This window comes from Lissotriton vulgaris, chromosome 4_1, assembly GCF_964263255.1.
Source record: "Lissotriton vulgaris chromosome 4_1, aLisVul1.2, whole genome shotgun sequence".
In the NCBI taxonomy this organism is placed as follows: domain Eukaryota; kingdom Metazoa; phylum Chordata; class Amphibia; order Caudata; family Salamandridae; genus Lissotriton; species Lissotriton vulgaris.
Window position 1 is genome coordinate 1,486,235,018 of NC_141691.1, and position 72,089 is coordinate 1,486,307,106.

Sequence of the window (72,089 nt, forward strand, 5' to 3'; positions counted from 1 at the left end):
CCTAAAAATACCCCTGTACCCCAAAACCCAAAAACCCAAACCTAGCCCTGAACCCTGAAAAAATACCCCTGTACCCCAAATCCCAAACCTACCCATGAACCCTAAATTACCCCTATACCCCAAAAGCCAAACCTAGCCCTGAACCTTAAAAAAACCCTGTACCCCAAAACCCAACCCTCGCCCTGAACCCTAAAAATACCCCTGAATCCCATAACCCAAAACCCACCCTGAACCCTAATAAAAACCCCTTCACCCCAAAACTTAAACGTACCCTTTAACCCTAAAAATACCCTAGCACCCCCAAAACCAACCCTATAGTCTAAAATTAACATACACTAAAAATACACTGTGCACCCCATAAACCAAACCAATCTTTAAAATACCCCATAACCCCTAAAACATATACCCAACACCCCCAAACTAAAACCATATACTTACCTTAAACCTAAATATTAAAAACATCTACTTTTACCATTCATTCTTTTTCAACGAATTTCGTTGTAAAAGCATCGTGGTAAAAGCATATAAAATGTAATAGTATGCTTTTTAAAAGTATTGCCGAGTAATGGTATTTGCGTTGTAAAGGTATGAGGAGTGAATGTATGCGGAGTGAAAATAGCGGTGAAATCAGCCCTCAGCTTGGCAGCATACCAAAACGTCTGGCAGCCAGTCTAGCCCTGGATTAAATCAACTGTTTTCATTGCAGAAGGGAGAAGAGCTGTTTGAGTTATGAAGCATAGTATGATTTATAGCAGAGTTAGCTAAATGTGTTTTAAAAACCTGGTTTAGGGCCAATGTAATTTCTCAACAAAGTTGCTGACTCCACCCCAGCCTTTGGAAAGGTACCAAAATATGGAGTCAGAGTAGTAGCATTTAGGACCACCCTCCCAAAAGGCATTGTAATGAGGCTTCACACCGCATGGCCTACCAGCCCTTGTCATCTCCCCTCAACCAGCACTTCTTCCCTAAACACATTGGTGAACTGGTTTACTCCACATACCTGGTGAATCTCAAAGTCCTGTATCAACTCCCAAACCTTTTTCTTAAAGACACCTGAGGAGATCTTCCAGGGGACAGGCCAGACAGTGAGTGTGAAACCTCATTCTCCTTCACGAATAGATTGAAATTACTCCCAGGGAGACAGGCCTCATGACAGATACTTCCTGTTTCTGAGGTTATGGGGAGGGGAATTTTCCTATTCCTGGATGATTGGTTTTCTTTTTGAGGAATTATGTAAGTTTTGGTTTATTTAATATGTTTCATGTCTGCCACACACCTGACTGCTACATACCACAGCTGTTGATGTTCACTTTATCCTCCTTTATGAGTGACTCTGTACTTAATGGTCATGTGGACCATCTGTAGATAGTATCCTGGAATGTAAATGGCCTTCTTCACAAGGTTAAGAGAGGGACTGTACTGCGACAGGCCAAATGAGTGGTTGTAGATATCATTCTCCTCTATAGAGACGCATCTACTAGGCAACTAGGTCCCATGCCTAGCTCTGTTTGGTTACTCTCAGGGCTTTCACTCTGCGTTCACGAGAGGGTCAGGGATACAGGTATTCTGAATAAAATTATTATCCCATACCTATCAATTTCTGGAATGCTGTATGGGTAGTCACTCACAATAAAATTGATGCCCCTTCCCCCAAGTCCCATATTTATAGAACACATGACAAAGCTATGAGGAGACTTTCTAGAGGGACTCATAAATAATATTGGGTGGGAACTGGAACGGGGTTGTAAACCCTGCAGTGGATCAGTGGTGCCCTTGTGTGCCACTCTCGGAATAGGATGCAATGCTCTTTTATCTCCACTTTGGGCTTGGTGGATGCATGCAGGGCTCATCATATTGCCAACAGGGGCTATACATGTTTCTACCTTACCCATGGCTTGTTTTCTCGCCTGGATTATTTCCTAGTTTTACCGTCTTACCAACATACAGTATCTGACATCGCAGTTTTAGCTAGAGGGATATCTGACCATTCTCCAATCGCCATATGACTCTAGGTGACCTATTGTTGCCTGGCCTCCCACCCTGGTACCTACAAGACCCGGAATACCGCTGTCACATGGAACTCTGCAAAACAATGTAACCCTGGGCAAAGGACTATGCTATGCTTGCGTAGTTTGCGAAGTTTGCGCTACTTCGCACTACGTGAACTGCACGTAGCACAGTGCAAACACGCGTAGCATAGCGTAGCGTAGTGCAGCAGTCATTTTTTGCTTGCTCGCTGTCCTCAAGGTCAAGTTGGCGACCGCGAGCAAGCAAAATGACATCCTAGCAAAACTTTTTCTTTGTTTGCGATCAGCAACATCAAGTTGCCGATTGCGAGCTTGAAAAATAAACCTTCTGGCTAAATCCTCAATGCGGGCAGGTCAGGTTTCTCATTGCGAGTGGTCGCATATGCTCCCTACCGCTCGCGATGAGAAACTACCAGGCGTTGAGAAAGCTGCTGCTCGAGTAAAAATCTACACAAGCGGCAGAAAACTACTGCTTGCACTGTGCAAGATGCCGTTTTCAATGATTGCACAGTGCCGGATGCTTGTCTGCACTGTGCAATCATTGAAAACTGCATCTTGCATAGTGTGAACAGGGTACTACGCAGTTTGCGTAGTGCTTCGCGTAGCTCGTGTAGTGCAAAGTGCACTTTGCGTAGCTACGCGTAGCGCTATTTCGCAAACTATGCCTAGCCATAGTAAAATGCTCCACATTCTGCCATGAGGCTCATTTTTCCTCCCCTGTTCAATTGGTTTGGGTCTCATCAGACGTATTACTCACAGACCCCAAGAGGTTGGCTGATAGCTTTGCTTCCCACTTTGAGGACATGTACACCCAGCGAGAGTTCTTATCCTAGGAGCAGATTGAAGATTTTGTGCAGGCTCTACCTCTCAGGATTCTTTCTGACACTGGCCTTGAGTCCCTGGACAGCGCACTAACCATGGATGAGCTCACGTCGGCCCTATTGGGCCTAAGTTCCAGGAAGGCCTGGGACCCAATGGGTTTCCCTATGACATTTTCAAAGTTAATGTGCCAAGACTGTGGGATTACATGCTGGGAGTGATCCACTCTGTGGCCCGTGTTGCGACCCTCTCACTAGACTAGTGCCATGCAGAGATAGTGTTATTCCCCAAACCTAGCCAACCGGCAAATGAGCATTCCTCATACCACCCAATGTCTCTACCAAACCTGGAGGTTAGGATCATGGCCAAGGTGCTTGCAAACCAATGGTACGCTTGATTCCCAATCTGGTCTAGCCAAACCAGGCAGAGTTGATGCCTCGTCATGCCACTCGTCACTATATCAGACGTCTCTACAATGCATTGGCGCTTGCCAACAGGCAGCAGCAGTCCTCCTGGCTGACATAGACAGAACCTCTGACTCCATTAGCTGGGACTATCTCTTTGCTTTAATTTAGAACCTTAATTTTGGACCTCTATTTTGCTCTTACTAAATTGTTGGATGCCAATTTTACTGCATTGGTTCATGTATCAGGTGCCAGATCAGCTTAATTTCCTGTGCAGCGGGGAAAATGACTAGGTTATCCTTGTTCCCCCTGCTGTTTGCTCTCGCTACAGGGCCCTAGCGGTTTGGGTAAGAATGGATGCCCAGGTACGGCGCTTCAAATGAGAGGGAGGGCCATCTGATAAAATTGTATTTTATGCAGATTATGTCCTTTTTTTCCTTTCCTCACCGGCTTAATCCGGGCCTGTGTCAGGCAGATCCTGGATATCTTTGGGGGGACAGTGAGTCAATACATCAAGTAGTCTAAGTCAACAGTGTTGCCATTGGTTGGGGTGCCTGGGTGCTCGATTGAGCTTCTGGACTACAGGTGATGGTAGACGCTTTAAATATCTCTGTGTGTTATTCTCCCCTGATGAGACCCTGGCGTGGTCACATAATTTGGAGCAGATTCTGGCTGGTCTATGGAAGGATGTCCAAATATGGTCTGTCTTGCCATTCTCACTGACAGGCCACTCAGTCATATTTAAGATGGTGTCCCTGCCTCAGATTCTATATCAGCTACAGAACGTCCCTTAAGACATTCTGTGACCATGGTTCTGACGATTGAATACCATCCTCACTACCTTCGTCTGGCATGGGGGACCTCACATATTGCACTAAGCAAGAGTTTTCAGTCCACCTATTGTGGAGAAATCACTGCAGTAGGTATTTATTCATGCTACTGTGCCTCACATCTATTGACTATCAATGACTGGTGTTATGGAATCCAGGGTGAGCCTGCCTATGCATATGAGAGGTGGGCGGTGGGAGACACACATATTATTTCCTACTCAGGGGGGGGGCGGAGATAGAAAAAGTCTCCACTCAACTGCAAGGGTGCTCATCAATTTGTGGCGCTTTTTCCTTCAATAGATGGAATGGTGATACACATTTACAGAATGGACGCTTTTATGGAGAGGTAGGCAACTTTTGTAGGCAGCTACACTGAAGGAGTCCTGTCACTGGGACCACATTGGCATTTTTACACTGGAGGGCATAATGCACAAGGCGGTCTTGAAGTCATTCCAAGCTGTACAAACTGAATATCAATGACATTGTAGTCAGTTTCATAGATATCTCCAAATCCTCCATGCTCTGATTCCCTATGTAGCGGACGTGACAGCCCTGTCTAAATTCAATCAATTAGAGTGCAAAATACTGATGGCTGACTTGGGGGACCACAAGGCTGCATAGATATACCAAAAATTCATATCCAATCAACCCAACGGATTACTGGCCTTCCGCATTGTATGGGAGGCAGGTTTCTTGAGAACAAGGACTGGCAAAGGTGTTGGGGATGGAGAAGCGTGGCTCAATGGTTAGAGCGGCAGACCCTGATGCAGAGGTCTGACCTGGGACCAGGGTTCAATTCCCGCTTCGGTGGCTCTTGGACTCAATCTACCCGGACCTGATAATTCTCACCTCGGTGCCTAGTCTAATCATGGGTCCCACTCTATGACTCTGGGCAAAAGCTTGCTTACTCTCCACAACAGCCCCAGCAGCGCTTGGATGCCTGGCTTCACCTTGGGGGTGTCCAGGAGTGGACATCTCACAGGAAAGCCAGGAAGGGTTCCACAGTGGTATGAATACAGCGCCACAAGACCACTGGGTAGAAGGCGCAATATAAATACAAACACATTCACATTTACGTATGGCTGTGATAGCGGGCCAACTCAGGCTCATACAACTCAAGTATGCTCACAGAATATACATGATGCAGCAAATCCTCTGGTGCATGGGTGTGAGAGCATCCCCAACTTGTCTTCAGTGTGGCGCAGAGTAAGGCATATTTTTGCACATAGTATGGAGCTGCCCAGCTCTACAGAAAAACTGGTGTAGCGTGAAGGCCTGCTTGGGCAGTGTTCCCAGCAGGCAGATCCCTTTAGACCATAAACCTACTCTGCTACATCTTACCAATGATTTAGGGGGTAATAAATATTTATCGTCTCTCTTGTATTTAGGTCTTACCCTGGAAAAACCGGACATAGCACAGCAGTGGCAGGCTGTGACTCCTCCATAACTGGCAGTATGGAACAAGCATTTACAATGCAATGGTTTTGCCTTTGTTAAAGTTAGAGCGATTGGCATTGCTCTTGACATTATTTTTATTTATGTTTTTTTTTAACATAAATAAATGGCATTGTCATTTACAATGCCACTAGCTTTATCTCTCGCAAATGACACACACCAACACCCACAGAGAGCCCCCCAACACACACAAACCCCCCCCACACACACACCCACACAGAGCCCCCCCACACACAGCCACACAAAGCCCCCCACACACACCCACACAGAGCCCCCCCCCACACACACCTTCTGGCCCATTATCTTTTCTCCTCATCAAAATAACTGCCACACCCCTTTCTTTGTTCTGAAAATGTTAGGTAGCAAGCCATTTCAAATCTAGGGGGCTGTGGCCTAAAGAGAACTTTCTGAGGGCATGGAAAGAACAGCAGTCTCCTTTTTCATGGATGAGCATCCCCTAGCTCGGTTCTTATGCTCCACCTGTCTTTTTTTGATACTTCCTCCATTCTTTCCATAGTGTCAACAGTGGGTCAATATGCTTTGTCCTTTCTTTCCATAGCATCATGGCCGCTGTTGGATTCGATACCAAGTACAATGCAACGGTTTTGCCTTTGACAAAGTTAGAGCTATTGGCACTTTAAATGACAAATTGTTTATTTATGTGTTAGTTTTGAAAACAGATAAATAAATGGCATGGTCATTTACAATGCCAATAGCTTAATCTTTTGCAAATGCGAGACCTATTGCATTTGCACCCACACCCCCACACACACACACACACAGCCACACGCACACAGAGCCACACACAGAGCCCACCCCCACACACACACAGCCCTACACACAAACAGCATCACACACACACACACACACAATCACACACACACACACACAGCATCACACACACACAGCAACACACACACACACACAGCAACACACACACAGCATCACACACACACACACACACAGCATCACACACACACACATAGCATCACACACATACACACACACAGCAACACACACACAACACACACACAGCATCACACACACACAGCATCACACACACACACAGCATCACACACACACAGCATCACACACACACACAGCATCACACACACACACAGCATCACACACACACACAGCATATCACACACACACAGCATATCACACACACACAGCATCACACACACACAGCATCACACACACACACACACACAGCATCACACACACACACAGCATCACACACACACACAGCATCACACACACACACACAGCATCACACACACAGCATCACACACACACACAGCATCACACACACACACACAGCATCACAGGGGAGCAAAGAATTATGTGACAGTGGAGCAACGAATTATGTGACAGGGGATCACATACAACAACGTGAACCAGGTTAAGGAAGATGTCAGGAGCTAAGGCACATAACCCCAACTAGCCCTTCGGTTCTCAAAAACAGTATTCAGAGGCTCGGCACCTCTTCTCACAGAGTAAGCACTATCTGCACTCACTGTATCAGCTTCCTGGGTTTAGGGCATGACTCAAAGGCAACGGTGAGTTGTCAAACTCATGAAGGAGAGTCACATGGGGACAAATTCTGTAAGAGGGACAGATAAAAACAAACATGTGCCTCGAATCAGAACCGCACATTCGTCAAAGCCAGGATGGCAAACCCAGGTTCCCTAAAGGGGTAATCATTATTTCATTTTCCCCGGGTATCCCTAAAGTCCTGAGCGCTACTTACCAAACAGTTCACCCAAACTCGCTGGTAATAGCTGGTTTCACCGTTCCACAATCACTAGTTATCAACTGGGAAATCTCAGAACTCAGCCCGCTGAGATCCGTGTACTTGTGTCGCATTCAGGAATCAAAATCTAAAACAACAAGCTTCAACTAATACAGAGACAGACTCGCATGCATACCACAGTCCACAACAGAGTCAGTTACACTCAGACAGAAAGACAACCTCACAAACACCTGGAAGCATGGTTTGTGCACACAGCATAAGGAACAATGCAGCCCAACATGCTCGCAAGAATATATGAGGAAATTAAATGACACATGTAGCCAGACAAGAAGCGACAAACAAGATCAGTAGACCCGAGTACACCACAACTCGTTCACACGATAGACCCAAAATTGCCGCACACAATATATACATAAATTCTTGCGCACATTATAAGATAGGTAAAATAAGTATCCTGGTAAACGGACAACAGGCCAACCCGCACATCGCCAAGCACAACCTTGGGCTCAGGGATATACTTCATGTCAGGTACCGACAGAAAACGGCACAGAGACACGCGATCGGACAGGCACACAAAAACACAAAGAGGCAGACACACACTGGGGAAAGGCACAAAGTCAAGGAAAGATAGGCACAGAGAAACGCCAACAAACGGACACAGAAATATAAAATCAAGCAGGCACAATCCACAAACTGGCACATAGAGACACATTCCGACAGTCATACAAATAAAAGGACAGGCACATAGAGACACTGCAACAGAATACACATACAGCAGCAAATACACAAAGATGGACAAAGAACTGCTTGTATAGTTAGTTAACTCCTGGGAAGCCCATGATACTAATATAAGAACGGAGTGCCCTGCCTTCCCTTAGATTGTGGAGAACAGCAAGTGAATTTTTCGTTCAGTGATCTCAAAGACAGGAAGACCAAAAGAGAGAGGACATTGACCTACATCACACGAGGAGAATGAGCGTATTTTATCGAACGTGTTCATGCAGTATAAAAAAACATTTCAAAAACAGACCTCCACTGGTGGCAATCCCGGGCTCTGGTCTACTCTCCCAAGTGAGGAACAGCAGATACCGATCCATAACCTTGGCAAAAATTGCTCCACCTGCCAATGCTCAGGGAGAGAACAGCCGCCGCTCTATCCGAGCAGAGCTACAAAGCGCTGCAGCATCCGAAAAACCCGCTGCAACCCGACGCACTTCCGCCCAGCTGCGAGCAGCAACAGCGAGGTCGGACAACGCGGCCAGGACAACTTTTGTTTGGAAAAAAGTCCGTATTGCAAGGAGCTTTTATCTTGTAACTTCTTATTTTACATTAAAAAAAAATAACTATACCCCGTTCCTCTTGCCAACCATACCTTCCCTTGGAAGCACAGGGCTCTATAAATCGCATGTTTTGCCCCACTTTCCAGTTCTCTTACCTGCGGAGTCCTGGGCAAGGGCTGCCCGCTGCTGCCGGGACTGGCAGGTCCATGGTGTCCTCTCTGCTGTGCGGCCCCCCAGCCTCCAGCTCCAGGTGGACCTCCATATTGCGGGGCCGGGGCTCCGTCAGGACCTTCGGGAGGGTAGCCGGGGTAAGCGCGGGCGGGCGCGGTCAGCAACTGGTTCAGAGTCGGGGTGGCGGTGGGAGAGCCCCCTAGGAAGCGCTGGGGGCCTCCAGGGTAGGGCTTAGCGCTAGGGTAGGGCGGGTAGGCCCGGCCTGGATAGGGAGGGTATGCCGGGTAGTAAGATTCTGGGGGCTCTCGGTAGGGCGCACCATAACCACCAGGCTGATAGGCTCCGGGGGAGCTCCGGGGGATTGCCGAGGCCTGAAGGGGGGGCTGCGGCCGAGGCCACCTGCGCGGCCATCAACGGGGACGGGAGACGCTGCGAGCAGGAGAGGGGGTGGGAACAATGGAGACCAGAGTGATGAAGGAAAGAAACTGCAATTTTCTGTCAGACGCACAAACTCGAACCCTGGCAGGAGGGCTGGCTGCAGCCACTGAGCGCACATCCGCCAGCAGAGTGCACCCCGCCGGCTTCAAACGACTGTCCTTTCCCAAATCAAAGAAGACCTCTGTGGCACGTCTGTCAGGGAAAGAAGCGCCGGGCGCGCATCTCCATCGGAGGGGCGTGAAGGTGAAAAGCTGGTGGGAGCCGCTCGGCAAAGCCCCGGCCATTACTCTCGTCAGATCTGCCGCTCCTGCTTCTAAGCGCAGTAAAACAGCAAAGCGCTCGCGCCGAGCTGCACTGTCTGTCACCTCCGCCAGATCTGCAGTGAATTTGCACATTGCGGTCGAACTACTGTACATTTAATCGGAAAAAGATGTCCCCCTATCAGGCTGTTCTGGGGCCAAAACAGTAAAAAGGCGATTCCTTATGTTAACAATTTCTGCAGAATGGTTTATGAAAACCAGATTTTAGGGTATTATAAAATGCTTGGAAGCCCTTTAAAATGTCAAATGGAATCTCCCGAGACGGCATAAAATGTCAGCCCAGCTAAAGCGCCCGTTTAAAGCAGAAGGAATTAGCGCTGTTCTGTCAGGGGCTGTTATCCAAAACAATCCGTTAAGAGGCAACGCACGAGCCTCCCTCCTGTGCGTGCCTCAAGCAGGAACTCTGGTTTTCAACCTCGCCGTGGACGGTTTAGAAGATGCTTGTTCGGAGCAGAATCCATTGAGTTTAAAATCAGAGAATGCATCATTTGACTTCTGATCTGCTTCGTTCACGCTACATATAAATAAACAGGGTTTTTTTGTTTTGTGGGGTCGAGTCTCTTCCCCGCCTGCCGTTCTTACCTGCGGGACGGGGGTGTTGGGCCCCAGAAACCTGCTGGAACCGTTTCGGTAGGGTGAGGGGGCCAGGAGCCGGGTCCGGGTGGAGTGCAGCCGCCGCGCTGAGTCTGTGTCCGGGCTCCGGGGGCGGGGAAGGAGGAAGGCGGCCATGAGGAAACAAGCGGGAGGGGGCGGGAAAGGGGGAGGAGAGACGCTGACGACGGCCGACGACGGCCTTGGAGCAGGAAGGCGGCCATGAGGAAACAAGCGGGAGGGGGCGGGAAAGGGGGAGGAGAGACGGAGCACGAAGGAACAGATTCGACGGCCGGGAAGGCGGGCACCAAGAAACAAGCGGGAGGGGGCGGGAAAGGGGGAGGAGAGACGCTGACGACGGAAGGCGGGTGCCGGCAATGCCGGACCAGAATCGGGGGCGTTCCCGGAGTCGCGTGACGTCAGCAAAAGCCAAAGAATGTCGGGAACGCCCCCGTGTCTGGTCCGGCATTGACAGACAGGCCCCTCATCCAATGGCTAGGCTCCATTTATGGAGCCAGCCAATGAATGACGAGGGCCGACCCAAAGCCACACTACAGTTCTCATCAGGTTTTCGCCTGCGCGAAAAAGATGCGCAGAGCGCATCTTTTTGGCGAGGCAAAACCTAAAAATGGCATGGACCATTGTATTGGAATGGAAGAGGCAGTATATAAACCTAGAAGATGCCCCCATAAACACCCCAAAATCTGTCAGGCATGAGCGCATTTAGGGGCATTGTACTGGAACCTTTCCGACCAATGTATTCCATGCTGGATGATGAAATCGGGGCATTTACGGGTTGAAAATGGCTTGGGTGATTGTGGGATATTGAATTTTCTTTGCATATTTCCATCTTATTTTATTGATGGCTGTTGTGGGGATTGTGTATGTGCAGATACTTGTATTTTCTTAAAATGTTTCGTTGTTCGTAATTTGACTATGTAATATCCTCACATTGTTTATGCTTGTTACCCAGTCTAGCTTTCTCCTAGCTGCTCAGCCAGAGTGAGAGATGGTATGTGACTGTTGGTGTGACTGTGATGAATGGAATGCCTGGGTGCCTGTGTGGATGAGTGGTGACAGTTGGAGAGGGGCTGAGCAGCAGGGAGGCTGCTCCTGGTGGGGCAGGATTGAAGGCTGTCAACGGGATTAAAGACTGATGTTACCTGCAACATGTAACTAATAAAGAAAACGACAAAACTCTACCTGGCTACCTGTATCAACCTGTAATAGGGTACAACAGACTATTGTTGGCCTCATGGGCCTTGTTTTTGGTTTGAACTTTAAAATTGATAACATATGTTTTAAAAAAAGACTGTGTGATTCCACTACCTTTTCTGCCTAGAGCCTATGATTGTAAGATTTATGCAAGCCGTGCTCGGTGCACGTAGAGTATCAGCCTTAGGATGAGATTGAAAATGTACTTGGGGGAAAGGCTAGATCAAAAAATAAAGTGAAGAAAGAAGATGAAGACATTGTGAATAAACGTTGGCAAACCAATAGGCTTGACTGTGTTGTATCTCAACATGCTTTATTGTTTGGAGAGACTGTGTGTGTTCGCGCATGTGTGTGGGTGTGCGTGTGTGTGTGGGTGTGCACGCGCGCGTGTGAGTGTCATTATGAGGATAGGTTTATGTGAAACTGAGTCAATGAAGGGATGGTTATTTGAATCTGTTCGTGGATGGACAAATGATGATCCTGTTCCTAGATTCATGAATGAGTGTGATAATGCATACATGCATAAATGGGCTGATGGATGAGGAACTGATAAGACATTGCATAAAATTATGAATAAATGCATGAGAGTGGGTTAGCTCAGAATGTTACAGCCACAGAAGGCAATTTCCTGTCCTTGGCATTCAGCACACAAATTGTGCTGTCCATGAACCTACCTAAATAGCTTTTCATTGGATCCAAACAATAAAGTTACATAGTGCCGAATCATGCACTTAAAATAATTACAAGGCATTACTGATTAAGCAGTATACATTTAGTATTATGGAACATTTAATTTCTTTTACTCTCAGTCTGCATATTCAGTATAATGCGAGCAAGTGTTCCAGGAGAGGACACTCTGCATACTTCTGCAGTGGAACCTTGGTGGAGCAGAGTACAACTAAAGCAAATATTGGTACCCTCTTTACATCACCCATATCAGAGAGAAAACCTATTTTAACAGGCAAACTACATACTGCAGAATTATGCACCTAAATGTATCACAAATCAGTAAGTCCTAACAGCATACATTCTGCATTACTAAGCACTGCTCCTTAAAAAATACATAAACATCGAAAAAGAATCAGCAGAATAGAATCAGGGACATTAGTCATAACATGAAGTGTAATCCAGATACAATCATACATAGCACTTAGCATTTTGCTTCTATTTTAAATACTTTGACATATCTGAAACCATTCTTTTTCAATAAATAAGTGGGTTCCAAACTTTTGTATACTCCCAAACATGCATGAATCTTTTAGTATTTTTCAAAACAGTCACCAGTTTCTCAAAGTTATATATCGACACCCATAAAGTTAAATCACGTTAAACGGAGTCCTGCTAGTGTCTGGTGTCAAGCCAATTAGAAATGCGCCAAAAATACTGATATAAACACAGGGGGTAGATTTACAAGCCCTTGCAACACTTTTACGCTACCTTTGCATCACTTTGTGACGCAGCGGCAGCGTTAACAATGCGCCACTATGCAACATATTTACAATGTGACGCATCTAGTGAGATGCATCACGTTGTAAAGCCCTGCACTACATTATACCTGCATTAGGTATAATGTATGTAGGGTGGACGTTCCTTCGCAAGGAAGCCCCGTAAAAGTGACGCAATTAAGTCTACAAGATTTTGCTGAGTCACTTTTACATCCCGCTGCATCAAAACCTTACGCCTGCTTGTAGCAGGCATGAGGAGTGATGAGGCACAGCAAGCATAGGGCACCCCTGAGCAGTGCTGGAGTTGCATTGCGCTTGTGACACAACTCCAGCACGGTGTCACCTTTATGCCATAAGATGCGTCACCCATCTCTTAATACTTGCGCCGCGGTGCGCCGCATCCATGGTGGCATGAAGGCTTTCAACCGTCACGCAAAATAACTGTCGCATACCAGCTGATTTAGTTTGATTTAAAGGTGTATCCACTTTGCCAATGGACATCTGGTGTGGTGTATTCATATCCATCTAATGGTCACCGTTATGGTGCTTTGCTGAGAATGTATTGTGGCGATCTACTACCATCGGGGACCATCAAAAGGGGACCACCAGTGCAGCAGTGTTATCATAATCAGTTCTGCAGGAACCTGGGGCCCTGACAGCAACGGAGTTGCATCATCAACATTGCAGTCCACTGCAGCTCAGGTGGGACATACTCTGTCGACGCAGTTGGAAGTTCAGGCTGCATGCAGCGTAATTGAGAGACGAAAGTTTGCCAGCTCAGTGGACTTCTTGGGACCTCTGCTGGCAGCAGAATGGTGGTAAGACTGGCAAACTCTTAATTGAGCCCCTAGTCTCCCCTTAATTCCAGAAACATTTGATAGTACATTGTGATTTGCTGATGATCTTTCTCTACCAGTGCTAAACATATTGCCAAATGATTTGGTATTACGTTGTTTCTGATTTCTTTTTACAAGGCTGGTATCTGTAAATATTTAAAGAACTCTCTGTTAGGCATATTAAACTCTCTGATTTGTAAAAAAAAATCTGAGGGCACCATTAGAAATTAAATGATGCAGTAATTGTATTTTAGCCAAAGGAGAAGCTTTCGATATATAAATGGAAGTAGGCAAATGTGAACTAGCCCAAATTGGTGTGTATACATGATAAGGAAATATTGTAAATTCTTAATAATATGTAACCAGACTTTGTCAAAGGTTAACACCACTTTAAATTTAACATGTTTTGAGTGACATTTGGGGTCAGAAAATCTAAGTAACAACAGAGGAGGTGGTCTCTTAAAAATGACTTTTATGAATGATGGAACATTGGTCTGATCTTTATTAGGCCTGGACAGAGTTCACAGAGTTCTTCAAAATGACAAAAAAACTCTGCTGCGATATGTGGAAAATCAGCGTGAACAGCACCATGCACAGAGCTAGAGGTCACTGCTTCTTTCTGCCTCTCAAGCAGATAGTCTACTTGAGCAGCAGCTTCCTCAACACAAATGGATGGTTTCTCAACATGAGTGGCCGCGCTGAGAAATCTCAGTGGGAGGTGCTCTAGCATTGTATTTTCCTCTCTTGCCAACTTAACACTGGCGAGCGTGAGTGAGGAAAAAGCTCTGCTCCTTCTTTGAAGGGCCAAAGCCTCAAGAGACTTGCCTCTGTGGTTCTCACTCAATGGCCAGCTTTCTCACAGTTTTGTCACTCACTTTCATTTTAAGGGAGTTGGCAAAATATTAAAGAGTTTCCAAGAAGATTATTTAAATTAATACTAATCAAAACGTTTTATTTCCAAAGGCTACTTGTGTGAAATCTGCCAGAACTAAAGTACCTGGGGGCCTCATTTATGAGAAATGACGCATCGCTGTGTGAAAGCAGCAATGCGTCACTTCTCAGTGCGCACTTCTTGCGTCATGATTGATGCGTCATATATATAATATGCCGCATCATGTCGCAAGGAGTTACAGATACGTCAGTATTTCTGACGTATCTGTAAGCGCAAAAGTGACGCATTGCTGGAGGGTGTCAAAAAAGTGACGCAACTCCAGCAATGCGTCCTTTCACATGGGGCAAGCCCCATGTGAAATGGCCTGCGTCAGTCTTACGCCTGCTGTGAGGCAGGCGCAAGATTTTGACACAACGGCGTCCTAAAAGTGATGCAGTGAAATCTCATAGATTTAACTGCGTCACTTCTATCACCCTTCCTTGCGTCAATACGCCCCCCTTGCATACATTATACCTGGTGCAGGTATAATGTGGCGCAAGGGTTTACAAAGTGACGCTTCTACCTAGATGCGTCACTTTGTAAATATGGCGCAACAAGGCGCATTTTTTACGCCACTGGTGCGTCACAAAAAGTGACGCACTGGCATTGTAAAAGTGACGCACAGCCTCATAAATGAGGCCCCCTGTAATCATCTCAATTGTTTGCCACATTTTGATTTTAATTTGTTCTTGCCTATCAAAAGGTTTGTATCTCTGAAGTCCTAATTGACCAGCTAACGAATGCCTTACCTTGATTTTGAAAGGACATGCCCTGTTAGGTGATGGCAGTCTGTAAGAACCTCATCAGTTTGTTGATGAATTATAAAAATTCCAATTCTTCTGTCTTTATCTCTTGTGAAGAACTAAAACATTAGTAACTACAGATCCAAATTCCCCGTATCTCAACTAATTTACTACTTTGAAAATAAACATCAAAATGAAGTGCACCTAATGTCAGTATTTGCACATGAGGGATAAACTGCCATAGCAGAAATTACATTACCCCTCTAGGACTTCTCTGAGCACCAGACTAGCAGCCTGGTTGATTATGATATATTTTGTTGTTTGCGCCGGATGCACCATTTGAAAGGTGTGCCTAGCACAAACAGGTCCGGACTGAGAACCAAAAAGTGCTCGGCCAGCCCCCCGGTGGGTTGGGATTTGGGGTGCAGCCGAGCTGTTTGCCAGGGCCGGTTTCAGCCGATTTGTTGATATTGCAGCTCTGCTGCAAAAACAGCCCTGTAACAAATATGGACCCCAGGGGCCCAAAACCAGCCCCCACCCTGGAGGCCCACCGGGGAAATGCCTGGTGCCCGCTAGGGCCAGTCCGTCCTTGAGCACAAACAAGAAAGATGCACCATATGTATGATACAGCCCAGGGAAAGCATGATTTGGTTCCATGGATTTATGCCTACTTTCTCTGATGCGGGCCAACATGATTCCAGAAGGGGAAGCGCGAAGGCTTTATCCATCAGACTCCAGCTGTGCAGGAGAGAAAGACGTCTTCCCTGGAAGCAAAAAGACACCCACTCAATCTTCTATAATGCTGAACATTCTCACATTTGAGAATACATATGCTGTATTATGATGTTGTCTGGCCATTGACGTGAGTACTAACACATCTGCTAATCCTGCATGAAAACATAAAGCGGTTCAGATTATAGATGTTCATCAAATAGTATCTTATTTTGCATTGCCATATTTGCCTTTGTTCCCAGCTGGAGGGGACCTGGCCTGACATTCGTTCTCGACTCTTCCTACTGGAGCAGAAACAAGGCTATATTGCATATTGCTGGTCCTAGTCTGGATAGAAGTGGGCAGAAAACGTTAGAGTGGAACTTCCCCATGAGCAGTTGTAAAGGGATACGTTTCAGGAAACAACTTCCCTTTCTCAAAGGCGTGGTGTGGTGTCTGGCTTCAGTGACACGTTTGCACTATATCACCTTGCACCTTACCCCAGTGGGCGTTGCCACTTGGCTGTGGCCTCCTGGGTGCTGTAGTGCGCTTGATTCATCTTCCTTGTGGATGTGGCATCACAACCAATTTTAAAACCATTGTTACCCCAGTGGGTTAGACGCAGAACCGTTGCAGTCCAGTGCTCTGCTTTACTGCGAACAACGTGAAAGCCAAAACCTTCCCGCAATGGTGCTACCTTGCTTCCGTCAGAACCCAGGAGGCCACAGCCAAGTGGCCACGCCCACTGGGGTAAGGTGCAAGGTAATATAGTGCGAACGTGTCATCGAAGCCGGACACCACGCCTTTGAGAAAGGGAAGTTGCGTCCTGAAACGCGTCAGGCGGAGAAAGCTTTCAGATGAGAACTGCTGTTAAGGACTGTGCAAGCATGCGAGCAGCAAATAAAGTGAATTGAATAGTCTTCCTGTGTGGCCTCCGTGCAAATGTGAAACCCTGCATTTGAATTTATAATTACGGCTGTTCACGGTCGTGCACATGGGCCCACCGCGAGTGAGCGGGTCTTTGCGAAGCCCCAGACCGGAGCTTCGTAGTGAGAGACGGAAGTAAGGCAGCACCATTGCGGGAAGGTTTTGCCTTTCACGTTGTTCGCAGTAAAGCAGAGCACTGGACTGCAACGGTTCTGCTTCTAACCCACTGGGGTAACAATGGTTTTAAAATTGGTTCTGATGCCACATTCACAAGGAAGATGAAGTAAGCGCACTACAGCACCCAGGAGGCCATAGCCAAGTGGCCACGCCCACTGGGGTAAGGTGCAAGGTGATATAGCGCGAACGTGTCATCGAAGCCAGACATCACGCCTTTGAGAAAGGGAAGTTGTTTCCTGAAACGCTTCAGGCGAAGAAAGCTTTCAGATGCGAACTGCTGGTAAGGACTGTGCAAGCATGCGAGCAGCAAATAAAGTGAATTGAACAGTCTTCCTGTGTGGCCTCCGTGCAAATGTGAAACCCTGCATTTGAATTTATGTATATATATATATATATATATATATTTATATTTTTTTACAAATATTTTTTAAATATATATATATTTTTAAAATTACTCTTTTCACCCTAAAAACGAATTCCACCCTGCTCCCTTAAAATACCCCAGCACCCCAAAATCCTATCCCACCCTTACTCCTTAAAATACCCCAGCACCCTTAAACACTAACCCATCCTGACCCTAGAAATACCCCTGTACCCAAAACCTATCCCTGAACCCTAAAATTACCCCTGTACCCCAAAACTCAAACCTAGCCCTGAACCCTAAAAATACCCCTGTACCCCAAAACCAAAACTTACACCTGAACCCTAAAAATACACTGGTACCCCAAAACCCAAACCTAGCTCTAAACACTAAAAATACCCCTGTACCCCAATACTCAAACCTAGCCCAGAACCCTAACAATACCCCTGTACCTCAAAACCCTAACCTACCCGTAAACCCTAAATTACCCCTGTACCCCAAAACCCAAAATCTAGCCCTGAACCCTAAAATACCCCTGTTCCCCAAAACCCAAACCTATCCCTAAACCCTAAAAATACCCTTGTACCCCAAAACCCAAACCTAGCCCTGAATCCTTAAAATACCCCTGTACCCCAAAACCCAAACCTACCCATGAACCCTAAATTACCCCTGTACCCCAAAAGCCAAACCTAGCCCTGAACCCTTAAAATACCCCTGTACCCCAAAACCCAAACCTAGCCTTGAACCCTAAAAATACCCCTGAATCCCATAACCCAAAACCCACCCTGAACCCTAATAAAAACCCCTACACCCCAAAACTTAAACGTACCCCTTAACCCTAAAAATACCCGAGCACCCCCAAAACCAACCCTATAATCTAAAATTAACATACACTAAAAATACACTGTGCACCCCATAAACAAAACCAATCTTTAAAATACCCCTGAACCCCTAAAACATATACCCAACACCCCCAAACTAAAACCATATACTTACCTTAAACTTAAATATCAAAAACATATACTTTTACCATTCCTGCTTTTACAACAAATTTCGTTGTAAAAGCATTCGTGGTAAAAGCATATAAAATGTAATGGTATGCGTTTTAAAAGTATTGCCGAGTAAAGGTATTTGCGTTGTAAAGGTATGAGGAGTGAATGTATGCGGAGTGAAAATTGCGGAGTGAAGGTGATTTACCATGAAATCAGCTCCACCACAGTGAAATCAGCCCTCAGCTTGGCAGCATACCAAAACGCCTGGTAGCCAGTCTGGCCCTGGATTAAATTAACTGTGTTCATTGCAGAAGGGAGTAGAGCTGTTTGAGTTATGAAGCATAGCATGATGTATAGCAGAGCTAGCTAAATTTGTTTTAAAAACCTGGTTTAGGGCCAATGTAATTTCTCAACAAAGTTGCTGACTCCACCCCAGCCTTTGGAAAGGTATCATAATATGTAGTCAGAGTAGTAGCATTTAGGACCACCCTCCCAAAAGGCATGGTAATGTGGCTTCACACCGCATGGCCTACCAGCCCTTGTCATCTCCCCTCGACCAGCACTCCTTCCTTAAACACATTGGTGAACTGGTTTACTCCACATACCTGGTGAATCTCAAAGTCCTGTATCACTCCCAAACCTTTTTCTTAAAGACACCTGAGGAGATCCTACAGGGGACAGGCCAGACAGTGAGTGTGAAACCTCATTCTCCTTTACCAATAGATTGAAATTACTCCCAGGGAGACAGGCCTCATGACAGATACTTCCTGTTTCTGAGGTTATGGGGAGGGGAATTTTCCTATTCCTGGATGATTGGTTTTCTTTTTGAGGAATTATGTAAGTTTTGGTTTATTTAACCCCTTCGGCGCTTATGATGGAACCGTTCCGTCACGCGCCTCAGGTGAGCTGTGCTAGTGACGGAACTGTTCCGTCACGGCCCACTCGACGCGCCTGTGTGCCGCTGATTTCGTACCTGCGTGGCACGTTCTATTGAGCGGGCGCATTCGTGACGGAACCGTTCCGTCACTAGCACAGCTCACTCGAGGCGCGTGACGGAGCGGTTCCGTCACAAGCGCAGGTGAGCCGTGCATCCCCCCCCACCCCCTAGCACTGCGGCGGAATTGCCGCCGCAGTGAAGGGGTTAATATGTTTCATGTCTGCCACACACCTGACTGCTACATACCACAGCTGTTGATGTTCACTTTATCCTCCTTTATGAGTGACTCTGTACTTAATGGTCATGTGGACCATCTGCAGATAGTATCCTGGAATGTAAATGGCCTTCTTCACAAGGTTAAGAGAGGGACTGTACTGAGACAGGCCAAATGAGTGGTTGTAGATATCATTCTCCTCTATAGAGACACATCTACTAGGCAACTGGGTCCCATGCCTAGCTCTGTTTGGTTACTCTCAGGGCTTTCACTCTGCGTTCACGAGAGGGTCAGGGATACAGGTATTCTGATTAAAATTATTATCCCATATCTATCAATTTCTGGAATGCTGTATGGGTAGTCGCTCACATTAAAAAGTTGTTTATGCCCCTTCCCCCAAGTCCCATATTTATAGAACACATGACAAAGCTATGAGGAGACCTTGTGGAGGGACTCATAAATAATATTGGGTGGGGACTGGAACGGAGTTGTAAACCCTGCAGTGGATCAGTGGTGCCCTTGTGTGCCACTCTCGGAATAGGATGCAATGCTCTTTTATCTCCACTTTGGGCTTGGTGGATGCATGCAGGGCTCATCATATTGCCAACAGGGGCTATACATGTTTCTACCCTACCCTTGTTTTCTCTCCTGGATTATTTCCTAGTTTTACCGTCTTACCAACATAATGGTATCTGACATCGCAGTTTTAGCTAGAGGGCTGTCTGACCATTCTCCAATCGCCATATGACTCTAGGTGACCTATTGTTGCCTGGCCTCCCACCCTGGTACCTACAAGACCCGGAATACCGCTGCCACATTGAACTCTGCAATAAAATGTAACCCTGGGCAAAGGACTATGCTACACTCGCGTAGTTTGCGAAGTTTGCGCTACTTCGCACTACGTGAACTTCACGTAGCACAGTGCAAACACGCGTAGCATAGCGTAGCGTAGTGCAGAAGTCATTTTTTGCTTGCTCGCAGTCCTCAACGTCAAGTTGGCGACCGCGAGCAAGCAAAATGACATCCTAACAAAACTTTTTCTTCGTTCGCGATCAGCAACATCAAGTTGCCGATTGCAAGCTTGGAAAATAAACCTTCTGGCAAAATCCTCAATGCTGGCAGGTCAGGTTTTTCATTGCGAGTGGTCGCGTATGCTCGCGACCGCTCACGATGAAAAACCACCAGGCGATGAGAAAGCTGCTGCTCGAGTAAAAATCTACACAAGCGACAGAAAACTACAGCTCGCACTGTGCAAGATGCCGTTTTCAATTATTGCACAGTGCCGAATGCTTGTCTGCACTGTGCAATCATTGAAAACTGCATCTTGCATAGTGTGAACAGGGTACTACGCAGTTCGCGTAGTGCTACGCGGAGCTCGCGTAGTGCGAAGTGCACTTTGCGTAGCTACGCGTAGCGCTATTTCGCAAACTATGCCCAGCCCTAGTAAAATGCTCCACATTCTGCCATGAGGCTCATTATTCCTCCCTTGTTCAATTGGTTCGGGTCTCATCAGACATATTACTCACAGACCCCCAGAGGTTGGCTGATAGCTTTGCTGCCCACTTTGAGGACATGTACACCCAGCGAGAGTTTTTATCCTAGGAGCAGATTGAAGATTTTGTCCAGGCTGTACCTCTGAGGATTCTTTCTGACACTGGCCTTGAGTCCCTGGACAGCGCACTAACCATGGATGAGCTCACGTCAGCCCTATTGGGCCTAAGTTCCAGGAAGGCCTGGGACCCAACGGGTTTCCCTATGAAATTTTCAATGCTAATGTGCCAAGACTGTGAATTACATGCTGGGAGTGATCCACTCTGTAGCCCGTGTTGTAACCCTCTCACTAGACTAGTGTCATGCAGAGATAGTGTTATTCCGCAAACCTAGCCAACCGGCAAATGAGCATTCCTCATACCACCCAATGTCTCTGCCAAACCTGGAGGTTAGGATCATGGCCAAGGTGCTTGCAAACCAATGGTACGCTTGATTCCCAATCTGGTCTAGCCAAACCAGGCAGAGTTGATGCCTCGTCATGCCACTCGTCACTATATCAGACGTCTCTACAATGCATTGGCGCTCGCCAACAGGCAGCAGCAGTCCTCCTGGCTGACATAGACAGAACCTCTGACTCCATTAGCTGGGACTATCTCTTTGCTTTATTTTAGAACCTTAATTTTGGACCTCTATTTTGCTCTTACCTCAAATTGTTGGATGCCAATTTTACTGCATTGGTTCATGTATCAGGTGCCAGATCAGCTTAATTTCCTGTGCAGTGGGGAAAATGACTAGGCTATCCTTGTTCCCCCTGCTGTTTGCTCTCGCTACAGAGCCCTAGTGGTTTGGGTAAGCATGGATGGCCAGGTACGGCGCTTCGAATGAGAGGGAGGGCCATCTGATAAAATTGTATTTTATGCAGATGAAGTCCTTTTCTTCCTTTCCTCCCCGGCGTAATCCGGGCCTGTGTCAGGCAGATCCTGGATATCTTTGGGGGGACAGTGAGTCTATACAGCAAGTAATCTAAGTTAACAGTGTTTCCATTGGTTGGGGTGCCTGGGTGCTCGATTGGGCTTCTGGACTACAGTTGACGGTAGACGCTTTAAATATCTCTGTGTGTTATTCGCCCCTGATGGCGTGGTCACGTAATTTGGAGCAGATTCTGGCTTGTCTATGGAAGGATGCCCAAATATGGTCTGTCTTGCCATTGTCACTGACAGGCCACTGAGCCATATTTAAGATGGTGTCCCTGCCTCAGATTCTATATCAGCTACAGAACTTCTCTCAAGACATTCTGTGACCATGGTTCTGTCGATTGAATACCATCCTCACTACCTTCGTCTGGGATGGGGGACCTCACATATTGCACTAAGCAAGTGATTTCAGACTACCTATTGTGGAGAAATCACTGCAGTAGGTATTGAATCATGCTACTGTGACTCACATCTATTGACTATCAATGACTGTGTTATGGAATCCAGGGTGAGCCTGCCTATGCATATGAGAGGTGGGCGATGGGAGACACACATATTCTTTCCCACTCAGAGGGGGGCGGAGATAGAAAAAGTCTCCACTCAACTGCAAAGGTGCTCATCAATTTGTGGCGCTTTTTCCTCCAATAGATGGAAGGGTGATACACATTTACAGAATGGACGCTTTTATGGAGAGGTAGGCAACTTTTGTAGGCAGCTACACTGAAGGAGTTCTGTCACTGGGACCACATTGGCAATTCTACACTGGAGGACATAATGCACAAGGCGGTCTTGAAGTCATTCCAAGCTGTACAAGCTGAATATCAACAACATTGTAGTCAGTTTCATAGATATCTCCAAATCCGCCATGCTCTGATTCCTTATGTAGCTGACGTGACAGCCCTGTCTAAATTCAATCAATTAGAGTGCAACATACTGATGGCTGACTTGGGGGACCACAAGGCTGCATAGATATACCAAACATTCATATCCATTCAACCCAACGGATTACTGGCCTTCCAGATTGCATGGGAGGCAGGTTTCTTGAGAACAAGGACTGGCAAAGGTGTTGGGGATGCCACGTATGGCTGTGATAGCAGCCCAACTCAGGCTCATACAACTCAAGTATGCTCACAGAATATACTTGATGCAGCAAATCCTTTGGTGCATGATTGTGAGAGCATCCCCAACTTGTCTTCAGTGTGACGCAGAGTAAGGCATATTTTTGCACATAGTACGGAGCTGCCCAGATCTCCAGAAATACTGGTGTAGCGTGAAGGCCTGCTTGGGCAGGGTTCCCAACAGGCAGATCCCTTTAGACCATAAACTTACTCTGCTACATCTTACCAATGATTTAGGGGGTAATAAATATTTATCGTCTCTCTTGTATTTAGGTCTTACCCTGGAAAAACCGGACATAGCACAGCAGTGGCAGGCTGTGACTCCTCCATAACTGGCAGTATGGAAAAATGGCATGGGTCATTGTATTGGAATGGAAGTGGCAGTATATAAACCTAGAAGATGCCACCGTAAACACCCAAAAATCTGTCAGGCATGAGCGCATTTAGGGGTATTGTACTGGAACCTTTCCGACCAATGTATTCCATGCTGGATAATGAAATCGGGGCATTTACGGGTTGAAAATGGCTTGGGTGATTGTGGGATATTGAATTTTCTTTGTATACTTCCATCTTATTTTATTGATGGCTGTTGTGGGGGTTGTGTATGTGCAGATACTTGTATTTTCTTAAAATGTTTCGTTGTTCGTAATTTGACTATGTAATATCCTCATATTGTTTATGCATGTTACCCAGTCTAGCTTTCTCCAAGCTGCTCAGCCAGAGTGAGAGATGGTATCTGAATGTTGGGGTGACTTTGATGAATGGAATGCCTGTGTGCCTGAGTGGATGTGTGGATGACAGTTGGAGAGGGGCTGAGCAGCAGGGAGGCTGCTCCTGGTGGGGCTGGATTGAAGGCTGTCAAGGGGATTAAAGACTGAAGTTACCTGCAACATGGAACTAATAAAGAAAACGACAAAACTCTACCTGGCTACCTGTATCAACCTGTAATAGGGTACAACAGACTATTGTTGGCCTCATGGGCCTTGTTTTTGGTTTGAACTTTAAAATTGATAACATATGTTATAAAAAAAGACTGTATGATTCCACTACCTTTTCTGCCCAGAGCCTATGATTGTAAGATGTATGCCAGCCGTGCTCCATGCACGTAGAGTATCAGCCTTAGGATGAGATTGAAAATGTACTTGGGGGAAAGGCTAGATCAAAAAATAAAGTGAAGAAAGAAGATGAAGACATTGTGAATAAACGTTGGCAAACCAATAGGCTTGACTGTGTTGTATCTCAACATGCTTTATTGTTTGGAGAGACTGTGTGTGTTCGCGCGTGTGTGTGGGTGTGCGTGTGTGTGTGGGTGTGCACGCACGCGTGTGAGTGTCATTATGAGGATAGGTTTATGTGAAACTGAGTCAATGAAGGGATGGTTATTTGAATCTATTCGTGGATGGACAAATGATGATCCTGTTACTAGATTCATGAATGAGTGTAATAATACATACATGCATAAATGGGCTGATGGATGAGGAACTGATAAGACATTGCATAAAATTATGAATAAATGCACATGGCCGGGATACCCGTCACCCCCTCCCAACACAATCCTCAAGGATGGGAAGACGGACACAGTTCTTGAACTTTTGGAAGGCGGGAGGGAGTTACCCTTCCGGCCGTATTTATTAAAATATGAAACAAAATTAAAACATTAAAATAACAGTTTCATATCATGTACAATTTTTCATTTATACATTACGATGTTTATTGGCTAACCTTAACACATCTCTAATACAAAGGTTCTCCTAGCCGAGTCTAAACATCCTGCAAATGCATATTCTGTAAATAAAAATTGTACATCCTAACATTACGGGCCAACGGCAAGGTCGTAACCGGTGTCAGATCCCTAATACCAGAACTCCCGCCTCACTTGTGAGGGGCGGCCGCACAGAGGACTGTACCTCTGTGCCAACTTCCAATTTCCCTTGTCTTAACGGGGGCCCCTTATTTACTCGACGCCATCTTAGTGGTCATCCGAGGACTCGTGTGAGGTGTCTAGAAGGTAGCGTAGACCCCCCTCCCACCCCACACTGCTTACCACATCCGCCGTCGCGGATGTCCTGGCCCCGGGAAATTCGTAGGAGGGGCCCGTAGCCGCCTCCTTCCCTGGGAGGGGCCTATGACCGCCTTCCCTTTTGGCGGCCCCATCCTTAGAGGGTGCCACCTCCCCGTGTGAGGGGCCAATGGCCGCCTCCCCCCGGGCGCTCCCATCCATAATGGGTGGCGCCCCACCTCTAGGGATCTTCAAATTACTGCTCACCGATCATGACCTTACCGCCCGACCAAAATAAATACGACATTTTGAACCTAATGAGGAGCGGAAAAGCGATTATACTGGACATTCGCAATATAAACCTTTATCTACACATGTAACACATCTTTCAAACTAGACTGTGATACTCCGCTTAAAACCCATGGTAAAAAGCAAATCATTTTATTGCCTTAAAAAACAATCCAAACTTTATTAAAACAACCTGGAAAAAAGAGATATTATCACAGCAAATCGACATAATTGCAACACTAATCGTTGCCATAAGGGGCTGGTGGGTGGGTCAAAATTGGCTCCTTGTTCCGTCGAGGGCTCACATGCAACGAGGAGGTGCAGCTTCCAAGCACAGGAACAAGAGGATGCTTCTTTGGATTGTTGCTCCTTTTATTCTTCCTCGAGAGGGCGTGTACCCTCCTCCGATCCGCCTACAGGGCGTGGCCAGCGGTTGCAGGTGTCTAGGACAACCTCTCTTGGGCGGGAAAAAGGCGCGCCCCGGCTACGCCGCTTCGGGCATACCAGCCGAGACACTCCTCCCGCCCAAAATGGTTTCCCGGGGGGGTCAGGGCACCCTACCATACGTTCGGGGGGACCGAGTGGTCGCCCCTTTCCATATGGCCAGGATACCCGTCACCCCCTCCCAACACAATCCCCAAGGATGGGAAGACGGGCACAGTTCTTGCACTTTTGGAAGGCGGGAGGGAGTTACCCTCCCGGCCGTATTTATTAAAATATGAAACAAAATTAAAACATAAAAATAACAGTTTCATATCATGTACAATTTTTCATTTATACATTAAGATGTTTATTGGCTAACCTTAACACATCTCTAATACAAAGGTTCTCCTAGCTGAGTCTAAACATCCTGCAAATGCATATTCTCTAAATAAAAATTGTACATCCTAACATTACGGGCCAACGGCAAGGTCGTAACCGGTGTCAGAACCCTAATACCAGAACTCCCCCCTCACTTGTGAGGGGCGGCCGCACAGAGGACTGTACCTCTGTGCCAACTTCCAATTTCCCTTGTCTTAACGGGGGCCCCTTATTTACTCGACGCCATCTTAGTGGTCGTCCGAGGACTCGTGTGAGGTGTCTAGAAGGTAGCGTAGACCCCCCTCCCACCCCACACTGCTTACCACATCCGCCGTCGCGGATATCCTGGCCCCGGGAAATTCGTAGGAGGGGCCCGTAGCCGCATCCTTCCCTGGGAGGGGCCTATGACCGCCTTCCCTTTTGGCGGCCCCATCCTTAGAGGGTGCCGCCTCCCCGTGTGAGGGGCCAATGGCCGCCTCCCCCCGGGCGCTCCCATCCATAATGGGTGGCGCCCCACCTCTAGGGATCTTCAAATTACTGCTCACCGATCATGACCTTACCGCCACAGGCCGGATAGTTGACCGGCTATCCGGACCCCCCACAAACTCCTACTAAAGGTCATGGCTACACAAACCCTTTAACTAAGCTATGAAGTCTCCTATGAGTAAGACATTCCCCTCCCGGGACAAATGGACCCCATCTTCAAGATACATGTGGTCCCCCCGAATACATCCATGTGGAACACAATGCAACTGTCCTGAGCGAAACAACCTACTAAGTTTGTTATTGACTTTCTTTACCGACTGATTCAAAGCTGACACAGAGAGGGCCCCCCGCCACACCTTCCTGGGAATCATGTGTGACCATGCTATCGTGCACCCTGGAACCCTTCTCGCCAACCAACTAACAGAGGATAAAATCAGCTCGAGAAGTACTCGTCGACCAATGGTCACCAAATCATTGCCCCCAAGGTGTACTATGATTACAGACGGCGGTGACCTCGCCCGCCCTAACAGTCCCTCAATAAAACTTTGAAAATGGTCAATACAGAGTCCGCCCCTTCCGTGGAAGGTCACCCTGTACCCGTATTCCCCAGCCACGTGAATCATGTCACCTGCTTTGAGTACGTCCGCGGCACGCCTCACGTATGAGTGGCCAACGACCCACACCACTCTTCCCTCAGCCGGTGATCTTTGACCGCTGGTCCCCAGGTGTCGGGTCAACTGCACAGTCCGCCCCGCAAAGCCTGCTCGCGAAACTGTAAACCAAACAGAAAACAAGAAGCGTGAGTGCATGACATCGGCTTCACAACATGTGCAACCGCACATACCTTTTATAACAGTTCGAGGACCAACGTCCCAATTGTTTCACCTTTTCAACACTCAGACCCCTGGCTGTAGCCTCTGTAGCAGCCCCTATCCGGAAGGAATGGGTCCCAAAATCGCTCGGGTTCAAGCCCGCTGCCGCGATTGCCATTGTTAGCACCCGCTGAAACTGAAACCTAGTCAGTGGGGTGGCGTCGGTGTGTCTCAGCAAGCTTCCCCCCCATGATGCCGCCCTTTGCGCTAAATATACCTCCACGCATTTCACCGGGCACATGGGGGACCCTAGAATGCGCTGGACAACAACACTGTCCCCGATCGCTCCCTGATCGGTTTTGGACCTGGCTATTGTGACTACCATTGTATCACCCTTGATCTGAATGTGTTCTCGACACAGACCTCCCCCCGTATACTGCTTGTTCCTTGCTACCAGTTCGCTTACCCGCATAGCCCCATGGAATGCTAATGCAAAAGCGGCCCGGAACAGCACTGTCTCTGACTGAGATGCACATGTCGCAGGGAGTACGGACATTAACAGGGACAACCTTGCCAGCCCAATCGGGCGCCTCTCGTCCACTCTACGACCCTCAAGGCGTTGCCACCAACGCAGTGCCTTCTTTACGAGAAAGGACGATGTGGGGTCCTGGATGCCATGAGCCTGCGCCATGAAGGCAATGGCGGCCCGGTGCCTATTGGCTGTTGCCGCTGATCGGCCTGCCTGATGTAGTGATACCAGAAACTTCAGGACATACTCCTCCTGCCCCCAATGCTCCCCCCTAGCTGGACCCAAAAATGACCAATAGGAACGGAACGCTCCTTCGTATGCCTTCCTTGTCCTGGGTGCTAGACTTGCTCCCACGAGGTCTTGTAATCCGGGGCACCCAGTGACCAGAGAGCTTCGGGAAATGGTGCCGCCACCAAGTCCGTAGAGGGTAGATAACGCCTGAAGGCCTGCATGTGGGAACGAGAGAGTGCATCAGCCGCCTGATTCAGTACACCAGGCACATGTCTTGCCCTAAAGTGGACGTTTAGTCTCATACACAGTAGAACAATTTCTTTCAGTCATCTCAAAATCCACTTGCAGCGTGCTGCCTGATTATTGATACATTCAACCACGGTCATGTTATCAGACCAGAACACCACTGTGCGATCACGAAACCCATCCGGCCATGTCTTCAAGGCCACCAAAATGGGGAACAGCTCAAGAAACCCAATGTTACCTGTGAGCCCACTGTCGTGCCACCACGTCGGCCATGTTCGCGCCGACCATCGATTACCGAAGATGGTGCCAAATCCCACACTCCCCGCCGAGTCGGTCCACAACCCCAGCTCCTCGGAGGAAGCTGGCGGCTTATTCCACACGACGCGACCGTTGAAATCCGCCAGAAATGCCAACCATATGCGCATATCCTGGCGAACCTCTGCTGACAGTCGTGTGCGGTGGTGCCCTTCCTTGAGGCCAACCATGGCTTGTGCAATAGAGCGGCAAAGTTAAGCTGGCCCACTGCTTGTTGCAACTGATGGAGAGTTACCTTTTTCTCGCAGATGCACAATTCGAGAGAGGCCTTAAATTTCATTACCTTCTCCTCGGGTAAACGGAAGCATCCCTCCACAGAGTCGAGCTCAATTCCAAGAAACTCGAGTGAAGTAGATGGCCCCACCGTCTTCCCTGGTGCCAGTGGCACGCCAAATCGTTTCATGAGATTGCAAAATTCCAGTAAAGCCTGTGCACATTCAGTGTCACCGGCTGCCCCCAGGAACAAAAAATCATCAAGGTAATGCATAAACTGCGTAAAGCCCGTAGCTCTGGTGAACGCCCATTGCAAAAAACTACTGAATTTCTCAAAATACGCACAAGAGATGGAGCAACCCATTGGCATACATTTATCCATGTAGTAGCGTCCTTGAAACACAAAACCTAACAAACGCTGATCCTGCGGGTGTACCGGGAGCAACCGGAACGCTGATTCAATATCTGATTTTGCCATCAGCGCTCCGGGCCCCAGGCGATTCAACATGGCGACGGCCTCATCGAAGGAGGCGTACCGCACCGAACAAACTCCGGGGTCAATCACATCGTTCACCGAAAGACCCCTAGGAGCGGTCAAGTTATGGATTAACCTAAACTCACCTGGGTCCTTCTTGGGGACTACTCCCAACGGTGAACAAATGAAGTTAGTAACTGGCGGATGCCCATATGGTCCAGCAACCCGACCACGGGCCACCTCCTTTGCAATCTTAGCTTGCACTACCGCCGTATTCTGTTGAACCGACAGTTGGTTCTTACACTGTGATTCCCCCCAAAAATCCCCCGCCGGGATGCGGAAACCATATGAGAAACCGTCTCGCAACACCCCGGCGGGAGACATGATCAGGGTATTCGTTCAGCCAAGGGATCATTGCCATGATGTCCACGGGAGTAGGTAGCGGTGCCCCTCGGTCGATATTAGACCTGTTTGGCCCCTCCTCTACCCCCTGAATCACCATTCTTGGCTCTGCACGAACTCTCGGGGTGTGAAGATTGTCCGCACCCCGCACACTCATGCTTGAACTTACATGTCCCTTGTGGCCTCGTGCATTTGCCTCTGTTAAAGCTCCAACAGACCCCTTTTCTACCCGAGCTCCCAATACTCCTTGGCTGCTGATCACTGCTGGTGCCCGCTCGAAAGGGCGCCGCCGAATAATGGCGGGAGGGCTCCGCCCCATTCCCGCCAAGCGAAGACGACTTCGTCGTGCTCGGCATGAGCTGTTTCTGCCAAGAGATGGAGTCGAAACAATCCCACGTCAGAGATGAGTCGTGCTCCTTGGCCTTACGAAATTTATTATCATAACCCAGCCATTGATTGCCTTCATACGTTTCATAGAAATCCATTATACGTGTCTGGTAGCAAGCCAATTCAGTCAATACCTCGGGCCTACGTTCCCCCATGATCGCAGTGAACATTGCAAACGCCCTGGCCCAATTAGCGATCGTCTCATCCACCCTGAATCCCGCCATTTTTGCACGCCATACACTCGGATGCAACAAATCCTTCTGACTTTTAACGTGCTCTACCTCATGGTGGTCGGTCAAGAGAGAAAACATGTTCACATATTTATCAGCCCAGATCAATTCTTTCGTGGCCATCGGGATATGTTGGACCACCCTTTCCCTTCTTGAGGGTAACGATCCCTCCCTTGCCATTGGCAACGGCTGCTTACCCAAATCGGTATCTGGTCCTGCTGTTGTTCCAACGCCAGACGCCGGTTGTTCCGAGGGAACCTGAGGGGAAACAAGAGGAAAAGGCGCCTTCGCAGCATCTCTCGACTGCCGCAACTGCTTCATTAGTAACCTGGCCTCTTCGGCCGTGTCTCCTGGCGCCGTAGCACCCTCGGTGTTCTTGCCTAACCATGCAGCTAACTGGGCGGCCAACTCGGGAGGCATATCTTACTCGTTAACGGGTGTAACCACAACAGGGATCGGCTGTCCCGCATTCGGGATCGGAACTGGGGCCTTCACTGGACTGACCGGGCTCGCCGGGGGTGACTCGGGAACTGGGGCCTCCCCCCCTGCCGCCCTATTCCTGGCCCTTTTACCTCTCCCGGCAGGGACTACTCCCGGCAATGCTGGTCCGATGACTTTCTTCGGCCTGCCCGTATTATTCATTGCCGCCATCTGCTTTTTCATGTTCGCCATGTCTTTCACCAGCATGCGAAGCATCTGTTCGGTCCCAACCTTCTTTCCGACCTTCCTGCCAGGCATCGTTATCGGATATTCGAAACTTGCTGCTCGACGAGGTCCTGGATCCAAAGATTCGGAATCACTGAAAAGAGAAGCACAAAATTACAAGTTCTCAAAATTGGCTCCTTGTTCCGTCGAGGGCTCACGTGCAACGAGGAGGTGCAGCTTCCAAGCACAGGAACAAGAGGATGCTTCTTTGGATTGTTGCTCCTTTTATTCTTCCTCGGGAGGGTGTGTACCCTCCTCCGATCCGCCTACAGGGCGTGGCCAACGGAGGCAGGTGTCTAGGACAACCTCTCTTGGGCGGGAAAAAGGCGCGCCCCGGCTACGCCGCTTCGGGCATACCAGCCGAGACACGCCTCCCGCCCAAAATGGTTTCCCGGGGGGGTCAGGGCACCCTACCATACGTTCGGGGGGACCGAGTGGTCGCCCCTTTCCATGAGAGTGGGTTAGCTCAGAATGTTACAGCCACAGAAGGCAATTTCCTGTCCTTGGCATTCAGCACACAAATTGTGCTTTTCATTGGATCCAAACAATAAAGTTACATAGTGCCGAATCATGCACTTAAAATAATTACAAGGCATTACTGATTAAGCAGTATACATTTAGTATTATGGAACATTTAATTTCTTTTACTCTCAGTCTGCATATTCAGTATAATGCGAGCAAGTGTTCCAGGAGAGGACACTCTGCATACTTCTGCAGTGGAACCTTGGTGGAGCAGAGTACAACTAAAGCAAATATTGGTACCCTCTTTACATCACCCATATCAGAGAGAAAACCTATTTTAACAGGCAAACTACATACTGCAGAATTATGCACCTAAATGTATCACAAATCAGTAAGTCCTAACAGCATACATTCTGCATTACTAAGCACTGCTCCTTAAAAAATACATAAACATCGAAAAAGAATCAGCAGAATAGAATCAGGGACATTAGTCATAACATGAAGTGTAATCCAGATACAATCATACATTGCACTTAGCATTTTGCTTCTATTTTAAATACTTTGACATATCTGAAACCATTCTTTTTCAATAAATAAGTGGGTTCCAAACTTTTGTATGCTCCCAAACATGCATGAATCTTTTAGTATTTTGCAAAACAGTCACCAGTTTCTCAAAGTTATATATCGACACCCATAAAGTTAAATCACGTTAAACGGAGTCCTGCTAGTGTCTGGTGTCAAGCCAATTAGAAATGCGCCAAAAATACTGATGAAAACACAGGGGGTAGATTTACAAGCCCTGGCAACACTTTTACGCTACCTTTGCATCACTTTGTGACGCAGCGGCATCTTTAACAATGCGCCACTATGCAACATATTTACAATGTGACGCATCTAGTGAGATGCGTCATGTTGTAAAGCCCTGCACTACATTATACCTGCATTAGGTATAATGTATGCAGGGTGGACGTTCCTTCGCAAGGAAGCCCCGTAAAAGTGACGCAATTAAGTCTACAAGATTTTGCTGAGTCACTTTTACATCCCGCTGCATCAAAACCTTACGCCTGCTTGTAGCAGGCATGAGGAGTGATGAGGCACAGCAAGCATAGGGCACCCCTGAGCAGTGCTGGAGTTGCATTGCACTTGTGACACAACTCAAGCACGGTGTCACCTTTATGCCATAAGATGCATCACCCATCTCTTAATACTTGCGCCGCGGTGCGCCGCATCCATGGTGGCATGAAGGGTTTCAACCGTCACGCAAAATAACTGTCGCATACCAGCTGATTTAGTTTGATTTAAAGGTGTATCCACTTTGCCAAAGGACATCTGGTGTGGTGTATTCATATCCATCTAATGGTCACCGTTATGGTGCTTTGCTGAGAATGTATTGTGGCGATCTACTACCATCGGGGACCATCAAAAGGGGACCACCAGTGCAGCAGTGTTATCATAATCAGCTCTGCAGGAACCTGGGGCCCTGACAGCAACGGAGTTGCATCATCAACATTGCAGTCCACTGCAGCTCAGGTGGGACATACTCTGTCGACGCAGTTGGAAGTTCAGGCTGCATGCATCGTAATTGACAGACGAAAGTTTGCCAGCTCAGTGGACTTCTTGGGACCTCTGCTGGCAGCAGAATGGTGGTAAGACTGGCAAACTCTTAATTGAGCCCCTAGTCTCCCCTTAATTCCAGAAACATTTGATAGTACATTGTGATTTGCTGATGATCTTTCTCTACCAGTGCTAAACATATTGCCAAATGATTTGGTATTACGTTGTTTCTGATTTCTTTTTACAAGGCTGGTATCTGTAAATATTTAAAGAACTCTCTGTTAGGCATATTAAACTCTCTGATTTGTAAAAAAAAATCTGAGGGCACCATTAGAAATTAAATGATGCAGTAATTGTATTTTAGCCAAAGGAGAAGCTTTCGATACACTGCTTACCACATCCGCCGTCGCGGATGTCCTGGCCCCGGGAAATTCGTAGGAGGGGCCCGTAGCCGCCTCCTTCCCTGGGAGGGGCCTATGACCGCCTTCCCTTTTGGCGGCCCCATCCTTAGAGGGTGCCACCTCCCCGTGTGAGGGGCCAATGGCCGCCTCCCCCCGGGCGCTCCCATCCATAATGGGTGGCGCCCCACCTCTAGGGATCTTCAAATTACTGCTCACCGATCATGACCTTACCGCCCGACCAAAATAAATACGACATTTTGAACCTAATGAGGAGCGGAAAAGCGATTATACTGGACATTCGCAATATAAACCTTTATCTACACATGTAACACATCTTTCAAACTAGACTGTGATACTCCGCTTAAAACCCATGGTAAAAAGCAAATCATTTTATTGCCTTAAAAAACAATCCAAACTTTATTAAAACAACCTGGAAAAAAGAGATATTATCACAGCAAATCGACATAATTGCAACACTAATCGTTGCCATAAGGGGCTGGTGGGTGGGTCAAAATTGGCTCCTTGTTCCGTCGAGGGCTCACATGCAACGAGGAGGTGCAGCTTCCAAGCACAGGAACAAGAGGATGCTTCTTTGGATTGTTGCTCCTTTTATTCTTCCTCGAGAGGGCGTGTACCCTCCTCCGATCCGCCTACAGGGCGTGGCCAGCGGTTGCAGGTGTCTAGGACAACCTCTCTTGGGCGGGAAAAAGGCGCGCCCCGGCTACGCCGCTTCGGGCATACCAGCCGAGACACTCCTCCCGCCCAAAATGGTTTCCCGGGGGGGTCAGGGCACCCTACCATACGTTCGGGGGGACCGAGTGGTCGCCCCTTTCCATATGGCCAGGATACCCGTCACCCCCTCCCAACACAATCCCCAAGGATGGGAAGACGGGCACAGTTCTTGCACTTTTGGAAGGCGGGAGGGAGTTACCCTCCCGGCCGTATTTATTAAAATATGAAACAAAATTAAAACATAAAAATAACAGTTTCATATCATGTACAATTTTTCATTTATACATTAAGATGTTTATTGGCTAACCTTAACACATCTCTAATACAAAGGTTCCCCTAGCTGAGTCTAAACATCCTGCAAATGCATATTCTCTAAATAAAAATTGTACATCCTAACATTACGGGCCAACGGCAAGGTCGTAACCGGTGTCAGAACCCTAATACCAGAACTCCCCCCTCACTTGTGAGGGGCGGCCGCACAGAGGACTGTACCTCTGTGCCAACTTCCAATTTCCCTTGTCTTAACGGGGGCCCCTTATTTACTCGACGCCATCTTAGTGGTCGTCCGAGGACTCGTGTGAGGTGTCTAGAAGGTAGCGTAGACCCCCCTCCCACCCCACACTGCTTACCACATCCGCCGTCGCGGATATCCTGGCCCCGGGAAATTCGTAGGAGGGGCCCGTAGCCGCATCCTTCCCTGGGAGGGGCCTATGACCGCCTTCCCTTTTGGCGGCCCCATCCTTAGAGGGTGCCGCCTCCCCGTGTGAGGGGCCAATGGCCGCCTCCCCCCGGGCGCTCCCATCCATAATGGGTGGCGCCCCACCTCTAGGGATCTTCAAATTACTGCTCACCGATCATGACCTTACCGCCACAGGCCGGATAGTTGACCGGCTATCCGGACCCCCCACAAACTCCTACTAAAGGTCATGGCTACACAAACCCTTTAACTAAGCTATGAAGTCTCCTATGAGTAAGACATTCCCCTCCCGGGACAAATGGACCCCATCTTCAAGATACATGTGGTCCCCCCGAATACATCCATGTGGAACACAATGCAACTGTCCTGAGCGAAACAACCTACTAAGTTTGTTATTGACTTTCTTTACCGACTGATTCAAAGCTGACACAGAGAGGGCCCCCCGCCACACCTTCCTGGGAATCATGTGTGACCATGCTATCGTGCACCCTGGAACCCTTCTCGCCAACCAACTAACAGAGGATAAAATCAGCTCGAGAAGTACTCGTCGACCAATGGTCACCAAATCATTGCCCCCAAGGTGTACTATGATTACAGACGGCGGTGACCTCGCCCGCCCTAACAGTCCCTCAATAAAACTTTGAAAATGGTCAATACAGAGTCCGCCCCTTCCGTGGAAGGTCACCCTGTACCCGTATTCCCCAGCCACGTGAATCATGTCACCTGCTTTGAGTACGTCCGCGGCACGCCTCACGTATGAGTGGCCAACGACCCACACCACTCTTCCCTCAGCCGGTGATCTTTGACCGCTGGTCCCCAGGTGTCGGGTCAACTGCACAGTCCGCCCCGCAAAGCCTGCTCGCGAAACTGTAAACCAAACAGAAAACAAGAAGCGTGAGTGCATGACATCGGCTTCACAACATGTGCAACCGCACATACCTTTTATAACAGTTCGAGGACCAACGTCCCAATTGTTTCACCTTTTCAACACTCAGACCCCTGGCTGTAGCCTCTGTAGCAGCCCCTATCCGGAAGGAATGGGTCCCAAAATCGCTCGGGTTCAAGCCCGCTGCCGCGATTGCCATTGTTAGCACCCGCTGAAACTGAAACCTAGTCAGTGGGGTGGCGTCGGTGTGTCTCAGCAAGCTTCCCCCCCATGATGCCGCCCTTTGCGCTAAATATACCTCCACGCATTTCACCGGGCACATGGGGGACCCTAGAATGCGCTGGACAACAACACTGTCCCCGATCGCTCCCTGATCGGTTTTGGACCTGGCTATTGTGACTACCATTGTATCACCCTTGATCTGAATGTGTTCTCGACACAGACCTCCCCCCGTATACTGCTTGTTCCTTGCTACCAGTTCGCTTACCCGCATAGCCCCATGGAATGCTAATGCAAAAGCGGCCCGGAACAGCACTGTCTCTGACTGAGATGCACATGTCGCAGGGAGTACGGACATTAACAGGGACAACCTTGCCAGCCCAATCGGGCGCCTCTCGTCCACTCTACGACCCTCAAGGCGTTGCCACCAACGCAGTGCCTTCTTTACGAGAAAGGACGATGTGGGGTCCTGGATGCCATGAGCCTGCGCCATGAAGGCAATGGCGGCCCGGTGCCTATTGGCTGTTGCCGCTGATCGGCCTGCCTGATGTAGTGATACCAGAAACTTCAGGACATACTCCTCCTGCCCCCAATGCTCCCCCCTAGCTGGACCCAAAAATGACCAATAGGAACGGAACGCTCCTTCGTATGCCTTCCTTGTCCTGGGTGCTAGACTTGCTCCCACGAGGTCTTGTAATCCGGGGCACCCAGTGACCAGAGAGCTTCGGGAAATGGTGCCGCCACCAAGTCCGTAGAGGGTAGATAACGCCTGAAGGCCTGCATGTGGGAACGAGAGAGTGCATCAGCCGCCTGATTCAGTACACCAGGCACATGTCTTGCCCTAAAGTGGACGTTTAGTCTCATACACAGTAGAACAATTTCTTTCAGTCATCTCAAAATCCACTTGCAGCGTGCTGCCTGATTATTGATACATTCAACCACGGTCATGTTATCAGACCAGAACACCACTGTGCGATCACGAAACCCATCCGGCCATGTCTTCAAGGCCACCAAAATGGGGAACAGCTCAAGAAACCCAATGTTACCTGTGAGCCCACTGTCGTGCCACCACGTCGGCCATGTTCGCGCCGACCATCGATTACCGAAGATGGTGCCAAATCCCACACTCCCCGCCGAGTCGGTCCACAACCCCAGCTCCTCGGAGGAAGCTGGCGGCTTATTCCACACGACGCGACCGTTGAAATCCGCCAGAAATGCCAACCATATGCGCATATCCTGGCGAACCTCTGCTGACAGTCGTGTGCGGTGGTGCCCTTCCTTGAGGCCAACCATGGCTTGTGCAATAGAGCGGCAAAGTTAAGCTGGCCCACTGCTTGTTGCAACTGATGGAGAGTTACCTTTTTCTCGCAGATGCACAATTCGAGAGAGGCCTTAAATTTCATTACCTTCTCCTCGGGTAAACGGAAGCATCCCTCCACAGAGTCGAGCTCAATTCCAAGAAACTCGAGTGAAGTAGATGGCCCCACCGTCTTCCCTGGTGCCAGTGGCACGCCAAATCGTTTCATGAGATTGCAAAATTCCAGTAAAGCCTGTGCACATTCAGTGTCACCGGCTGCCCCCAGGAACAAAAAATCATCAAGGTAATGCATAAACTGCGTAAAGCCCGTAGCTCTGGTGAACGCCCATTGCAAAAAACTACTGAATTTCTCAAAATACGCACAAGAGATGGAGCAACCCATTGGCATACATTTATCCATGTAGTAGCGTCCTTGAAACACAAAACCTAACAAACGCTGATCCTGCGGGTGTACCGGGAGCAACCGGAACGCTGATTCAATATCTGATTTTGCCATCAGCGCTCCGGGCCCCAGGCGATTCAACATGGCGACGGCCTCATCGAAGGAGGCGTACCGCACCGAACAAACTCCGGGGTCAATCACATCGTTCACCGAAAGACCCCTAGGAGCGGTCAAGTTATGGATTAACCTAAACTCACCTGGGTCCTTCTTGGGGACTACTCCCAACGGTGAACAAATGAAGTTAGTAACTGGCGGATGCCCATATGGTCCAGCAACCCGACCACGGGCCACCTCCTTTGCAATCTTAGCTTGCACTACCGCCGTATTCTGTTGAACCGACAGTTGGTTCTTACACTGTGATTCCCCCCAAAAATCCCCCGCCGGGATGCGGAAACCATATGAGAAACCGTCTCGCAACACCCCGGCGGGAGACATGATCAGGGTATTCGTTCAGCCAAGGGATCATTGCCATGATGTCCACGGGAGTAGGTAGCGGTGCCCCTCGGTCGATATTAGACCTGTTTGGCCCCTCCTCTACCCCCTGAATCACCATTCTTGGCTCTGCACGAACTCTCGGGGTGTGAAGATTGTCCGCACCCCGCACACTCATGCTTGAACTTACATGTCCCTTGTGGCCTCGTGCATTTGCCTCTGTTAAAGCTCCAACAGACCCCTTTTCTACCCGAGCTCCCAATACTCCTTGGCTGCTGATCACTGCTGGTGCCCGCTCGAAAGGGCGCCGCCGAATAATGGCGGGAGGGCTCCGCCCCATTCCCGCCAAGCGAAGACGACTTCGTCGTGCTCGGCATGAGCTGTTTCTGCCAAGAGATGGAGTCGAAACAATCCCACGTCAGAGATGAGTCGTGCTCCTTGGCCTTACGAAATTTATTATCATAACCCAGCCATTGATTGCCTTCATACGTTTCATAGAAATCCATTATACGTGTCTGGTAGCAAGCCAATTCAGTCAATACCTCGGGCCTACGTTCCCCCATGATCGCAGTGAACATTGCAAACGCCCTGGCCCAATTAGCGATCGTCTCATCCACCCTGAATCCCGCCATTTTTGCACGCCATACACTCGGATGCAACAAATCCTTCTGACTTTTAACGTGCTCTACCTCATGGTGGTCGGTCAAGAGAGAAAACATGTTCACATATTTATCAGCCCAGATCAATTCTTTCGTGGCCATCGGGATATGTTGGACCACCCTTTCCCTTCTTGAGGGTAACGATCCCTCCCTTGCCATTGGCAACGGCTGCTTACCCAAATCGGTATCTGGTCCTGCTGTTGTTCCAACGCCAGACGCCGGTTGTTCCGAGGGAACCTGAGGGGAAACAAGAGGAAAAGGCGCCTTCGCAGCATCTCTCGACTGCCGCAACTGCTTCATTAGTAACCTGGCCTCTTCGGCCGTGTCTCCTGGCGCCGTAGCACCCTCGGTGTTCTTGCCTAACCATGCAGCTAACTGGGCGGCCAACTCGGGAGGCATATCTTACTCGTTAACGGGTGTAACCACAACAGGGATCGGCTGTCCCGCATTCGGGATCGGAACTGGGGCCTTCACTGGACTGACCGGGCTCGCCGGGGGTGACTCGGGAACTGGGGCCTCCCCCCCTGCCGCCCTATTCCTGGCCCTTTTACCTCTCCCGGCAGGGACTACTCCCGGCAATGCTGGTCCGATGACTTTCTTCGGCCTGCCCGTATTATTCATTGCCGCCATCTGCTTTTTCATGTTCGCCATGTCTTTCACCAGCATGCGAAGCATCTGTTCGGTCCCAACCTTCTTTCCGACCTTCCTGCCAGGCATCGTTATCGGATATTCGAAACTTGCTGCTCGACGAGGTCCTGGATCCAAAGATTCGGAATCACTGAAAAGAGAAGCACAAAATTACAAGTTCTCAAAATTGGCTCCTTGTTCCGTCGAGGGCTCACGTGCAACGAGGAGGTGCAGCTTCCAAGCACAGGAACAAGAGGATGCTTCTTTGGATTGTTGCTCCTTTTATTCTTCCTCGGGAGGGTGTGTACCCTCCTCCGATCCGCCTACAGGGCGTGGCCAACGGAGGCAGGTGTCTAGGACAACCTCTCTTGGGCGGGAAAAAGGCGCGCCCCGGCTACGCCGCTTCGGGCATACCAGCCGAGACACGCCTCCCGCCCAAAATGGTTTCCCGGGGGGGTCAGGGCACCCTACCATACGTTCGGGGGGACCGAGTGGTCGCCCCTTTCCATGAGAGTGGGTTAGCTCAGAATGTTACAGCCACAGAAGGCAATTTCCTGTCCTTGGCATTCAGCACACAAATTGTGCTTTTCATTGGATCCAAACAATAAAGTTACATAGTGCCGAATCATGCACTTAAAATAATTACAAGGCATTACTGATTAAGCAGTATACATTTAGTATTATGGAACATTTAATTTCTTTTACTCTCAGTCTGCATATTCAGTATAATGCGAGCAAGTGTTCCAGGAGAGGACACTCTGCATACTTCTGCAGTGGAACCTTGGTGGAGCAGAGTACAACTAAAGCAAATATTGGTACCCTCTTTACATCACCCATATCAGAGAGAAAACCTATTTTAACAGGCAAACTACATACTGCAGAATTATGCACCTAAATGTATCACAAATCAGTAAGTCCTAACAGCATACATTCTGCATTACTAAGCACTGCTCCTTAAAAAATACATAAACATCGAAAAAGAATCAGCAGAATAGAATCAGGGACATTAGTCATAACATGAAGTGTAATCCAGATACAATCATACATTGCACTTAGCATTTTGCTTCTATTTTAAATACTTTGACATATCTGAAACCATTCTTTTTCAATAAATAAGTGGGTTCCAAACTTTTGTATGCTCCCAAACATGCATGAATCTTTTAGTATTTTGCAAAACAGTCACCAGTTTCTCAAAGTTATATATCGACACCCATAAAGTTAAATCACGTTAAACGGAGTCCTGCTAGTGTCTGATGTCAAGCCAATTAGAAATGCGCCAAAAATACTGATGAAAACACAGGGGGTAGATTTACAAGCCCTTGCAACACTTTTACGCTACCTTTGCATCACTTTGTGACGCAGCGGCATCGTTAACAATGCGCCACTATGCAACATATTTACAATGTGACGCATCTAGTGAGATGCGTCATGTTGTAAAGCCCTGCACTACATTATACCTGCATTAGGTATAATGTATGCAGGGTGGACGTTCCTTCGCAAGGAAGCCCCGTAAAAGTGACGCAATTAAGTCTACAAGATTTTGCTGAGTCACTTTTACATCCCGCTGCATCAAAACCTTACGCCTGCTTGTAGCAGGCATGAGGAGTGATGAGGCACAGCAAGCATAGGGCACCCCTGAGCAGTGCTGGAGTTGCATTGCACTTGTGACACAACTCAAGCACGGTGTCACCTTTATGCCATAAGATGCGTCACCCATCTCTTAATACTTGCGCCGCGGTGCGCCGCATCCATGGTGGCATGAAGGGTTTCAACCGTCACGCAAAATAACTGTCGCATACCAGCTGATTTAGTTTGATTTAAAGGTGTATCCACTTTGCCAAAGGACATCTGGTGTGGTGTATTCATATCCATCTAATGGTCACCGTTATGGTGCTTTGCTGAGAATGTATTGTGGCGATCTACTACCATCGGGGACCATCAAAAGGGGACCACCAGTGCAGCAGTGTTATCATAATCAGCTCTGCAGGAACCTGGGGCCCTGACAGCAACGGAGTTGCATCATCAACATTGCAGTCCACTGCAGCTCAGGTGGGACATACTCTGTCGACGCAGTTGGAAGTTCAGGCTGCATGCATCGTAATTGACAGACGAAAGTTTGCCAGCTCAGTGGACTTCTTGGGACCTCTGCTGGCAGCAGAATGGTGGTAAGACTGGCAAACTCTTAATTGAGCCCCTAGTCTCCCCTTAATTCCAGAAACATTTGATAGTACATTGTGATTTGCTGATGATCTTTCTCTACCAGTGCTAAACATATTGCCAAATGATTTGGTATTACGTTGTTTCTGATTTCTTTTTACAAGGCTGGTATCTGTAAATATTTAAAGAACTCTCTGTTAGGCATATTAAACTCTCTGATTTGTAAAAAAAAATCTGAGGGCACCATTAGAAATTAAATGATGCAGTAATTGTATTTTAGCCAAAGGAGAAGCTTTCGATATATAAATGGAAGTAGGCAAATGTGAACTAGCCCAAATTGGTGTGTATACATGATAAGGAAATATTTTAAATTCTTAATAATATGTAACCAGACTTTGTCAAAGGTTAACACCACTTTAAATTTAACATGTTTTGAGTGACATTTGGGGTCAGAAAATCTAAGTAACAACAGAGGAGGTGGTCTCTTAAAAATGACTTTTATGAATGATGGAACATTGGTCTGATCTTTATTAGGCCTGGACAGAGTTCACAGAGTTCTTCAAAATGACAAAAAAACTCTGCTGCGATATGTGGAAAATCAGCGTGAACAGCACCATGCACAGAGCTAGAGGTCACTGCTTCTTTCTGCCTCTCAAGCAGATAGTCTACTTGAGCAGCAGCTTCCTCAACACAAATGGATGGTTTCTCAACATGAGTGGCCGCGCTGAGAAATCTCAGTGGGAGGTGCTCTAGCATTGTATTTTCCTCTCTTGCCAACTTAACACTGGTGAGCGTGAGTGAGGAAAAAGCTCTGCTCCTTCTTTGAAGGGCCAAAGCCTCAAGAGGCTTGCCTCTGTGGTTCTCACTCAATGGCCAGCTTTCTCACAGTTTTGTCACTCACTTTCATTTTAAGGGAGTTGGCAAAATATTAAAGAGTTTCCAAGAAGATTATTTAAATTAATACTAATCAAAACGTTTTATTTCCAAAGGCTACTTGTGTGAAATCTGACAGAACTAAAGTACCTGGGGGCCTCATTTATGAGAAATGACGCATCGCTGCGTGAAAGCAGCAATGCGTCACTTCTCAGTGCGCACTTCTTGCGTCATGATTGATGCGTCATATATATAATATGCCGCATCATGTTGCAAGGATCATGTCGCAATATCCCTGGGCGCTCCTTGCGTTCCAGTAATCAGCAATTACTGAAGGTACCTAGAGTTAAGAAGACCAGGCAAGGTGGCCGTGCGCTGGCTCACACCGGACCTACACTCTGGAACTCATTGCCGCCGGAACTGAGGTCCCTCACCAACCACATGATGTTTCGGAAAAACCTAAAAACTTACCTGTTTCCCAGTAACTAACGTTCCTTTTACCATCGGACACACTACTATGTCTAACCCTCATCTGCAGTTATAGCGCGGAGATACCCCTTCGGGGGTCTATTCTGGCGCTTTATAAGCATATAAAATAAAAATAAAATAAAGGAGTTACAGATACGTCAGTATTTCTGACGTATCTGTAAGCGCAAAAGTGACGCATTGCGGGAGGGTGTCAAAAAAGTGACGCAACTCCAGCAATGCGTCCTTTCACATGGGGCAAGCCCCATGTGAAAGGGCCTGCGTCAGTCTTACGCCTGCTGTGAGGCAGGCGCAAGATTTTGACACAACGGCGTCCTAAAAGTGATGCAGTGAAATCTCATAGATTTAACTGCGTCACTTCTATCACCCTTCCTTGCGTCAATACGCCCCCCTTGCATACATTATACCTGGTGCAGGTATAATGTGGCGCAAGGGTTTACAAAGTGACGCATCTACCTAGATGCGTCACTTTGTAAATATGGCGCAACAAGGCGCATTTTTTACGCCACTGGTGCGTCACAAAAAGTGACGCACTGGCGGTGTAAAAGTGACGCACAGCCTCATAAATGAGGCCCCCAGTAATCATCTCAATTGTTTGCCAGCATTTTGATTTAAATTTGTTCTTGCCTATCAAAAGGTTTGTATCTCTGAAGTCCTAATTGACCAGCTAACGAATGCCTTACCTTGATTTTGAAAGGACATGCCCTGTTAGGTGATGGCAGTCTGTAAGTACCTGATCAGTTTGTTGATGAATTATAAAAATTCCAAATCTTCTGTCTTTATCTCTTGTGAAGAACTAAAACATTAGTAACTACAGATCCGAATTCCCCGTATCTCAACTATTTTACTACTTTGAAAATGAAGTGCACCTAATGTCAGCATTTGCACATGAGGGATAAACTGCCATAGCAGAAATTACATTACCCCTTTAGGAATTCTCTGAACACCAGACTAGCAGCCTGGTTGATTATGATCTATTTCCTTTTTTGCACCGGATGCACCATTTGAAAGGTGCGCCTAGCACAAACAGGTCCGGTCTGAGAACCAAAACCGGCCCTGGCAAAGTGCTCGGCCTGCCCCCCGGCGGGTTGGGATTTGGGGTGCAGCCGAGCTGTTTGCCAGGGCCGGTTTCAGCCGATTTGTTGATATTGCAGCTCTGCTGCAAAAACAGCCCTGTAACAAATATGGACCCCAGGGGCCCAAAACCAGCCCCCACCCTGGAGGCCCACCGGGGAAATGCCTGGTGCCCGCTAGGGCCAGTTCGGCCTTGAGCACAAACAAGAAAGATGCACCATATGTATGATACAGCCCAGGGAAAGCATGATTTGGTTCCATGGATTTATGCCTACTTTCTCTGATGCGGGCCAACATGATTCCAGAAGGGGAAGCGCGAAGGCTTTATCCATCAGACTCCAGCTGTGCAGGAGAGAAGGACGTCTTCCCTGGAAGCAAAAAGACACCCACTCCATCTTCTATAATGCTGAACATTCTCACATTTGAGAATACATATGCTGTATTATGATGTGTCTGGCCATTGACGTGAGTACTACCACATCTGCTAATCCTGCATGAAAACATAAAGCGGTTCAGATTATAGATGTTCATCAAATAGTATCTTATTTTGCATTGCCATATTTGCCTTTGTTCCCAGCTGGAGGGGACCTGGCCTGACATTCGTTCTCGACTCTTCCTACTGGAGCAGAAACAAGGCTGTATTGCATATTGCTGGTCCTAGTCTGGATGGAAGTGGGCAGAAAATATTAGAGTGGAACTTCCCCATGAGCAGTTGTAAAGGGATACGATTAATTCCAGCATTCCTTTCATCACTTTGCTGTTTTCTGCTTGATTCACAGTCAGCTATCTCAGTCACCCGTCTTTTCCTCCCTGAGTGCTGTGGAAATTAGCAATACCATTGCCTGAAATAAAAGGGCCACTGAGGAACAACAGGTAATTATCAAGAAATGGTGAAATTCGAAAGCCAGGAAATTCACTGAACAGGTTACACGTTTATGTTTACAGGGTTCCCTTTCTCGCTAATTCCCCCTGTAAATATTGGCAGATGTGACCGGCCAATATGTATCTGGGAAAATAGTGTCATCCAGTAGTTACTGAGAGTAGGACATTTTGAACAATGTATGTTTCAAACCGGTGCCGATATCTTATTATTATTTTTTTTTGAAAACCTTTATTATACCTTCACATCTTTACACAGCATGTCGCCTACAACCCCGAAGGGCCGGCCGCTAATCTTGAGTGCCACATCGGAACGACAGCCTTAAGTACATACAGTGCAAATGTTGAAGGAGTCATACCAGTAAGGGTCGCCGGAAGAAATAATGAAGGACAGAAGCAAATGTTCCACACAGGGTAGATGAGGTTCTCATTTTCTATTTTTTGGAACTAACTAAAAGAACAATCGAACATCGGGAAATCACAGTGCGATCATTGACTATGTACATTGCTAGATAGATGCGAGAGTACACCTGGAATAAGACAACGCCATTTTCATCCTGGAATTAACGTAGGGCGTAAAGGAAACATCGCCTCCCCCAATCCCTCCTGAAGGACCCCACCCCACAGCCAACCACTCTCACTCCAACCCATCATCCTCATCCGAGTCCATTGGGTCATTTTCTGGCAGCGGGTCGCACATGTCACCCCGGTAGGTGTTCCACGGGGACCAGACCTTGTTCCACTTGCCAGGACAGGCCCGGTTGAGGTATACCGCCCTTTCTGTAACCATCGTTCTGTCCATGTTTGTGCACCATTGTGATGTTGTCGGGAGGTCCGCCACCCCCCAACGCTGCGCAATGTCTCGCTTTGCTACCATCATTCCCAGTGTCACCCAAAGGCGGCCATGCCGGGACAAATCTGTTGGTTCCCATACATTGAGGTGGCACCGTCGTGGCTCCGGTAGCACCGAGACCTCCAGCACCTGAGATATAGTATGCAGGACCTGACGCCAATAGTTGTGTATGCGTGGGCAATCCCAGAATGTATGGAAGAAGGTGCCCTCCTCCCCGCAGCCTCGCAAGCAAAAGGGGTCTGGGGTTCGGTGTATGCGGTGTAGCAGTGTTCTAGTGTAGTATGTTCTATGGAGGACTTTGAGCTGAACTAGCCTCATCCTGGCCGATATGCCCGCTTCCTTAGGGGAAGCCAGTGCCTCATTCCACTCATGCTCGTCAAGAGCGCCCACCTCCTGCTCCCATTTTCCCTTGAGGGGCATCAGCGGATCTGGAGAGTTATTAAGGAGCTTCCGGTATGTGAGGGAGGTCGCCTTCTCTACCATATAGTCTGTCAGGAGGCGATCCAGGAAGAGTCGAACCAGCCGGGATGGCCGAGAGTAAGGCGTGGTGGATTTGTACATATCGGTATGTCTCGTGTGGTCCCAGATCATAAATCTCTTTCAAATGGGCGAAGGTGATGACATCCCCTCGCTCCCACATATCCCCCACCGTGGAAATTCCGATGGCATCCCATCGGGAGAACCCCTTACTGAATCGAAGATTGCCCAGGGCACGCGCGTCCCAGAGTGGAGTGAGTTTAGTGAGCGTGCCTTTCCATCCCAGTGCAGCGGTGGCTGCATGCCAAGTGGCTACAGTGAGCCTAGTGGGGCCCACAAGTGGTCTAAGCTTCCTCCGATCATAAAGTGGGGCTAGTATGTTATTGGCGCCTAACTGAGCCCTGTCTGCTTGGAACGCCGGGTCGGATTGCGGTGCATGTAGCCACTGGTTAATGGGCCTGAGTTGTGCTGCCCAATAATATAGATGCAAGTTCGGGAGTGCAATGCCACCCTCGTACCAGCTTCTGCAGAGTTTGGCTTGGGCTATGCGCGCAGGGCGGTTGCCCCATAACAATCCGGAGACTACTGCTGCAACCTTCCTGAAGTATCCTGTTGTCACCGGGAATGGAGTGTTGTCCAGGATGTATAGGAAACGGGGTAGGGACTTCATTTTAAACAAAGCAGCTCTCCCAAGCATCGTTAACGGCAATCCCGCCCAGAAGCCTGCGTCTTGTTTGAGATGATCCAGTGGTGGTAAGAGGTTCAGCCTCATATATTCGGAAGGGTCTCTCGTAATGTGGATGCCTAAATATTTAAATGAGGAACCGGCCAGCCGTAGAGGGCAGTCCGGACCAAGCGTTGGGGGGTCCCCTGTCAGTACATACAACTCTGACTTGTTCCAGTTGATGGTGTAGCCTGAAACTTCGCCGTGGCCGTTACAGAGATGCAAAAGAGCTGGTAAGCCATGCTCGGGATCTGTTAGGTACACCAGCATGTCGTCCGCATAGAGAGATATGCGGTCCTCCCACCCCTCCCTCCATTGAATCCCCTTGAGTAGGGGGGCAGTTCTGATGCGAATAGCCAGAGGTTCTAGGGAGAGTGCAAAGAGCAGGGGGGAAAGAGGGCAGCCCTGCCGGGTGCCACGGCCAAGCGGAAACGTGCGTGATATGTGGCCGTTCGCCACCACGTGTGCCACTGGCGCTGTGTAAAGTAACTTTATCCACGAGATGAAGTTTGGGCCAAATCCCTTGTGTGAAAGGACTTCAAAGAGGTAGGCCCACTCCACCAAGTCAAAAGCCATCTTCGCGTCCAATGCCAGTATAGCTGCACTATCGCCAATGCAATCCGCCCTCGCCAGCACCCCGTGTACCCTTCTAAGATTGAGCGCGGTGTTTCTGTGGGGCATGAATCCTGACTGGTCTGGGTGGATAAGGTCGGACAGGTGTGGCATTAGACGGTTAGCCAGGAGTTTTGCTAAGATTTTACTTTCCGCATTAAGCAGAGAGATAGGGCGGTAGGACGAGCACTCCTCTGGGGGTTTACCGGGCTTAGGGATAGCCACAATTGTGGCCGTCCGTTGGTCCAGCGGGAGCATCCCCTTTTCTCGACATTCCACATACATTTTAAGTAAGTGCGGGCAAAGAGCGTCAGTGCGTGCCTGGAACCACTCGACCGGAATGCCATTTGGCCCCAGTGCCTTGCCGGTTCGGAAGGCCCCAATGGCCATCCGAAGTTCATCTGTGGTAAACGGTGCCTCCAGATCAGCTATGGCCTCCGGCTGCAGCGATGGGATGTCTATATTGCTCAATGCACATTGGGCCGCAATCGTGGTCACTTCCCGTTCGGGGGTGTACACTTTTTCAAAGTGGGACGCCAACGCCTCTACCACTCGATCGGGGTCGGTTAGTATCCTGCCATCGCCATCCTTCACCTGCTGAATCCCCCTAGAGCTACCCCCTCTTCTATCGAGCCAGGCCAGCATCTTCCCTGCCTTGTCCCCCACATCGTACACCCGGTTCTGTGTGTCGGTTATATGTCCCTGTGTTGTGAGTCGTGCAGGGTCTGCGTACAGTTGCTGTTGAAGTGTGAGGGTGTGTGCTGTATCTTCCGTGGGGTCGGCTTCGTGGGCAGTAGTGGCTGCGTGCAGTCGGAGCTCGAGGGCAGAGTGTTCAGCTGTCTGTTCCTTTCTATGTGCCGCTATAGAGCCTATCGCCTGTCCCCGCAACACTGTTTTATAGGCCTCCCAGAGAATCTCAGCCGAGGCCGCGGTTGGCTCATTTTCTGTGAAATAGTGTTCTGTGGCCTTTTGTAGGGCCTTCCTGATCTTCGGGACTTTAAGATAGGAGGCATGAATGGGGTATATGCGGCGACGGGACCGTGTCCGTGAGGTAACAGTGAGAGTCAGTGGCAAGTGGTCGGAGATGCCTCGAGGGTGTATATCTACCTCATCTACGTGCTGTAGTCCATCCCCTAAAGCCAAGAAGTAATCAATGCGGGATAGACTGTTGTGAACTGTGGAGTGGAACGTGTATTGCCGGACCATCGGGTGAACATGGCGCCAAACATCTACCAGCCCCAGTGCCTCTAGGAATCGCCGAAACCGGGAGGGACCCCCCGGTAGGGCGGTCGCCGGGAACTTGTCGAGCTGCGGGTCTGCAGCCGCGTTGAAGTCCCCACCTATGAGCATGTCCCCCTCCGGGAGGGACAGCAGGAAGTCTCCCAGGGCCGGTAGCATCACCGAGTGCAGGGAGGGCGGGATATATATTGAAACCACTGTTAATGGGCGACCGTCCCACTGCCCTGCCACCGCCGCAAAGCAACCCTGTGTGTCGGTTCGAGTACCAAGGGTAATGAAGTGGGAGGATTTTTTGATCAGTATGCCCGTGCCCCGTGAACCAGTAGAAAATTCGGAGTGGACCAGCATTCTATACCCCCTTCTGTCCAAGGCCTTGGTAGCTCTACCCACCAAGTGGGTCTCCTGCAGGAGTATCAGGTCTGGTTTGTAGCGTTTTACCTCGGACAGAACGAGGCCACGTTTTACCTTATCGCCCAGGCCTCGCACATTCCAAGCGAGAAGTCGGAGAGTGGAGCCGCTTGTCTGCGTCTCATCCACCCTCGCTGCATTGAGCTGTTCACCCGCCATCAATAGTGATCAGACACAAATTTAGTCTATATAGACTCCATCGCACTAGCAACATTACAGTAACAGTCAAAGTACATTGTACAGTTCGAGATCGACTTTGTGAATTTCCCATGAAGAAGAACCATCCCCCCCCCTCCCTTCCCACCCTGCCTCCCTGCCAAACGGACCTGAAACTGCCCGCCACCCCAACTCAGCAGAGCGCTTATCCCATTCCAAAAACAGAGTACTTGCGCGTCAGGGGAGAGTGTCCCCCAAAGCAGGCGGTCCCTCTGCCGCCCTCGGGATGTCTAGGCCAGCGTCCAAGAACGACAAGAAAAGCCATCCTTATGGGAGAAAGCCAGAGTCCACCCAGTCCATCACGTGCGGGTTTCATTCACCCCCAGCGGCCCCAGTGCGTTCCTGTGATGGCGACTCGCTCGCACTTCCCCTAGCTGAAGAATGTGAGCCCGGTCGGCCGTCGTCTTCAGGCCTGTTGCGTCAACGATTAGAAGTCCGTTCCACCGTGCGCCATCCCTCCAGCCAGTCTCTCGCTGACTCCGCAGAGTCGAAAAACCAGACCTTCTTGTCGGCCACCACTCTCAATCGGGCCGGGAACAACATGGAATATGGCAATTCCTGTTCGCGAAGCGTTTTCTTCACCTCCAAGAAAGTTCTCCTCCTGCGGGTGACCTCCACTGTGTAATCCGGGAAGAAGGATATCCGAGAGTTCTGAATATGGATAGGTGGTGCCACCCTGGCCGCTCGGAGAATAGTGTCTCGGTCTCTAAAATTGAAAAGTTTCGCCAGGATGGGACGTGGGGCAGCCCCCGGCGTGGGTGTCCCGCCGGGCACCCGATGAGCACGCTCCACTGTAAAGAAATTGGAGAGCCCCTTCGGGGCCAGTTGGGTCTTTATTAGATCTTCTACGTACAAGTCCATGGCCCCTTTCGTCTCCGATTCCGGGACCCCCAAAATGCGGACGTTGTTGCGTCTGGAGCTTCCCTAATGGTCATCCAACTTGCTTTTCAAGAGTTTATTGTCTGCTTGCAGTTTTTCCATAGCCACCTGCAGGTCAGAGACATCCTCTATGAGTGATTTAGTCACCACTTCCACTTGTTTCACTCTTTCGCCCATCTTCTGGAGGTCGGCTCTTATGAGGGTCACCTCGGTAGCAGTCGAGCCCACCGTTGCCTGAACCTGTTCCAGAGCACGTAGGACATCATCCAGAGTAGCCTTTTTTGCCCCTTCATTGTCCGCGCCCTTGCCAATGGACTTGCGCTGCTCAGGCTGAGTGGGTGCCTGGTTGTCGTAGGCGAATTTGCCGAGTTTCGCCTGAGCGGCTGTTTGTCGTGGCCCTTTCCCCGCCATTTTGGCTCTACGGCGAGACACTTTCTGTGGTGAGATGAGCAGATCGTCCGTAGCCGATCGTGCTGAGGCGTCCGTTCAAGAGGTTCAGTTCGGGAACAGGCCAGTGGTCGCTGTCGATGTTGAGGTGTGTCCGGCAGCAGCGGACCCGATTCAGCCTCGGCAAGCCAGGGCAAGATGGCGGTTGTTGCGCAGTAAGTTACGGGTCGTGGCCGAGTGCCGTTGTGAGGTACTGCTTCGCAGCGCCACTGGATAGGTAACGTTGAGGATCAAGTGTTCGAAGGGGGAACCGCCGGTTCGGTGATTCGCTGGTGTCGAGTGCTGTCGTCAGCGGGCACTTCCGGTCGATCGTGCCGAGGAGGGTTTACTTCCGCTCGGCCAAGGGCTCAACTCGATACCGCGGCTGCACTCGTGTCACTAGACCCCTCGCCAGTGAAGGACTAAGATGATGTTTCGTCCTGTTTCCGGGGTCTGAGAGCTCCCAATTTTCTCCTGCGGTTGCCGTTCGGTCGCCGCACCCAGGACACCCCTTCTGGGACGATTAGTGAACGGATAGGCATGCAGATTGTTGCGGGAAGCCGCCTTGCTATGGGAGCCTCTCTAGGTTGCTGCCGCCATCATCGGCTGCTAGCCAAGCCCCCGGTGCCGATATTTGAACATGGGTCGGAATTATGCATCTCACATCTAGTCAGGGTCTAGCTGAATGGGGCAAAATTAGCATTGATAATGAAAAGGGCGCATAATGAGTACAAATTGCGTCGCTGTTGGCAAATGAAAGAAAAAACATGCAACTTACCAGTGAATTCAAGGATTGTGGTGGTGAATTCTTTAAGAATTTGGGGATTATTATCAAGAACGGCTTTAAACATTATCGCCGGTTTAGTGGCAGAAAAATGCCGCTAACTGCGATAATGGGCTTGATAATATGCCCTTGTGAATTCCACTTGAAGTCCATGTTCTGGTGTGAACATGGGCTTCTATTAGAATTCTCCAGGGCATCTTATCAAGCCCATTATCGCCGCTTTAGCTGCAGTTTTCTGCTGCTAAACCTGCGATAATTTTAACGCCGTTCTTGATAATATGCCCCTTAAAGAATCATGAACTACTCAATGAGAGAATGATTATTGATGTATTGAAGAGTAGCATCAAAACATAGAAAACAAAAGCGAGAAAGTTAAAATGCCCAGTCAGCCTCACACAAGCTACAGAACATCATTTCATGTTTCTCAGATCTGGTAGTAGTTGTTTTTCAGTAAGGAAAACTGGTTTCATTTACACAATTTACTTATACATTTTATCTATATATAGTCATAAAGTATACTATTTAATTTTACCTGTATATGTGATTTAATTTGCTTTGCCTTGAAGAATATGGATAGCAAAATGGAAAACTGTTTCATTTGAGAAATAATTTTACACACGACTGAAAAACGTGGTTGTGGTTGAAACCTGGCTTATGATGTTAAAGCTAATACCTTTATCAGCCCTACTCCAGGCTGAATAATTTCTCAAATGTAATTAGAAATACTTGCTGCCATATTGCAAACTCCTGGAAATTGCAACACACAAACATATTGCTTTTTTTTAAAAGCATGTCCAACGCTTTTATGTGTTACTACAAAATATGCAGTTGCTCGGATCCACCCTTCCAACATGAAGAACTTTAGAAATGTGGTTTATCTCTCTATTGTTCAATCAAGCTAATGGCAAAGTCTTCTTCCCATTATCGGAAATTCTGCAGGCCTCGGAAGGATAAAAAAGGGAGAAGCACCTGATAAACGCCACACCGCTTCCAGATGCCTCTAGAGCACCAATGTGGCCTTGAATGCATTATATTCATAGTTTGTCCGAGCTTCCAAGACTATAGTTAGTACCAAAGTGCCCCGGGGTCGGGGAAGAGGGTACAAACGCCCATTGTACTCCCAGGGCACTTCTGCAATACAGCCCCTGATGCATTCGTAAACTAGAAACATGTGTTTTTTTAAAAGCAGCATCTATTCCTGTTAGTATCTTAGTTGGCTTTACAAGCAAGATGCTCAGTTGTGTGACTCAGGATGCATTGCATTGTCACATCACATCATGTAACTGGGCTGACATTTAGAAAACAATATTTTCTGTACGTTCAAGGCAACCACTAGCTTGTGAAATAGAAAACGATGCAAAATGCAGATTGTATCGAGTAACATAGTTCCTATCTCTGGAGTCTAGAAAACATATTTTCACTACTTACATTTTATTTCCTATACTTTTAACAAGGCTAGTCAATGGCATAGGCTTTGCTTATAGCAGCAGTTTTTTAAAAGCATCCTGCATTGGCACAGCCAATTGAACCTCCACCAAGGTTAAATAAGCTAATCTCCTGGGTCAGATCAAAAAACAAAATAGGGCAGAAAACCATCCAATAAAGAGCAGGGACCTGAGATTGGCTAGAACGCTGTCTTTGTGATTGTCTTTCAAAACAAAGCACTTTGCACTTTCTATTGTTCTGTAAGTTCAGTGCTATGGCAAGCAGAAATACTATTAACCTCATAACGGCTATGGAACGTCCAGCTCCAGTTATGGACGTTCCATTGCAGCTATGAGGTTCGAACGTTCAATGGCCGACGGCAGCACTCCTGAGGTAGTGGTGCCCTCGGCCGCCGAACATTCGAAGCACTTAAGAGGTTAAGCCCGTTCCACAGAAATATCATTTTAGTCAATGCAGACCTGTGATGCTGTTTTTCCAGCAGCTAGGTACAGTAGAGGTCTGTGCTATAGTCTATGCCTTCATTTTTCAGGCGATCCACACCCGAAAACTATTAGGAGGCCCATGAATGGATTTGTCATATGTGCCATTCTGTGATTGCTATCTGATTACGATTCAAAATATTATTTGCATGTTTCCGCATACGTTATATGATTCTTGGATTTAATGTTTAGTCGAGAAAAATATATTTATTTTTAACCTATGTGTTAATTTATGTTTTAAACCTTAATTGTTAAACCTTAATTCCAAACTGACGGGCTCCTCACTTGCCCCACTGCATGAAGTTATACCAGCACAACTCCTACCTACAAAAGCCAATGGGAGCGAGGCACAGAGGGGAAGTGACTCGAAGCTCTTGGATGCTGTGGTTGCAAAAGTGTACAGAATAATTTTTGTTTTACCAACAGGAGTCTCTCCAGCACAAATTAGGCTCGAGTTTGGTGTGCAAAAACAGACCATTGCAAGGAAAGGTGCGATAGTAATTTTTTGGGACAAAGTAAGGAAATCCAAACCAGGTACCCTAAATTGAGACTTGTGGTCTGAGTTACAACAGAAAGAGGCATCACCAGCGGCAAAATATTTAGCAACTAGCGTGTCCACTCTGGGTCTTACCGAACTTTGGGCAACTCCTACAAGTCACTGCCTCCTTAAAAAATTAACAAAGAAAATAGTAAAGAATGAATCTTGGATTGAAGATAAGGCAGCCCTAACAAGGAGGTCGCATGGCTGGATGATCTTGAGTTCCTAATCCTCCCTGGCTGCACAAAAGTATCTAGCTTTGGGTTTTGCCAAACATACAAAAATTCAATTTTTAAAATACAGATTAGGCTTGTTGCCATGCACAAAGCACTTTCCATATTTGCTGAAAAACCAATCTGATTCTAATTTCCGTTTATGTGGTACACGCAAGAAGATATGCTGCATCTCCTCTGCACATGCAAAGATCTAACAGAGGAATGGAGACAGCTTTTAAAATCACCTTTTACCCAGAGAGACATTCGCACACGGAGACAGGCTGTGCTGGCATGTTTTGCACCAGAGGACACGCAGTTTAACTGCCCCTTTGTAAAATTCTTTAGACAAGTTGGGGAAGAAAATGCCAAGTCAGAACAGCAATACAGCTGACAAGGAAAAAGACTGAAGAGTGCTAAAATAACTGCTTATTCCTTTAATGTACTGTAAACACCATTTGGTTATAATGTCTTTTAATCGGTTTTAATATTTTTTTAACACATAATGAGATATTTTGTAGCAATGGTTTTAAGTAACTCTGCTAAATAAAATAAACTTAATTGTTATACAGCGATTTGTTATTATGTGAACATGATATAATTTATCTCATGGCTTTTTATCTCTCCTGTATACCTTTAAGGTTTAAAAGAAATTGAAACTCAATAAAGTTTTATGGGCTTGACACGAAAGCCATCTAACTGTGAGCAAGGACTGACATTAAGCTCACTCTGTCTACTAGTGAACTCAATGCGGTCTGTAGCTAGACCTCAAGAAATACTTGCCATTTGGAAAGGTGAACATAGTCACGTGGAGTCTGCTGTCTCTTACAATCTTTCCAGTGCTTGGAGCAAATCAGAGGGTGTCGTAAATAGCATAGCACGCTACCTAATTCATATCTTTTAGACAGGTTATTCTGCAAATCTGTGTGAAGTGATGCTTTTTGACATGAGGTATTAGCACATACATCATATTTCAAAGTGACAGGCATGTTGCAAAAAGTGTGTGCGCAATGTGTATCCACTATATGCAAATTTACTGTTGGGATTCTGCAGGCAAAATATTTGTAATGCAAAAGTACCCCAAGCAGCAACAAATAGGCCATCGCTGCAGTTTCAGCCATTTCTCCTCGTTGTGCCACTCTAACACTACCTTTCAAAGGCACTGGTTTTTGGCACTGCCTCAGATTTACAGTTCCTTAGAAATCGGGGGCAGTGTCAAAAAGCAATGGGTGTTGCATGGGAACGCCCACAGCAACATCCATTCCAGACCCCTTTGCTGCAGAAAACTGCTACGAGTAGGGCCATATTTACAAAGCAGCAATAAGACACGCAAAGTGGTTCAGCGGCACCTTGTACATCTGGAACAGGGAATTGCACCACTGGAGTATCGGTGTTGGAAAACGAGGCATTAGCAGTGAGGCCAGCACAAGTAATGGGTCTACTTGTGTCCTTCACTGGGAACCAAACACGCCATTTCAGCGCTTGACTCTCAGAGGGTAGAGTTGCAGAGCAGTCCAAGGCTTACTCAAGGGAGGGGGTGTGGGCTAGCAATCACAATTGACAGATATGCAGAAATAACACTCAATAATTGATTGTCCAGTCTGTGCTTTTCTTTAGAAAAAGGAAAAGTACATTTATTACACCAAGACTACTCAATATATGCACTAATTTACAAATATACATAAGCTGAGGTAAATAATTATTGACATTGTGTAAACATTCCTACCCCTCTGCAGTAGGGTGGTATAGTACCACCGCTCACATGCATGGACATCATTTTGTCCCCAAATGCCAGGGGTTGACCATAACTTGGAGTGAGGGCCCTTACCACTGGCACCCAGGAAGTGGTTGCCCACCACATTATTTCAACCAGCATTTCATAATGGGAACACCTTCCATAGTGACATATAACCCGGGCTGAGGGCACCTAATACTGACAATAAAGTAATTTAGTGGTTGACAGTATGGTTGTTCATCTAGCGCAGTAGCAAGAATACATGTCTAAGCATGACTTAGGAGCAGGGTATACTTATCATAACAGTTAATCTACATAACGAATTTACATAACAGCACCTAAAGGGGCACCCTGGGATTCATATCAATGCTGTGCATTTATAATTGCTACACCCCTAAAAGGTGCTTACCACCTAGAGGAATCACATTAAATCATGTTGCATACAAGATGCATTTGTTTGGAACTACATTTTCATGCATTTAATGCCTGCCACCCCTGGAAAGGGTCTCAAGACCTGACATCTCTCCATGAACTAACTTTGACCACCAGCTGTGCCACCATAATCCTTGTTTCCGGTAGAAAAGATCTTCCCTGCTGTAGAAAAAAAGTTACAGCAACCAGGGAGCTTGAGAAATTAAGGAAGCTTTTAAAGGGATATTCTTTTGGGATCCCCAGAGACTTATGGTGGGAGACTTTTCCCTTCTTCTGGGGGGAGTCTGCACTGCTCCTGTCACTCCCTCCGAACCGTTGCTTCATGAGGGTGGTGACCCCATCTTCCTGGGGTCACCACAAGCCCAAAACAAACTGTTCCTCCTCACAAATGCGGCCAGGGCCTGCAGGGCATTTAGGGACGCTCAGTTGGGAGCGTGCATCTTTGAGCAGCAGCTCTCCTGCTGCTCTGGGGAGAGCCATGCTGCACTTCCTGCTAGCTTTGCACCACAATCCAATCTTTCTCGGGGGCCTGGTCCCACCTGGGCACCCGGCGTTCAGGTATCTCCCAGGTTCCCCTGGGCAGCCAGTACACTTGCATGCTGCTGCGAAAGCCATCTCCTCCTCTTCTGGTCTGCCCACTCCTGCTGGCAGTTGTACTCTGGCCTCCTCTCTTCCGGTCTGCCTGCTTCAGTGGCAGACGTGCTCAGGGCAGGCAGGCCAGCAGCTGCATGGGGCTGCTTCACGGGAGCGCTATGGCTCTCCCTGGTTTCCCTCCCCAGTCTTGGGCCCAGGTTGGGAATCCTGAAGCCAGCGATCATCTTTGCAGAGAGCGCAACAGTGCTCCCTGACTTCCTCTTGGTTGGTGCCTAGGGTTGGGATCCTGGAACCCAGGCCCCTTCACTGGGGCCACAATGGCACTCCCCGGTTTCACTTGGTTGGGCCACTTCACAGGAAGCTCGATGGCGTACCCCGGCTTTGTTTTTCTCTGTGGGCAGCCCCCGGGACCTGACCCACCCCAGGAGACCAGCGGCGGAGCCCCAAGTGTTTTGCCATCGGTCAAGTATAGGTCAAAGTTTGCCTACTTTCTGGGGGGCATATCTCAGCCCCCGCTTCGGCCGCGTTTGACGATATTGGCCTTTTTCGCTCCTGGAGGACTGCCCTAGTCTCCTTCTGTCTCCTGGCACCCCAGAGGATGTCCTCAGCAGGGAGCATGTTTTACTGGCCCTTTCACCAGGTTTACTCTTCTGGGCTTCTCTCTTTGCGTAGAAACCCAGGACTTCCCTCACTGGTCCTGGACTCCCTCAGAGGCACAGTCCAGAGTCATGGGGGATGTCAAGGGATTCCTCCTTCCAACAGCCAATGGCATTAGCCTCCAGTACCAGTCTGCCTCATCAAGGCCACATCCCAGAGAGAGGTTCTCTTTCTGGGCGAAAACCTTTAACAGAAAGGCAGAGGGGGCTGGCAGGAATGCACTTCTGCCCTACCCTGCAGTGCCACATCACCTCCCTACCCTTGAGCCCTCATTCCTGCACAGGCCTCTGGGATACTTCAAGATGGCATCATCCAGGAGACCTATGCCATATGGTGTCTGAAAAAAACCCATCCCCCACTTGGTGACATCATGGCCTAGGCCTGGAGCAGCCCTGGTGCCTGGCACCGGGTGACAAATGCTGATTGATGTCCTGCAGCTTCACCCAATCTCTCCCTCCTGGAGAGAAGACTTTCACCCAGGGGAATGCTTGCTGTGAAGTGCTAGGCCTCTGATGTTAAAGTTTGAGGAGGAAAGTAATTATTCCAGATTGGCAGGGTCACACCAGACCTGGGCTCTATTGCTGTGCTGAGTCAGAGGTATATGACATTTCTGGATGAATGATAAGCAGCACAGATATACCCTTGGACATAGCAGAAAGGTTCTTTTCACACAACTTACAGCCAATAGCGACCTGTGAAGGGGGTGTCGTGGGGCGGTGAGGTGGGGTGGGGGAAGGACAGGATGTGAGTAGTAAGCTCTGGCTCATGGCCGACCGGAGCAATGTAAAGAAATAAATAAGTAAAACAAATTTAATTGCGTGCACTGAAACTCCAAATGTGTTTCAGTGTGCGCAATGAAATACATTTTATTTATTTACATTACTCCAGTCGGCCGTGATTCAGAGTTTACTACTCCAACCCAACCCCTCCCCACCCCACCCCACTGCCCTGCGGCACTCCCTCCATGGACCGCTACTGCTTACAATGTACCTTTGCATGTGCCTGGAGTTTGTCGGCCCAAGGAAACCAAAACTACCCCATGTGGTTTCCTTCTCCATAGGAGTATAATGGATAGCTACTACAGTGAAACAGTAAAGCACGCTGACTATCCCTTCCTTGTGTACCCCCATATTATAAGGCCTATTCTGTGTCACCACCCAACTCTGCATAGTCCTTTCTACACCATCCTATCTGTGCCCAGTTACTGAGCTGCTCACCACAGGAATCTCTCTCACACAGCCATTACACGGGTACACACATGTGTCCACATGTAACCAGTCCGGTTCCCCTTACCCTGGCTGCTGCAAAGTGGCCTTATATCACAAGGCGGACACTGGTGGAAAACACAGGGAGTCCATTTTATCAGGAGTTTACCGTGTGTGTGTCCCAGATTATGAGGCTCTCCCAAAGAAAAAGCTAAAAAAAAGCAGGTGATCAAAAAGCTAAAAATCCAGGTGGCTTAGATGGTCAGAACTACCTTCTCACAATTGGAAAAAGTGATGCCACAGTGGCACAATGCCATTGTAAATATACCCCTCTGTGGCATTGCTCCTAAGGATAAATGAGCCCCAGTTGCATCATGTTCATTCATACAATGGAAATCTCGGGATGTGAAATGTACATAATTGTGCTGCAGATGTAGAAGGATGTGCAAGGAAACATAAAGTGATACCAATGGTCAGACTGTGATGCAAAAGAAGCACAGGCACTAAAATAAAAGTGGACCCCATAAGTGAACCAGATAGCTAAAAAGTGCCCGAAATTTACAAATCTGGCTTGAACTTGTAAAGACATGCTGTGTGGGTATTTTGCAGGGCATTGGATACTGTATGGATTTGTGCTTGTTGCAGTCAATGTTTGTAGTAATATCAGGTAAATCAACAGTATAAATCAGCCCACCTGGCCATACGCAGGCTAACAAAATGCTAAATACCAGCCCACACACAGACCACTTTAATCAGACCATCGGCCACTGCCTGATTGCCCCGTAGCCCAGTCCAACCCTGAGTGAGACTGAAATGATTCTGAGGCAACTAAAAATATGTGAAATACTGTAGAGGGAACTGTGTTAATATATTTTCAAATAAGAGGATGCACCTAAAATTAAGTCAGCTGAAGTTTAACCAGACATTGGAATTGGTTATGAGAAAACAGAATACTTGTCTGGCTGCATATTTGATGAAGATCGAAGGAAATAGAAATAAGTCCCATTCTACCAGAGAAAGAGACTGAAGTACAGAACAGAAGTCTAACTGTATATGATAATGGAACATTAAGAAACTGAAATAAGTCCAACTGGGCATGAAATTGGGACAAAAAGGACAAGGGAATGGATCCAACAGAATGAGGCACTAAGATTTGTTTAGTCAAAGAAATATGGCTATAAAAGAATGCATTCAAACTAAAGGCTTTGAATACCTCTTCTCTAGTCTTCTGGTGGTTAGGCTGCTGGTGGCAGGCGCACAGACCATACTTCAGGCCAAAAAGCTTGTGATGTTTTCAACTGTACTGAGGGGAGTAGCAATAAACTGACAAGGGTAATGGCCATCAGTAAAAGGCACAATTTTTTCAGTGTAGAGTTATCAGTGACAAGGTCCTTCTGCCTTTAGGCAATTTGCGAGCTGAGAATAGTAAAAACATTAGCCACCATCTGCACTCACCTCTTGTGAGATTGGCCAGCTATGGGTAGGAGGAGAGCCTACTCTGCTCTCCAAACTACTGTCTAATGTGAGGACATGAAGCCATACTTGAGCTCCTTGATATGTTCCTTCAAAAGATTAGTGAGGTCAACCCCAATGGCCAATGAAGGTGACATAACAGAGTCACTGTTTCAAGACCTGGAGGATTTATTTCTCAAATGCTTCAAGTCCAGTTTACACTTGCTGTTAAGTTGACCAATCAGTTTGATTATTGACACTGTGGGTTTGGCCCCTCTCAACTGGAACACAGGTGTTTTGTTTGTGATTCTTCCTTGCTGGCAAGTAGGTTAAGGGTCATTATCTCCTTGGCCTCATCCTTCCACACTCTCTTATGTGATATAGGCTCTATGGAGACATGAATATGGTGTCATTTTAAATATATGTGGCACAACACAATTTATCTTCACCATTTAAAAAGGGAACTTTGAGATAAGTGTATGTATGCAATGTGAATTAAGTTAGTGTGCATTGGGAGTGTAGGTGGTCATAACTAAATAAACCAGAATGTTTGGTGTTAATGCTCTTGCAGGTGGTGCTAGGCACGTCACTTACACAGTCCATCCACAGTTGTGACCATTGAGGACAGTGTTGGTATATGAATAAGTGAATCAGTGACATTCTATGGTGGTATTATTGACAACATGACTTCAAAGTTCACCTCCTGTGCTCTCCCTGGACAAATGGCTGAAGCTTCAATGTCAAGAAGGCTATGCACTGCTACTGGGTTGAGCGCTTCCCCAACAAGTGTCTCATTGGGAAGGTCTGTGGAATCTGCAGCAAAGGCCTCCACCAGTACCTTTGATGAGACACTTATTGCTTAGCATCTTCTCATTGGTATACCTTTTGAAGTAGTATTGTTTATTCACCTCATATATTTCTTTATGGGTGGCACCACCTTATTCACTTCATCTTGGAAGCAGGTCCATATCTGGTGGCTTTCAATCATTTTCATAGCAACCTTCCGATATAAACATACATTTTCTTTGATGGCCTCCTCAATAGGAATGTTGTGTTTGGTGAAGCTTTTCTAAATGTACAAATTCTGGTGAGAAATTAATTTTGAAAAGTAATGATTTTAGAGTGAATATGGTGGTAGCCTATGAATTGGTAATATTTCACTTTGAGTGATTCTTTGCAGAGGTTTCGAAGTGTGCTTATTAATCAAGTTTAGTTATGCAACATTTCTGCTGTGACATCATTTTATCAAAAGGTATACTGCTTTTGGTGCTCTTATGTATCATAGGGAGGGAAGCCAAATAACCCTCTAGGCTTGTCAAATCTGTGCAAAATACATTTGGCCTGTGAGGATTAAATTAACACTTATTTATTACTCGATAATACCTTATAAATTGCTATTGGAAAATATTTTAAGTACTTTTACTGCTCATTTGTAAAATGTATAATTCAAAACTCCCTGTGTTAACTGTATATTTTTTTTTATTTCCATATTGCAAAGTGTATAATACCTTACAATTGTATCAAATACGATTCACACTCATGTCCTCGTGCACTAATTTCTCAATGTGTGACTGCCCACATCATATTTTATTTCCTAGGTCCACCCCTATATACCAACTACACACTTCTTTCATAACCTTATACGTGTGTGCTACAACTATCATTTTGTCTCCAATTTTTTTTTGATCAATATTGTGGACTCGGCCGGTTGCTTCCGGTCTCTTCAGGACTGCACAAGGTGAGCGAGTTGTCTAATGCTTGCACAGCACTTCAACAAGATTGCCTACGTTAAATCTGTGGCAAGCCAAATCCCACTTCGAATTATCAAGTGACTATGGAAGCAGCCAACTTTTCTGAATGTTCAAGGAACATGTCTTCAGTTTACATGGGCAAACCCATGTCCTGTGTATATTATTCTTGTGTCAGTCATGCGTTGTCCGGATGCATGGGAGAGATGCAATGTGTATGTTCTCTATCAGTGCTCTAACATGTGCCTTCCAGGATATACTAATTGTGGCCGTCTGTTTCAATCTCATACTGCCGCATTCAAAATGGCTTGATTTGATGTTCTCTTCAGTTTACTCCTGCTTATTAAGTCTTCCAATCAATGTCCCCCTGCATGTCTACTCTCCCTGAAGTCTTTTCAGAACACAGGACACTGTGATTTCGTTGTTTTCTTCTTTAGAGAGCATGTATTGTGAATGAAATTGTCATTGAGCTCCCTAACTATAATTCTGAAGGTCCTTTGCTGGAAGTGCTGATGTAGGCACGCTAGAATACACTAGTGTATGAGTCTTTGTTTGAAAATATTTCATATTGTGTTGTACATCTCCGGACTATGCTTTTGCTGTGAAAGCTGATTTGGATGTCCTCCGCTTTAGTAATAGGTTAGTGGTTTAATAATTCCAATGATTATCATGATTCTCATTTGTCCAATGTGTATTATCGTTAGTCATGCGTTAGAATTTTCAGTTTTTACTCAGTGTAAATTATGTATAAAAACCCTCCATTTTGGGGGGTGAGCCAGAGACTTTTCAGTTTCCTCTCAGGACTTTGATATTGAAAACTTCTTGTTTTATTATGGATTGAGTCTTTTTTACTTTTGATGCTTATTAGGACTTAGAATTATTTTGAATGCTGACTACGTATTCTGTATCTAAGCCTTATATGGCACTGCATTCTTATTTACAGTATTGCCTTTTTTGAGAGTTTGTAATAAAGGCTTTGACTTTTCATCGGACTAGAACTCAGTTATTGAGTGGACCCAGTCATTTCTAACATTATTGTTTTTTGGGCCTGATGTTGAAAAGGGTTGTGATTTTTATCACTAGATCAACGGTGCCAAAACTGAGACACTGAAAGTAAATTTTGAGGTGATGATAACATTGGGATGCAGGTAAATATTGGGGTCTGACTCCCACAGGTTCATACTCTGTGAAGTGTTTCTTTCCCTTCCCGGTGTTGTGCTGGGCTCTCCAGAGACCTTGGCATGCTTAGATGTCTGAGGTGTTTATCCCTCCATCAGAATAACTTGTTTTCATATTTAAGTAACCTATAAGTAACAACAAGGCTACCTCTGGAGTAGATAATGTGGATCTGCTTTGTAGTGAAGGAAATTAACACAGAGTCATATTCATGATTATTGGATAGTCAGCCAAATTGTCCAGTAATGTTTTTAATAAGAAATGATAAAATGTACCTATTGATATGCCTGCTGCATGGCACACAGCATGATCTCCACCAGGCACATCAGCGCTCTAAACTATTTACTGATGAATCGAGTTTCTGATCAGAAATGAGGCACACATCTGTTCAGCAAAGTGACATGCCACCCTTTGCTGCTTGTCTACCCACCCTTGCCAAGTGCCATGCATCTTGTACTAAAATAACACATTGCAGTAATTTTCCCACATTGCTGCAATGCCTGAGATTGCCACACAAAGGAAAGGTGTCTTAAGTGCGATAAAACCGCATAGTTCCAGTTTCTCGCTCTGCTGGGACAGATGCATAAAAGCAGCACTCCTTGTTCAAAGGCCCTAAGGTAGTTCTGGTGTACAACGGGAGGAATAGGAATCTCACTATATTATGACATGGAAATATCCTGCTATCACAGAAACTCCTATGCAAGTCTCAAAAAACTTCAGAGATCAAGACCGAACCACAAAATCACGCACCCACCTAAATAATGTAAAATAGCAGCCCCTGCTCAAAATATAGTATCAAACAGATGTGGCTGTCAAGCCGCAAAACAAAGATTCTAAATACATGCCAAAAACTGGGTCAGTCTAAACTGCAGTAAAAGAGTGACCTAATTGGAGAACTGTACAAGGAGAAAATCCCCCCTGGGGCTCCTCTCACATCCTGTAGTGGGGCTCAGGTCCTATGTGGCAGAGAGCCTGGACAGACTCGGTCAATTGATCATGATCTGATCATGCCAATAATTTGATTGGTTGCCAGCCAGGGAAGGGGCAGGCTGGCAAAGGATGGGAATTTTTAGTTTAGTTTATTGTTACTCTGCTGCCCCGTTCGGCAACAGGTGTCCAGCCTAGGCAGTGGGCTATGCATTGCTACTACAAAGTGTGGGTGATATTATACTGTTAGAGAGAAAGTGTCACTAGTAGTTAATGACTATCACTCTAGCAGCCTGATTCATCATACTTCTGTTTTGCGAGGCCCTAATAGCGATTCATAGCGATTAAGGACTCGCAAAACGGGATTCTTGTAGAAATTGCATGAAGAAATGCGATTCCTACATATTCCTTATTTGCGATTAGCAAATTGCTAATTGCAAATAAGGAATAACTCGCCCTTCATTCCTATGGGCCAAAAGGCCCATAGGAATGAATGGGGAGTATTCCTTATTTGCGATTAGCAATTTGCTAATCGCAAATAAGATAGCGATTTGAAGGGTGCCAGGGGTGTCCAAAGGACACCCTGTAGCACCCCTCAAATGAAATTTTACACAGGTGTTGCACACACACATGTCCAAAGGACATGTGTGTGTGTAACATGCAACTCAGAAAAATGCATTTAAATGCATTTTTCTGAGTTTTCGCAATTTACCACGAGGTCTGACCTCGCGGTAAATTGCGGCAAGAAATTGCGAATTCGCAAAATTCAATTGAATGTTGAATTGCATTTAAGGAATCTCAAATAAAGATTCTTAAAATGTCATTCCTCGCAAAATTGCGAGATCGCAATTAGCGATTTTTACATTTGGGATGCTGAATCCCAAATGCAAAAATCGCTCTCGCAAAGGGCCAGATTCTCAGAATCTGGCCCTTTGCGAGCGCTATTTTCTTTGATGAATCGGGCGGATAATTACTCAGAAATTATGAAAATGTCGCACATAAGCAATCTGAAACCATGGCAGTTAAGGATAGCCTACAAGCAATGTTCACTGAATATATAAATTAATCATTTAAGTTCAGGAAATTGCTAACAACCACCCTGTTTAACTTATCTTGCTCTTCCGTAAAATCACCTGTTGCTGCCTCCGCACTAGGTAGCTATTCGCTTTAGAAAACCTCATGAATAGAATAGAATGGAAAAGAATACAGTGACCATCTTTGCTAATTTAGTAGCATTATGTCTTGAGACAAAGTGGATGCATATGGACATCTGGGAAGTAAAAGAAAGAACCCATATTATGTTCTCAGTGTACCCCTCATATAATTGTATCCTGCTGCACTAATGCTAGCTACTTTTCAAATGCCAAAGATGGCCTACCCACACAAGTGAGATACCATTTTTATCAGAAGATTTTGGGGAATGTGTGGTGGGTGAAATTTTGTAAATCCACACAGAAGCCAGAACTTTCCATCATGTGAGGAAAATGTGTTTTTTAACTAAGTTTGAGTTTTGCAAGGGGTCTGGGTAACAGAATCTGGTGAGAGGCACACAACTTACCCCATCCTGGATTTCCCTTCATGTCTAATGTAAAAGAAAAAGTACAGGTTTGTAGGTTTCCCTATGTACCGGCTGTGTTAAGGCCCAAAATCTACAGGTAGGCACATTGCTAAAAAGAAGTCCATGCCTAGTGGGCTTTCTGGCGCCTGGGCGGGGGAAATCTGGAGGGGGTTGCCCCAATATGCCCCCAAGGGGGGCTTAAAGACTGTGGCAATTTGTTTGGGGGGTGGGGGCATTGGTATGTCCATTCTGGGCAGCTCCAACCCTCATGCAAATAAAAAACCAGCGTAATAGCTGGCGCCTAGTAGGCTCACTACCGCCCCCTGCGGGGTGCTCTCTGGTGCCCCCTGCTGGGCGCTACTGCCCAAATCTGTCTCCTGGGGGGCCTGAAAGACTTTAGCTTTTTTGGGGGGTGGTGGGGACATTGGCATGCCCATTCTGGGCAGCCCACACCCCTGAATTTGAAAAACAATTATTCCCTGATGCCTATTGGGCTTTCTGCCCCCACAAGAGGCAGATAAGGAGATTTTGCCCCTATCTGTCTCCGGGGGCAGAAAGACTGTGGCTGTTTTTGGGGGGTGGGTCATTGGCATGCCCATTCTGGGCATCCCCCACCCCTACATCATATATAAAACAATCCCTGGTGTCTTGTGGGATTTCTGCCCCCCGGTGACAGATCAGGATATAGTGCCCCCATCTAACTCCTGGGGGGGCAAAAAGACTGTGGCATTTTTTGGGGGCGGTGGGGGCATTGGTATGTCCATTCTTGGCATTCCCCACCCCGAACTTTGGAAAATGAAAAGTCCCTGGTGCCTAGTGGGCTTTCTGCCCCCACCCCCGGGGGCAGATTAGGGGCTATTGCCCCATATACCTATATTTAGGGGCATAAAGACTGTACCATTTTTTGGAGTGGGGGCATTGGCATGCCCATTCTGGGAAGCCCCCACCCCTATGTATAAAAAAAAATCTTTAGCCCATTCTGGGCAGCCCCTATCCTTGGCGTATAAAAAATCAACCCTGGTGTCTAAGCAGATTGGGTGCTAATGCCACAATCTGCTCCCGGGGGGGGGGGGGGGGGGGGGGGCAGAAAGACTATCTGCGGAAAAATCTATGGGGGAGCACACACCCTTGCCCAAGGGGCCGCTCCCTCTCCCTGGTGCTAGTGGGTGGATCCCTGTTCGGGGATCACCCTCCTGGGGTGCTCCCCAAGCAGGTATCCACTAGGTAAGGGTAGCATTGGAATGGGGAAATTCTCCCCTTTCCCACAATACCTCTCCCATGTATTTCGGTGCTCGGGGCTGAGATAGCCCCAAAAGCACCAACACAGTGAACCTGAAACTAAGTTTCAGTTTTGTTTTCATTGTAATGAGGACAGCGCGCCATGCGCGCAATCTTCATTACAATGAAAACCCCTAACAGGCCTCGGGGGGGTTGTGGAAGCTCTTCCCCACCTCCCAAGGAAAAAAGAAAATGGGAAATCCCTATGCTGTCTGCAGAAGAGGGATTTTCCGTGCCTGCACTCATGACGGAATGGTTCCGTCATGAGCACAGGAGTATTGGTGCTCATGACGGAACCATTTTGTCATGAGCTTCCAAAGGGTTATTAATCATTGAAATGTGTTTATTTATGAAATATACTTTTGGTTATATTTATTGGGGACTTTTTGGCACAACCAGTATGTTTGCTTTACTCAAAATGACCCACTTTATATTGTAATAAACAGTCTGGTGGGCACCAGTGGGAGGTTGGCTAAACTCCCCCATTGCACCATGCACAACACTGGGTTGGCTACCAACTATGCATAGCGAGCAGACTGTGCTTAGCAGGGAACTGGGCAACAGCAAGGGGTTGGGTGCATGCGGTCATGCCCTGTGTCTAACACTACACTACGCACAATAATGTATATTATACTTTATATTAAAAAACATTCTTAATGAAAAGACAAAGGTTAACGTGATATTACAGTTAGGTGTAGTAATATTTTTGCTACTTGGCTTAAAACAAAACTTAGAAATTCACTCAAAAAAGCAAAGGTTAAATGGACGTTATAGCTCGCTGAAAATATCAGTTAAAACATGACCTAAAGTAACTATAAGTCGTGCCCTCACATGCACTGCTTATGACCTCACATATTACATCACTCATGACATGTTCAGTGGCAACCAACATCTAAAATGACATCAGTAGTGAAATTACTGTGCATAGTGGGTTCACGAGTTACAGTTACTTTAGGGCACAAGTCATTATTACTTAAGATAACTATAACTGGCAAATTCAGGGTTTTTTGTTCATTTCATGTGGTATGTTGAACTGACACAACTTAACTATAATGCCCCTTTAACCTTTCTTTTTTTCAGTAAAGCAATGTGGGTATGCGTATATATATATATATATATATATATATATATATATATATATATATATATATATATATATATATATATATATATATATATATATATATATATATATATATATATATATATATATATATATATTTGTATATATATATATGCTTTGTTCCACATAAGAATTATTGCCCACAAGGGTAGGAAGGAGTTGATAATTTAATTTTCAAATCTTACCAAGAAGAGGTTTTCAATTTACTGAAATGTATTTCACCGACTTATTGAAATATTGGGTGAATTAATGAATTCTGCCCACTTGGGCTAGAACGTCTCTGACTGCAATTTTGAATGTTGAGCCATCAATCAGAACTAAGCATGAGTTGAAAAAACGTTGTATGTGTTTATAAAGTTTTATTGATAACACATACACTATTAATTCCAATGTAACTATACTTTCTTCCCTTGTATGCCTAAGGTAATTAACATGTTATTTGTGCACATTTCACTGTTTACCAAATACAATTTTTTGTAAAGAAAGACTTTTGAGTGCGTAACTCGAGCAAGTCTATTGTTTATGTTCTTGTAATGGCTGCCCTTTTCTGGCTCTTTTGAGAGGGAGAATGATGGAGAGTGACTCCAGCCTATCACCCCCATAGCATAGGGATTAGGACTATAGACAAGGCCCCTGTCTTACATATATTAGGGCATTTTCGTATCACTTTCCTTAATGTAGGGCTTATGAATTTAAGTTAGGGGATAGATATATGAGTATTAGACATGATTTGCCCATTTGCTAACATATTAGGATGTTTTCCATGGAGTTATGCATATTGTGGGCTCCGTAGGCCTTAAACGAGACAGACTCCATTTTGCTTTCTGCCCGGTAGCTCGAGAAGGCTTTCTAGGTGAAGTGTAATGTTTAGTTTTAAGCTGTTGTTCGCTTGGAGAGAACCGGCTCGGGCTGGCCCTTATCGAAGGAATGTATTTTTCTCCACTCCGAAGACACAACTTCAGGCCGGCCGGCTGGGAACGTGTCCTTGGTACGGGGAGGTACAAGAATTTGGTGGGCGGCAGGTTACTGGCCGTAGATTTCCATGAAGGAACGGGCTTTGATATTAGCGAAGGTGTTAGTCAGTTTGTTAGTTAGTCCGTAGGCGGCATCTAGCCGTTAGCATCTCTGCCATTAATTATCTCATGGCGGACAGTCGCCATCTTTGAAGTCCGAGAAAGATTTAAGACCGAAACTCTCTGAGAAAGACTGAGCAAGAATTAGCGCGGAGCGCATTGATACAGAGAGAGAGAGAGACGGTAGCTAATAACCAGCAAGGTTCCGGTGCCCTGGAGGGAAGCAGACGAGGTTGAGCCTAGCGGTGCAGACGTGTACTTGTGACGGCTGGGGTGTGACTGCAAGGCGAGCCAGGACACAGAGACGAGAAGGGAACCTAGATGACTGCCGAGCCCAGACTTCATATTAACCAGGTGATGTCCGTCCATTTCTCATAGAGCGTGCACTCTAATCTTTACCTTTTCTTTGCAGAAGTTATGTTGCATAGTAATGTGATTTGTGTCTACTGTTAATAAATATCCTAATTCTTATGGAATTATCGTGTGCCTCGTGTTCCTGTTAAATCCTGGTAAATGCATCTCCTAGTTGAAAATTGTTTATGTGAACGGATGTGAAATCCCGATCAGGTAAATGGTGATCGAACAAAGAGGGAATGAGTGGACCTTTGATGTCAGGAGCAGGAAGTACACTATATAATTTGGGAACCGTATCCAATGTCATTATTGTAGTTTTATCCCGAGTAGGTAACTGAAATATTATCCTGATGACTGTTCATAGGAATGTGTTCGTCGTTGATATACGGCGTTAGTGAGAACGCTGGGGGGGATTACCAGCGCGGATACCCACAGGATTGTGGCTTGAATAAGTGAGAGCGCCAGGAAGGAGACTGGCGTGTAGTTTTGCAGGATTGCAAACAGTTTGGAAAAGGGAGCATTGGGTTCTGCAGGCCCATGTGTAGACACACCGGATTGTGTGTCATATCTGCCCTAGGGTAGAACGGTCTGGGTCAGGGTGGCCGTGAGACCAACTGATGTGAATAAGATATTGTAGAAAATCCGTACATGTATATTGTCATTCCCCATCCTTAGGTGCGACCTATATATATATATATATATATATATCTGTATATCTATCCATAGTGAATACGATCTGAGGAGGGAAGGTGAGTACGTTTTGGCTGGGTCATAGGGCCCCTGGGGGCTGATCTCATCTAAGCAGAAAATCCGGCCATTACATCTGGCGTCACGAACTGTTTACGAAGCCTGTGTGCATTGTGTTGATTTAATCTTGTTGGTTTGCGCTCGGCTTATACGTATTGAATTTTGTTTATAGTTGTGTATATAATTTTTTGTTGTGTGCTAATATGTTTGCGAAAAAATCATCGTCGGTTTTCAAATTACTGATTCAGATTCCCGGCTGGGAATGTACCCCTTACGAGGCCTTGGCCCGTGAGTGGGCCGATTCTACTGGTTTGAGTGAAAATTGGTCGTCATGCTTGGAGCAGGCGGAGCCTGCCGATGTGGTGTCGTGCTTGCAGAAAGCGCCAGTAGTGAAGGGTGATGAGCTTCCTATTTTAGGACGCAGAGGTTGGATTGTTCTTAATGCATACAGAATACTGCATGAGAGGTTTGTTCAGTTACAAAAGCAGTTTAAGGACATGGAAGGACAGTGTGTTGAGTTGCAAAATGCGCATACTCTTTTGCGTTGTCAAAATAAATTGCTTGCCGACAAACTTGAAACGTATCAGACCATTGCCGAAAGAGCTGCGGTCCGTATTGCACGATATAAGTATAAACACCGTTGTGGTCGTGTATCTACACGCAAAGTGCGTATGGTTGTAGCGAAAGCTGGAATGGATTGGAACCCCGATGAGTGGGACGGTAATATCTGGGATTCTCATACTTCTGACTCCTCGGCAGAGGAGGGTGACAAGAGCGAGTCTTCTCGCTCCGGACGTGATTGTAAATCTGCTTCATGTACTGATTTAGGTCCTGTTAGTGACCGTGCTCGTTCTTCCCGTGCGGATGACGTAGCTTGCCCTGATTGTGCTACTAAATCTAAGATGCGGGCTTCCTCGGAAGCTCTTCCTGAAGTTTCTGCTCACCCTGTTTTTCGACGAAAATTGCAACAAGCCCCTGGTAACCCGGCTGGTATAGCTCTTGATTGTATTGAAGATTTTACTCAGCAGGAGGTTAGTGACATTTTACAACGATTTCGACAACGGCCTGGTGAGGCCTTGCTTACCTGGATGGTGCGTCTTTATGAACTTGGCGCTGCCGGTATTATGCTCGATGCTGTTGATTGCTTACGATTTTGTTCTTTGAGTTCTGATTCTACGATTCAGGATCATTTTCGAAACTATAATGGTGCTGGTCAAATTACTTTGCTCCAGCTTGCATCTGACGGCTGTAATCATAAATATCCAACTGAATCTGATTGGCCCACTGATGAGAAACCGTGGTACACTTTGCGCGATGCGTCGCAACGTTTAAAGGAGGAAGTCATGAAAACGGCTATCTTTCTTAGTACTGCTAATAGGTTATTGGATGGTCTTTTAACATCTTCTGTGCGCAATCGCATTATCCATTCTTCTCCTGTTGCTTACAAGCAGGTCATGATGACATTATTGATTAACCAAACTGGCAATCCTTTGTCTGCTGTGCTTGAGTCTGTTCGTCAGCTTGGTGAGCTGGGTGAATGGTTTAAACCTGAAAGAC